The following is a 68,936-nucleotide window of genomic DNA, read 5'->3' on the forward strand; positions in this document are numbered from 1 at the left end:
CTCCAGCGTGTCCGGCCCCGCGCGGGTGCTGGGGCTCACAGGTGAACCCCACGGGAGTCGGCCCTGCGGGAGCGTCCAGGCTCGAGGGGTCCCCGGGATCGCGGACGGCGGGGCAAGAGCGAAGAGCGATGCCTAGGACGGGGACCGAGCTGCAGTGCTCTACGGTCGCAATCTGCATAGACCTGACCTGGGGGCCCAGGCTAGTAGGTCGACGGCGGGCGGGCGCCGTTGGAGCCAGTCCGGAATGAGATCGGGAAAGGGGAGGCCGGACAAGGCGCATCTTGAAGGCATTGTGTTTAATAAATCCGGGCGAGACGCACACCCGCTACTCCCCCACCCCTCCTCTCGGCTCCCAAATCGAGACCTGCTGTGGGATCCCCAGTTTACGGGGTCTTAAAACCCCCTTCACTTTGATTAGCAGCTTCAAAGAGCTCCTTTAAAGTTTGCCCCCCCCCGCCCCCACCTTCCCTTTTACAGGCCACCCCTCCCCCATCACTCCTAGACTTCTGGACGACAACAACAAAACAAGACGCAGTTTGGGGGCGGGGTGGGGGTGGAGGGAATCTTCAGGTTTCCTTCTAAACTTGGGCCGTAGAAATTACCTGTTTCAGGCGTGCGCAGGAGTCAGAGAACCGTGGAGTTTGGGCTTTTTTTTTTTTTTCTTTCTTTTTCCTTTTTGTCTTTTTTTTCCCCCCTTTTCGGGGGGGGTGTGTGCGTGTGTGGGGGGGTGTGTTTTTTTCCTTTTATTATTTAAATTGATACGTTTCATTACTAGGGAGAAAAATAAAATATTCCTTTGATACACAAAATCAAATTGATATTTAGCCTCTGCTTACTTTTTTATGCATGGCTCCTTTATACCACATGGTAGTGACAGATTGTTTGAGCTGGAAGGAAAAGCCATTCAAAGCTAATTAAGCAGCCATTCCAAGCACTATTTGCAAGCGGGAGGCTCAGAAGCCTCGGCATTTGTCAGCGCTCCCCCACCCCTCGTGGTTTTGACTGACAGCTCTGGCCGCGGACTGACAGCTCCCGACCGTTTCACCAATCAGTGGCGGAGGGCCTCCACGGCGGCCTCTGATTGGCTTCCCGGGCCTTGCTAGGGGGCGTGGCCGACGGTTCCCACGTGGGGGGCAGGAGCGAGAAAGGGGCGGGGCGGGTTGGAAGCGGGTGCGCCCACCCGTGACGTAAGGGGGAGGGCAGAGAAGGGGGAGGGGAAAAGGAAGCTCCAAAGAGGAGCCATTTTGTGTCTAATGAAGGTTGCGGCCAGATGCTCGCATCTGTCGACCCGGGCTTCTCTCTACCCCCCCTCTTCGGTGCGCGCCGCACACGATTTATGTTTTTATTTAGGAAAATAAATAAATGAAGAGAGGAGCGCGGTTCAGGGCTGGCGGCCGGAGCGGGCGCGGGGAGGTTCAACTCCGAGGCGGGCGCTCACGTGTAACTCCCTGCGCACCGGCCTCCGAGCGCCAGCTCGCTCTCAGCTCCTCATTAAGATGCAAAGAGCGAACTCCAGATCCTAATGAGGGGAAAATATAGATCCGGGGGCGCGCGGCCGGCTCGCGCGCGCCCGCCACCGGCCCCGGGGTGCGTGCGCTTTCGCGGAGATGCCGGGGAGGGACCCGCGGGCGCCCGTTGGGCCGGTCCACCCGGCGGGGCCCGCGGGGGTCCGGGGCGCGGCCGCTCCCCCACCGCCCGTCTGCCCTGACGTAACCCCGAGCAGCAGATCGAGGCTATCCGTTTGCGGGCGGACTGGCCCCGGAGTCGAGTGGCCTGTGCGACCGCGCGGGGAGTCCCGGAGGCGCGGCGGTTGGGGGTGCGCGAGGAGCGCGCGGGGGCAGGCGAGCGTCTGCGCCTCCCGAGGCGTCGAGGCTGGCTGCCGAGACACCCACGGGCCCGCACGCGAGCCCCTCCGCAGGCTTCCGCCGACGCCGCAACACTGCCTCGAGCAGGCCGGGCAAACCGGGTCGGAACGGGGAGCTCCCCGGCCGCGGCAGGGCAGGGCCGCCTCCCCATCCCCTCCTCCGCTCCCCTGGCCCCAGCGCGCGGTGAGGAACCTCGGGAACTGGGCCGTTTGTCCGCCGGCAGCCGGCCCTTCCATCTGCGCTGCCCGCCAAGCCAGAGTTCCTCAGACTTCTAGCCGGCAGCCGCCGCACATCAAAGACGCTGTTTATTTGGCTTTCTGAAAAGAAGGACGAATGAACAAAGAAGAAAAAAAAAGAAAAAAAGCTGGGGGCCAGTGGAAGGGGGAGGGAGGGCAAGAGAAGGGGTAAAGAGAGGGACACCCTCAGTTCCCAGCAAATTTTTTAAGGTGGGAGGCAACTTTGGGACCCACCATTTTCTCAGTCCTAAATCCTGCGAAGTGAAAACATTAAAGTGACAAAGTGATTCTGTTTGTTTTATAGTATCTAATTGGGCTGCTTTGCAGACCTAATGAGATTCCAGGGAGGAATCGTTCGCCGCCACTGCAGAATAAACTGATACATTACTACCAGCCACAGGTTTCGAGGACCGTACGGCTTGTCTTTTTTTCTTTTGTTGTTATTCCTCGGGTTCCCCTGTTTCCCCCTCCCGCCAAATAATTATTTGCTAGTAGATCGTGGGAAAAAAAAAAAGAGAGGCGGGAGAAAAAAAGTCTAGCAGCCCAGCACTATAATATATATCTATTTATTATATGTCTTTCGGTTAATTCCTGATCTGAGGAGCGCTGTTTTTCACTCCCATGCGAAAGTCACCAGCGGGTAGGGCCTGATTGCTACTTTTCATGCATAGTTTTAGACACAAGAGGGCATTGTGACGTCGCGCCCGGCGGCGCCCAGTCGCAGGCCGAGTCCGGTAGCCCCACGTGGGGGCCCCGCACTCCCATTGGCCAGCACCGGGCGAAGCTGCCACATTATTTTGTTACTTTTCAGTCCCTATTTGGAACTGCTCTCGCGGCAGTTCAGACCTCGTGCTCGTCCCCCTCGCCTGTCTGTGTGTGGTATCCGCAGGTCCCGGGCACTTTTTTGGGTGTGTGTGCGTGTGTGTGTGTGTGCGTGTGTGTGTGTGTGTGTTTGGGGTGTGTGTGTTGGGGGGTTTTTCGGGCGCGGAGAGAAGAGCCAGGCCGAGGGGAAGGAAGGAAGCCGCAGAGCTCCCCGGTCTCGGGCTGCGCTCTCTCCTGCCTGTGCGCTCCGAGGCGGCGGTGGCGGCGCCGAGCGCTTCTCGCTGGGGACGCGGCGCTCAAGCTGGGAGCAGCGAGGACCCCTTTGCGGAGGCTTCCTGTGCCCGCTGGAGTTAGGATGCCAGGGCAGCTGATTTGCACCTACTGAGCCTGGAGTTTCCTCCTCGGCCCTGGGAAGGGCTTGCAGCGGCGGCGGCGGCGGCGGCAGTAGCAGACGGAACAGCAGGCTCTCCTCTCCGAGGGGGGGCGTCTAAGCGCCCGCGCCGGGCTCCCGCCCTCACCCTCCGGCGCTCCTGCGGCCCCCAGCCGCCACCTGGGTGCTAGCCTCCTTCCTCTTCTCCCCGAGCGCCGCCTCTGGGATCGGACCCGCGCGCCCCGGATGCTGGGGCTGCCTCGGCGCGCCCCCCTCACGGCGCGACTCGCCGAGTGATCCGGAGGGGGTCCGCAGTCGCCCCAGGAGGAGACCCCGGCCTCGGGACCCCGCGCCGGAGCCACCGGGGAGACGACGATGTCCGCGCTGTCCCCGGCCCTGACGCGCTCCACGCAGCGGGGGGAAGGCGGCCGGCCGCAGACCGCCGAGCCCTAGGCGCACAAAGCCCGCGTCCGCCGCCCGGCCTCGGCGCCCGCCGACGACTTTGCCGCCTGCTCCGCAGCTCTTTGTCTCCACTTGGGGCGGGCGCCCGACTCTGGGATTTCGCTGCGAGAGCGGGCTGGGGGGGCCGGGGGCGAGCACTCGGTTTCCCGGCCGCCCCCCGCTCGGGCTTGGCTCCCCCCTCCCCCGCACCTCCCCGGCCCGAGCTCTCGGCGCTTCCACGCTCTCGGAATCACGACCCCTCCCTGCCATGTATCCGCAAGGCAGACATCCGGTGAGTAATTGCAACTCGGTTTATTTAAGCATCTATCATGGCAGGGTAAACGAGGCAGTTTATCTGGCACCTCCATTTTGCTTGTTGCTACCTTTATGGTGTGTGCGTGTGTGTGTGTGTGTGTGTGTGTGTGTGTGTGAGTGCGCGCGCGCGCGCGCTCACACAAAGGGGATGGGGATGGGGGGGCGCCGTGGAGAGAGGAGGTTAATTCCGCCCGAGTGGCGTTGGGGGGTTGCCTGTGTTCCAGCGGAACTGTTTGTTTTCACGCTGCCCCCCTCCTCCCCCGCTCCCTCTCCCCAATCTCCCAACTCACCCGGCTATGTTCCAGTGCCGGTCTTACTTGGGAAGGGAGCCCCTTCGTGCAAGGGATGAGCCCCGCCGCCAATGGGGAAGGATTGGGGCGCCCCCCCACCCCACCCCGTCGGGCGGCTGAGAAACTTGCTGGGAAGGCTCTGGGCTGTGAGGGTGGCCTCCCGGGTTGGGCGGGGGGAGCCGGGGGAAGCCGCGGAGGGGCTGGGGCCGCCCGGAGCCCAGTCTGACGCCCCCGCCCCCTCCCCTGTCTCGTCCTCGCGGGCTCCAGGCTCCCCATCAACCCGGGCAGCCGGGATTTAAATTCACGGTGGCTGAGTCTTGTGACAGGATCAAAGACGAATTCCAGTTCCTGCAAGCTCAATATCACAGGTAAGGCCGGTGGGGGCCTCCCCGGGGCCGGCGGGAAGGGGCGTCCCCGCCGCGGCTCCTGCCACCCCCCGCGGGGACGGAGGGGGCTCCTGACCCGGGGCGGCGGGGCAGCCGGGGCCTCCGCCTTTTGTTTCCCCTTTCCGAGCGCGGCGCCTTAACCCTTGGCTGCCCGCAGCCTCCCGGCACCCTGGGCCGCCGGCGGGGTGAGGGTCGGGGTCGCGGCGGGCCCGCTCCGGGGGTCGCGAGCCGGGTTCTCCACCCCCCTCCCTCCCCCCGCCCCGGCCCCCGCGACCCTGAGCAGTCCACGCGCTCGGCCGCGGAAGTTTCAAATTGTGTCTCTCCCTCCCCCGCGGCGAGGACCCGAACCCCCTCCGCCCCGGGGCTGCGGGGTGACAGGGGTCCCCCAAGGGGCGGGGGGGGGGGCGTTCAGGAAGTGGCAAAGCGGTTCTCAGAGGCCCTGACGTTGGGGCCTCGGAGGAGGCAGTGCGGGCCCCGGGCCTGAGCCGGCTCCTCCTGCCCTCGCAGCCTCAAAGTGGAGTACGACAAGCTGGCGAACGAGAAGACCGAGATGCAGCGCCATTACGTGATGGTGAGAGGCGGCCGCGGGCCGGGGCCAGGGCGGGCCCGGGGCGGGGGTCTGGGGGACCCTGCAGCCGAGTCCCCGGCCCGCCGCGGCCAGCCGCCGGGCAGCCCTGGGAGCCGGGGTTATCCGAGTGTGCCCCCGACCCGCCACTGCCCCCCCCCCGCCCCCCGCCCCCTTAGCCCGGGCCACTTGGAGGAGGGTGGGTGAGAGGAGGGGCCGAAAGGGAAACCCAAATCCAGGCGGGGCGCTTTTGCGCTACCTTCGTGCCCCTTTAGTTTGTGGCCTGAAGGTTTCCCAGAGGGACTGGTGGCCCCTGTCTTGGCTAGTAAGATAGGACTGGATCGGCTCACGTCTGGGTGGGATAACATCTCTGTTAGGGACCTCCGGGGAGTGTTGGGAAACTTTGCTGCCTTGCAGCCCTGGGATCTAGCCAGAGTGGGACAGGAGCCCTCTCCGCCTATCCCCTGCACGCCCCCCCCCCTTCGTTCCCCAGGGTTTTGTGAGAGCGGAGGAGCCTTTCAAAGCTCTCTGCCTCCACTCCCCTCCCTCAGCAGGGATACCCCAGCCTCGTCAGCCTTGGCGCAGTAGGGTAGACTCTCTTCCCTTTCCCAGTGTCTGTTGCCCTGAGTTTCCATCTTCTGTTTGTTGAGAGGACATGGGAGGCACTTAAGCGCCCTCCCTGCACTGCTTTCCACATAAGAGGCCTTTGACACATTGCTAAATAACTCTCAGAGGACAAGAGGGGCCCAGCGTACACACGATTCCCTGTTGAACCCGAACCTTGTATAAACAGGATATATGGCCCACGAGGTGCTTGTGGAAGGGAGGGAGGGCCCAGCTTCTCTTACTGCTGCATCGATAATGTTCTGTAGAGATGAGAGCCACATTCACCCCTGGTCAGCCCTTCAACCCCCCTACAGCGGGCTTTGGGGTTCGATTTGAACTTCGTTAGCAGATGTATCCTAAAAGTGTGATTTGGCCAGAAACCTGGCCCCAAAGCTGATTTTGGAAAGTGAACAGATGACTGGGGGTTGCCTGTTAATGGCAATTCTTTTTGCTTTTAGTACTATGAGATGTCCTATGGCTTGAACATCGAAATGCACAAGCAGGTAAGTGCTTTTCTTCTCGAAATCTACCTAGCGGTTAAAAACCTAACAAATGGGTTTCTTATGGCCCCTGCCCTTTGAAAAGGAGCCTCGTCTTCTGTTCCCCCTCCTTCTCCTTGAAGAGCACGTGGATCCGGTCTCTGAAATGCAGGGTCTGAGGCGTTGCTGATTTCTTGGGCATGAGTTTTTGGCACCTGAGCTTGTGAAATTAGCCCTGGTCTTGGATCTTGGTATAAAGGAGCGGAGGAAACGTTGTGCCTTCAGGATCTGCTTTACAAACTCCTGAAACCCAGAGGGGGCTAGCTGGCTGCTTTTAAGTGTTTTAATATAAAATTCTCAAGGGGAAATGCAGGAGGGGTGTGTGTGTGTGTGTGTGTGTGTGCGCGCGCGCGCGCGCGTGTGCGCGTGTGTGCCTGCGCGTAACAATTTGATGTTCTGCCTTGATAAGATTAAATTTCAAGAGTCTTTAAAGCCAGGCTGAGCTGTCAAAATTTAAGGGAACAAGCCACTAACTGCTTAAAAATACGAAGCCAGGATGAAATATAGCCCTCATGTCTTACGTTTGCGAGGCAGCTTTCTCCTCTCAATCTTCGTTTGAAGGCAGCCTGGGTCCCCATTTTACAGAGAAGGAAAGAGGTGAAGTAACTTGCCCAGGGCTGCCTCGCCAGGACCTCGGAGGTGGCTGGTAGTTGGGCTCAGCTTTGAAATCCTGAAGTCAAACCAGTTTAGCTAGTGTGGTGTTGTTTAATGGATATGTAAACTACCTCGTATTGTCACTCTCCTAATAACACTATACCTCAAACCGAGCAAATACAAACAGCCTTTATCTCAGTGCATATCGGTAACTAGTCCCGGGTGCTAGGCTGGGCTGTGGGAGAGGCCTGTTTGTGTATTTGTGTTCCAAGGAGAGGCTGTCTGTAATTTGGCTTGGCCAGCGATTAGAAGTGACTTGGCACGAATAAATGGCGCAGGCCGGTTGTTCTTTTTAACAATTGGTGTTCTTGAAATCTCAGAAGACTGTTGACTCATTCTAGCCTTTGGTGACCGTGACTTGAATGGATTTGCTGCCCTAAATGAACAGTCGTTGACGGGGGTTTAAAATCTGCTCTTGAAGGGGGCAGGGTCTGGGGCAGGTGGGAAGGGCAGGTGACCCTGAAATGCCTGTCCCTTGCGGCCTGCTCCGGTGGCTTCCTATAAAGCCTTTTGAATCTGTGGTTTCCTTTCTGTCCTGGAGGAGCCCCAGTGTTGGGTGAAGGGCAGCCGGAAAGGGGCCTGAGTTTACTGGGCGATGTGGGAAGCCAGTTTGTGGCTTCCTGAGGGATTAGCATAGGAAGGCTACCAAGTTTTCACTTCTTAACCCACAGAAATCACAAGCAGCCACGGCTTTGTATATTGAGATGTTTCTCTTCGGCAGAATGGACTGGAGGCAGGTGCTGCCCAACTTTAGGTGGGACTGAACGCGTGGAGTGGACCTCGGGTGTTCAGGGACCCTTGGGGTGTTAGGCAAGGTGCCACCTTCTCCCTTTCTCCACCTCCTCTTTTTTCTTTTTTTTCTTTTTTTTTCCCTCGGTGCTTAGTATCTTGGGTGTGTTTAAAGAGGGTAATTGCACCCAGGTTTAAAATTTATAGCAGCAGTTATTCTAAGAGCTTCATAATTAAGGCGTAATATGTCGTTGCATGTTGAGGTCTGCATGGGTGGTGTTCCCCGTGTCTGTGAGTGGTTGGTTCTTTGGCACGGGTCCACCTTGGCTGGTGGAGCAAAGGTGTTCCCGGAGTCCTGGGGAGACTCTGAACTCAGGAAGAGTTAACCGCCTTAACGCATGTGGTGGTGGGGTTTGCACAAAGAGCAGCTGTGTGCATCTGGGACTTCTGGCTATTCCCCAGACAGGGTTCTCAGGGGGAGAATGCCTGAGGTTTGGCAACACGGTCCCATTTAATCCTCTCAGCTGCGAGAGGCAGGCAGACGGAGCGTTTGCACCCTTTGTACGGGCGGGGAAACTGAGGCTTCGGGGAGGCCTGTGGCGCAGGGCTGGGACTCCAGCCCAGGCCTCTGGATTCTCGAAATGGGTGCTTCACCCTGCCTGCCAGTCACCTCTGCCCTACAGCCAGCTCCCCTTGGCTTTCCCAGCACGAATGAGTGGTGCCTTCTGGTGCCTTCGCTGGGTTTATGGCAATCTCTGGAGTTGGGTGAAATCGCCCGGAGGCTGTGGAGGAACAAAGAGGCAGGGAGGTGAAGAAACTAACCTGCAACCCTGACCTAATGGGGCTGGCCACTCCCTAGGCTTGCCGGGGTTCTGCAGAAGAAAACCCAGCCACTAATTGTAGTGTGGGTCTCGGGTGCATTTGGCGGATGGTGGTTAGGCCTGAGCAAACAAGTTTATCAGCTGACCTGTTTAGCGGTTGACTGGTGTTTTATCTGCACACACCATCAAGTGACTGGAGCGCTTGAATTATTCATGCAGTGTCCTGCCCTCTAGACTTGACTGTACGTGTGATTACATCTGCCTGGAACAAACAGGCTGGATTCTTCGTCTTTAAGCTCAGGGGTGGGGGTGGGGACTGTCTGTACCTTTATGTAATAGGTGATCTCCAGAGCTGGCACTTTGGAAAGCGTGGGGGTCCTCCGCCTGCTCGCTCACATGCACCCCGCCCCCCCTTCACCGCCACCACCACCGCCACCGCTTTTTTTTTTTTTTTTTTTTTTTTTTAAAAAAGGTCTTCTTTGCTGTCTCTGGGGAAATGCCTATTAGTTGGGAACCTCGGGTGCGTCCAGCCCGTTTTTTATTTTACCGAGAGGTTAAGCTCACTGTGGCTGGCTCCTGCTGGCTGTTTCCCTGTATCCTTCTCGTTCTTCTTTCAAGCTGTCAAATCCCACAGAAGTAATAAATGGTTTCTCCTCCTACGCCTCTGCCTACCTCCCTAATTATGGCAAAGCAAAGATTACAGAATCACGGGCCTGGCCTGAGCTTTCAAGGGGTCACCCACCTCCTCTAAGCCCCTGCTTCCAGGCAGAATGTCAAGGGTGATTCAGGGAGGCCAGGGAGGCGATGAGGGCTGGCCAGCTCATTGATTCCTGTCCTGTCCCTGCCGAGGCTCTCCAGTGCCAACAAAGCCAGCTTCGAAAGGAGCGCCCCAGAGCACCTGTTGGCTGTGGGGTTTGAGGCACGAGAAGCTGGGTCAGGCCGTCTTCACCCTCCCCCGGTGAGCACTGAGGTTTCAAAAGAGAACTCGAGACATTTGGACTTTGGGGCAGCGCTATGCCAACCCTTTTTATGGTCACCCTTTTTCTATAAACCCAGAGGAGCAACCCTTCCTCCAAGTTTCTCTTGGCATCCTGGAATGGGGGGAGCCCTCTGGCTTCTTATGCAAACCATTCCAGGTTGCAGATGAGGAAACTGAGGCCAGGGAGGGGAGCTGAGATACCCAGTTACCCAGTCCCGCATTAGTGCTGGGGCTGCTAATGCAACCTTTTGTCCAGAGCCCAGGTCTCTGTTTAGCAAGACTCCAGAGGTGAGGTGTATTTGTTTACTAACCGATAGCACTCTGTGGCTTTAATTGTCATTGCCGCTTTCTGCATTATGTCAAGAGGCTAAGGCGACGCCTGCGAACCCGGCTATACCAAAGTACAAAGTACCCCATTTCGGGTTGTATAACCATATCAGGTGGATGCTTTTTGCCCACCGTCCTCTTCTGAATTGCCAGCTATTTGCACATCTAATGATTTGATGTGCGTAATAATAAACCCAGTGCGGAACTAGCGACCCCAGAGGTCAGGTGCACGGGTGAGGTAAAGTGGTAAGGCCTGTGACCTTTTTACCCAAGGATACAGAAAGCCACGGCCGCCACGGGCCGGGAACGCGGGGCTGAAGAAGGAGATGGGAGATCTCCGTTTGTCCCCTCCCCTCTCATCACCTAAGTAATTAGGGGCTTGGCTGGAAGATGTCCAGGTACAAGTTGAAGTTTGGGGACCATCAGTGTTGAAGGCCGGGTGGCCAGAGGGAGCCAGCAGGTGGCGAGGTTACAAAGACCCTGCCCAGGAGTGCCTGTTTGTGGGGTGCGTCTGGGTTGAGCTAAGAAGAGTTCCGGAGTGGGGGGGGGGGGGGGGGGGGGGGGTGGTTGCTGGCATCCAAGCACTCCTCCTAGGCCCTGGTTTCCACCTCACCTTTCCCGGCTGGTCCCTCTTGCTGAGGAGAGTCTTTCTCCAGTCACTTAGCTCCTCTCACTGCGCTGAGGGCCTGCCATGGTCAGCTTTGGGGGTCTGCCGAGCTCAAAGCCCCCTGCCCCCTGTCCTGTGCACCTGCGAGGAGCTCCCGCCCCAGACTGCCTTCCAACCTAGCCTTCTCTGGACCCCCGTTCTTCACTGCTGCTGTTGCTATATGGAGTGAGATTCGTGTGCTCTCTTGCTTCTCATACGCTTGATCACTGGGATGGCCTCGGCTCATCCGAGGAAACTGAGCCTGACTCTTCCTTCTTTCCATGAACTCTTCTGGACCAGGGGCCCCCGGAGGGCACGGAGCTCTTTTTCTCCTTGGGTTCCTCCTCCTCCACTTAGTATAGAGAGGGTCTGGTCTGTGTCAGAGGCCCTCGGTTTCCGTTCCGCTGTAGGAGTGAGCTCCCTTTTCCCTCCTGCATGGGAAACTGCTTTCCTATCCCTGTCCGTTTGCACAAAATCCTGGGACACTTGGGACCAAAAGGTAGTCAAGGCCAAACCTCCGTGGGGTTTCCCGAAAGCCTGCGATCTGGCCTGCATGGCGCCCTTTCTCACACTTCGTCATCTCCTTTTTTGGTGGCCACGGAGGAAGCCCCTCTGCTGGGGTCTCTTCCGGGCACTTGGCATGTAACAGGTGCTCAGCAAACACGCTGGTTTACCTTTACTCAGAATTACTGGGGTCATCAGAGGGTGGGATTCTGGTTCCCTGAGCTCTGGGAGTAGGAAGTGAGGGTTTTAATTGTGGGTTGGCTACCAGCTCTGCAGGCTTCCTCCTACGGCTCTCGGCATCCAGTTTCTTCATCAGTAAGATGAGGGGGTTGGAGCCGTTCCAAAACGGTTATTAGGGGCCTGGGATGTGCTGGGTGTGGGCCGGGGCTGGTTACACAGCCGAATCAGACACCATTCCCTCCGCTGGGGAGTTGGCATCTAAATAAGTCATGGCAGTGCAGTGAGGTAAGTGCTAATACGGCCCCAGTGTCACAGGAGGAGTACCCAGGACAGAACAGCGTATGCTTCCCCGGAAAGGGGGAGGGGAAGGGGGATGGGGGGGTTGCACAGAAGACTACACCGAAGGGCTGTTACCTGAGCCGAGACTTAGAGGGAGGGCAGGGGTTTATGAGGCAGAAGCCAGCAGAAAGCCAGCCTGGGGGGAGGAGGGGGAGGACGCTGCTCCTCAATCTGGGTGGCAACCGCTCTTGGAAAGGCAATCGGAAGCACCATCCACAAGCTGGAATGGTGGGGGGGGGGGGGGGGGCGGGGCTCCACTTGGGGAGCCAGGCGAGGTGGTGACATTTTGCAGCAAAGTGATCTCCAAGGCCTCTCTGCTCTCACACTCCCGACTCCGTGGCTCCCTCTGTCCCCATATGGCTCTGCGGGGCTGGCCCGCGGCCATCCGCCCCCCCCCCCCCCCCCCCCCCGGGCGGCGGTGGGGGGGGTGGGGGATGGGGACGCCCTGCGCTGGCGGCTGGCGGAGGGAGCGGGAGGGCCTCCCGGTGCCTCCTTCTCCACCCCCACATGCCGGTTTGAACTTTCTTCCCCAAAGTGGCATTGCCTCCTTGCTCGTGTTGGTAATTCTGTAATGACTGGTTCTGACCCGCCCCTCCCCCATATTTAATTCTCATCAGCCAGCTCTCTCCACTTTGCTATTAATGATAGCAGCCAGCAAAATAGCTTTCAACATGCCATTGACAGTCTGGTTTAAGAGAGCACTTGAAGTAGTGCTAGACAGCTGAAAGCACCCATAATTGTGTACCAGAGTGAGAACTGCGTGCTCAAGGGCCTTGTTTTTATATGCTTAAAGGGACAATATCTTGTTTTCAACAAATGCTCTCTGCGACTCCCGGGCCAAGATGCTTGCTTTCTCGCTCTCTCTCACTCTCTTGCTTTTCTCTCCCGGCTTTTTCTTTTCTGGCTCTCGCCTTAACACGGTAAAGTGTTCCCCCTCCGGTGGGGGCCGGGGAGAAACTTAGGGCAGGGGGGGATTTCCTGCCTGAGCCTAAGTAAGGACTGTAGGGTGGGCTGGTTGATGTAAGCCCTCATCCACTGCAGACAGGAGCACCCCCCCCCCCCCCCCGGCGGGGGCGGGTGGCGGGGGGAGCTTCTTAGGACTTGGCCTTTCTGGAGTTTCTGGCGGAATGGATGGGAGGGCTGTTCTCACCCAGTGTTGTTGTGGAGTTCTTTTGTTTGTAGTCAGCCTGAGGGTGGGGCCCAGCTGTCACTGAATGTTTAGCTGAATGTTTAGGCTAAGGCCACCTTTGTGGGGACTGAGGGGGAGGGCTCCACTTACTGGAGAGGCAGATCCCGGACCTGGGACCTCGGAGGCCCTTTCAGCTGAGGTTCCGGAGGCTGTTCACTGTGCAGGGGGGGGGGCCTCTGGAAAGCATGAGGGTGGGGAGGGGAGGGTCTTATTCTCAAGTGGAGGTTCATGCGGGGTTTAGGGGCTTATGAGCCAGGAGACCCTTTAACTCAGCCCTGGAGATTTGCCTGAGAACAAACACCTCCCTCCCCTTCACCCCAGCCGACTCTGAAGAAGCAACACAACCCTTCGGGAAGAGGTTCCCCTGTCCCCGCTGTCACCAAAGCTCCCCTTCACCAATGGCATCCTTTGAAGGGTGAAAAGAGAGCTTGGGAGCGACCAGGGCTGGGAGCGTGGACGGACTTGGCTTTTGCGTCGAAAGGGGGCCTCTTCCTTTCCACCCACCGAGTGAGGGACACAGACCGGGGTCTGGGGGCCTGGGGCAGCTGCCGCCACCACCACTAAGTAACCTCAGGAGAAGACCTTTATGGAGGACAGACTTTGAAAATTTTGTTCTTCCACATATCATAATTATGATAACATCGACTTCTGGTGTTTCCGTAGCACTTGATTGTTTACAAAGCAGCGAAGACATTTTCATCTTAGGAACCTAAAATGACAGGCATTTGGGCGTCGGACAAACAAACGGCAGGACAGAAGCCTCAGAGTGCGGGGTGTGAAAATGACCTGTATACATCCAGGGCACTAGAGGGGCTGTGTTCATAAACTGGACGGGGCGGCAGGGGCAGGGGCTGGCTGTGTGTGTGGAAGGATGACGCCAGGAGTTCCCCAAGGGGTAGGACCATTTTGTATTCACTGAGGCCCCTTGAGCCCTGCGTGGTGCTGGGCCACGTTTTGGGGGAGGGGAGACTCACAGAGGGTAACCTTCCAGTTGGGGGTTGTCCCTGACCCTGAGAGCATTATGGACTTTCTGGGAAGGATACAGGTTTTCTCCAGCTTCTGAGAGAGACGTCTTTTGGCTGCAAAGTTGTGATTGGAGGAAGGAACGGAGACGCGTCGTGAGTTTTTTTTTTTTTATCTTAAAGCGTCTTTAATCTAGCTCAAGTGTTTTGTTTTGTTTGTTTTTCACCTTGTACGGTGGACAGTTTAAACGTGAAAAGGGAAGAAAGGAGGTGGTGAGGAAAGAGATAGCTGGGAGGGGAGATGATGGAGCAGAGATACGGGGGGGAGGGTGGGTAGGAAGGGGGAAGAGAAGGGAAACCAGGCTGAATTGGGATTATGAGAAGGAAGCGCGAGGGTCAGTGGCTTGGGGGTAGATTGGCAAGTTCGGCATGCCCTGGCTGTCTCTCTGGGCATGGAATCTTCCAGATGCCAGGACTTTGTCCTGCTGTCCTTTTAAATCCTTGGTAACCATCGTGCGCAGCTTTTCAGCTGTTTGTTGCGATTGTTGTAGCCGTTGTAATTCCGATTGAAAACTAGACTAGCCCAACAGAGGAAGTTCCTTCTTAGTGTGCCCAGGAAAGCTACCTGTTCCTTCATACGGGAGACTCCAAGGAGCAGGAATCCTTCTCCCAGTCCTGTAGCACTGGGAATGCCAAGAGCACCTTGGGGGCATGGGAGGGGGACTCTTCCTAAACTGGTCGAGAAGGCTTTGGTTCTAGACTCCTCCACCACCACCCAGGCAGTCTGTGACCCGAAGGTTGGAGGAGGGGGCCTGCTACTCGGTCCCCAGATACGCGTCTCGGGAGAGCCGAGAGCCCGGAGTCTGAAACCGGTTGTCCTGTCGGGGGTGTGCTTTGTGAATCAGTGGCGATCGGTGCTGGGAGAAGCAGAGCAGTCTGGGGGGGGGGGGACTAGTGGGTGAGGCCAGGGTGGGGGACAGGAACTATCAGACTTCTTGCCCAGGAAGAGGTAGGGCAGACGCAGGGGGCGGTGGAGAAGCCACAGGTGATCCCAGACGGTCTAGACTGAGAGGCTCAGTGGCCCCCATGGAAACAGAGCAAGCCTGAGATCCAGTAGGTGGAGGCCGTGAGTCGGCCAGGACTGATGGGTCCAGGAGAGCTCTCCCTTCTCCCTCCACCCTTCCCCATTGCTTTTCCTGGAAGGGGCCCCTTCCTCTGAGCTCCCCCACCCCAGGAGAGGGCTGCCATCTTGCGATCTTACCTGGCTTTGCCTCAGGGCAGACATCCTGGGGGGGGTGGGTGGGGGGGGAGGCTCTGCGGGGGTTGAGGTTGGCAGTTGGAGCCCTGAGGCCCTCGCACTTCATCCCAGAGGAACAAGGAATCTTCGCGAAGCCAGCCTGAAGTGGGGAGAGAAGCAGCAGCGCCCCCAGAGAGCAGCCCCGCCCCTGCCAGAGTCCTCTCACCGTCGGCTCGATGCTGGCCTCCTGGCCTCCGTGTCCCCCGATACATGCATGCAGTATCCAGCCTGTAGGAACTTATAAAGGGGGCGGGTGGGGGTGCGGTCTAGATAATTCTCTCTTCGTGGCCTGTTGGAGTTTCTCTATTCTCCCACCTGGGTCTGACCTCCCTTCTCAAGGGGCCTCCATGCGGCTCTCCCTCACTCCCCCCCTGCCCAGCCCCACCGGTGGGGAGCGGGGCAGGTCCCTGATGAGACTTTTTACTGGCCCCTCCGTGCCACAGGGCTCAGAGTTGCTCCGTCAGAAGCCACTGGTTTTCAGAGGGGCATCCTGGCCGGTCAGGTGCAGAGCATCAGGAGCTGGGAGGGCTCAGTCCTGGTGGCCGAGGGACAGGCTTGGAGGCCAGAGAACCTTGGGTTTGAGTCCCGTGTCGGGACTTAACTGGCTGTGCGACCTGGGGCTGACTACGTAGACTTCCTGTGAACTTCAGTTGATGCGGGGGAGAATATTAACACCTACCTGCTAGAGCAGTGCCGTCCGGTAGAACTTTCTGCAACGGCGGAAAGGTCTAGCTCACCGTCCAGTATGGTAGCCAGCAGCCGCACGTGTTTATGGAGCCCTTGAAATGTGGCTGCTGTGAGAATCTGAGTTTTACGTTGCGTTTTCCTTAACGTTCACTAGCCCCCCGTGGCTCGTGGCTTCATCTGGTGGACCGTGCGGTCATAGGGAGCGTTACAAGGATCACATAAGATGATGCCTCTTGATTGCTTGGTATAGTCTCTTGCACGTAGGAAGGCCTCAGCGATGTATTCTCCCAATGGGACGGAGTCCCCGGCGTTGCCAAGGCCTCAAAGAGCGAGGACAAGAGTCGTGGGGTTGTGGATGGGGTGGAACATTCCAGGGCCCCTTCCCATTTGCTGCTTGTTGGCCCCACAGGCCCCGCCCCACAGCATAGCAGCGTAGGTGTTCCGAGCCCTCCCTGACAGGAGCACTGACTGGAACACTGCCGTCTGGGGAGGTTAAGTGACTGGCTCGTGGTCTCAGGTGGACCAGAGGCAGGTTCAGAACGAGAAACTAAGGTCTGTTTTCAATCAGGAACCAATGACTCTTCCCACAGGCTGTATTGAGGCGTGGTCTTCTGTGGTCTCCCTGCATGGCCCCCCCCAAGACCCACCCGTATGTACTTCCAGACTTTGATTCCGGGGCTGGGAAGGCCCCAGACAACGCCTCTGAAGAATCCAGTGAAACGTGTGCAGCCACGTGTAGATCAGGGTGGCTCGGTCTGGGCATTCTTGACATTTGAGGCTGGATAATTCTTTGGGGTGAGGCTGTCCTGTGTTTCCCAAGATCAGCAGCCTCCCTGGCCCCTACCCACTAGCTGTCAGTAGCGCCTCTCCAGTTGTGACACCCCTGTCCCCAGACATTGCCAAAGCCCCCCCCCCCCCCCCCCCCGCCCCCCGGGGAGCACAGTTGCCCCTGGTTGTGAACCCTTGGTGTAGGGGGAAGGATTCTCGATTGCAGAGCAGGGAGAGTTGGTCGCCACCGTCTCGCTTTGTGACCCAGGGCGGCTCTTTGCCCTCTCTGGGCCTCATTTTCCTTATCTGTAAAATGAGATGTTGAACGTGGTGGTGATTTGGGAGGGAACTGATCCATAAACAAGTTGCTGAATAACCGACTGTGATTTTTATGGCCTATGAAATGCCGCCCCTCCTGCCATCCTTGTCTAGGGAGAGAGGACCCTCTGACCCCTTTAATCTAAGAAGGCACCAGCTTGTTGGTGGTGAACTCAGTGGTGGGTGGAGAGAATGGGGCTCTGTGTCTGCCCACAGTCAGCCTGTCCCCCCCCCCCCCGCCACCCCCCACACCTCATTTTCCTTTCCTGCCACCCAGATTTGCCAGCCAGCCTCTGTCCTTAAAAAGTCCTAGCCAGTGTTTCGTTTGTAGTGCTGACCTTAAGGGGAGACCCCCAAAATTTAACGAGCTGCCTCTGCAAGGGTAATGTGACTTTTACAGCCTGTTGAGGGGCAAGGGGAGATTTGCATAATGTTCTAAGGGGGATTAGGTGGCTGGGGGTTGCCATGGCAACCCCACAGGGCTGAATTGAGAATTTTTCCTCCTGGCGGGAGTTGGCCAATGGAGTCTGGGAAGGTGGGGGAGGGAGGCAGAGGGTTATCTGAGGGGAGGGAGGGGATGGAGGGCCCAAGGGATGGGGGGGGGGGTGGGTAGTGGCGCCTGGGATGAATGGGCAGTGTTGGGGGAAGGTCTAATCTGAAAAGGCTTTCCCTGTTCTGTCTACACAAGCAAGCTCTTTGAGGGCCATCCCCTGGAGTGGGGGTGGGAGGCAAGCAGAGTTTAATGTGTTTGGGAACCAAGAAATTAAAGTGAACAAATATTTAAAGATTATTGGATCTTGTTAACAGGAAGCCCGGTGGATGGAGATTGAGAGTCTGAGAAATGAAAGTCATAGAGTCTTAGAGCCGGGGAGGGACTTGGCTGTCACCTAGGCCCAGGTTACTCCCATGGAGTGGCGTCTAACCCTGTGTCCCTGTTGAGTCGCCGTTGAATGCTCCTAAGGACGGAGCGCTCACCCACACGCAGCGCCTGATTCATTTTTGAGAGCTCTCCTTCTTATACCGGGCCCAAATCTGCCTCCTTCGTGCAATGGAAACTGAAGCCCGAGTGCAGGACAGGCCTGGGGCTGGAGCGCAAGTCCCTAGCCTTCGCCTTGCCAACTCTTTCCAGGGCCAGTAGCCTAGGTGCGTCCTCTCCCCCAGTCCCCACACACACTCTTTCCCCTTCCTCACTCAGCTCACTGTTCCTGATCCGCTCACTCCCTAGACTCCCGAAGGAAACGCCGGAGATTTCTAGCAGGCAGAGAAAAGGAAGGCGGGATTCCTTCTCGGGGAGCACGGGGAGGGTCCTGTCACAACCCCGGGCACCCCAGACTCTTCCCTTCCGTGGGGCTTAGCTGGATGAAGGCGAGGGTACTGATCTTCGCTGCCGTCCTTCTCTGTGTGAAGGACACGGGGACTAGCACACACAGTGTCTGGCATAAGCCGGCCCCAGCCAGCGTCCTGTTCCCTCCCTCGGGGGACAGATCGTCAGGGTCACACCAGGCTGGGCCTTTTCTTGTACCAAGCCCTCCCGGCATAAAGAATTCAGCAGGCTTCCTCGGAAGGCATAAATATTTAATGGCATTGTAGTTATATATAATTTGATCAATATGTCAGTGCTAAAAGGGCCTTTAAGGAGGCTCACCTATCATTGAGTGATCTGTGATGTAAACCCTGCCAGCCCCTCCAGAAGCAGGGGTCATTATCTCCCTCAGCTGCTAAGTGGATCATTTATTTGCCCCCCTTCTTAAAGGGGGGGTGGTGGTGCTGTTTTCCCCTAGAGCCTGTGGGGCCAGGGCTCCCCACGCCGGCTTGTGCTGGAGGTCTCACCCCGCTTCGTGCCTGGACATCCTTCCCGCTGGTGATAAAACACCCACTTGCTTTATCTGAGTTCTCTCCAAGCTCGATCTGAGCAGAAACTGCCTGGCAAGGAATTTCTTGGTACAGTCCAATAATTGAGGGCCTATCAATTTAGAATTGCCTGGGAAAAGCAATGGGATATTTTGAGTTAAAATTACTCCAGCGCATTGTTCCAGAACCTTCCAGCATTTGGTTGCTTCGTGTTTGTGGTGCCCGGCTGCTGCACCCTCCCTCTTCTGCACAGCCCCCAACTTCCCCTTGTGCCCCTCTGATTTTAATTCAAGATGAAGCAGATTCACTTTGAACACCCCGGGACTTGAGTCCGAGAACCAGGTCAAACCCGGCTAAAATTCAAGAACCCCCGGGTGGACCGGGTCCCCACCCCAAACACACACGTTTCTAGAGGAGAAATCTGTGGTCCGGCCACCAGGATGAGCCCTTCGCACAGTAGCTGCTTGACACTGACAGGTGGGATGTCACTGCTCTTGAATGGTTTGTGCTGTGAGGACTGCTCCTGGGGACTGAGTCAGCCAGCGGCAGTCCAGCCCCACCCCCCCCCCCAAAGCCCAGCCACGCCTCCAAGTGGCTGGAGGTGGCTTGTCCCTTCTCTCATCATCCTTTAAACTCTTGCCCTGCTCCATTTTACTGAGCTCTATGGAGGAGCGCTATGTCACAGAGCAATTCAGGAATGGTTAGCAGGCTAAAACTAAGTGACCTCGCCTAGATCTTACAAGATACCACTTGGCCACTGTTGTGTAGACAACCAAATTGAAACCTGGGGGAGAGAAGTGATTTGCCCAAAGCCACACGGCTAGATAGATGGAGGCAGAAGAGCTGGGGGGTGGGGGTGGGGTGGGTAGAACCAGCGCTGCGTGGCTTTGGGTCATAACGTGCTCTTTATTTTACCTTTTTTTTTTTTTTTTCAACGTTTTTTATTTATTTTTGGGACAGAGAGAGACAGAGCATGAACGGGGGAGGGGCAGAGAGAGAGGGAGACACAGAATCGGAAACAGGCTCCAGGCTCCGAGCCATCAGCCCAGAGCCCGACGCGGGGCTCGAACTCTCGGACCGCGAGATCGTGACCTGAGCCGAAGTCGGACGCTTAACCGACTGCGCCACCCAGGCGCCCCTATTTTACCTTTTTTAATGTTTATTTATTTTTAAGAGAGAGAGAGCAAGCAGGGAGGAGCAGAGAGAGAGGGGGAGACGTAGAACCCGAAGCAGGCTCCAGGCTCCAAGCAGCCAGCACAGAGTTGTGGGGCTTGAACGCACAACCCGGGAGATCATGACCTGAGCCGAAGTCGGACGCTTAAGCGACTGAGCCACCATGTTATGGCGCCCCCATAACATGTTCTTTAAACTGGCAGATTTCGGGGCGCCTGGGTGGCTCCGTCGGTTAAGCGTCCGACTACGGCTCAGGTCATGATCTCGCGGTTCGTGAGTTCGAGCCCCCCCATCGGGCTCTGCGCTGACAGCTCAGAGCCTGGAACTTGTTTCAGATTCTGTGTCTCCCTCTCTCTCTGCCCCTCCCCTGCTCGCGCTCTGTCTCTCTCTGTCTCTCAACAATAAACAAATGCTAAAAAAAAAAATTAAAACAAAAAAGTAAAGTGGCAGATTTCTCCTTCTCCCCGTTTCCCATTTGGCTGAGATGAAAATGAAGCACCTGAAAGCCCACGGGTACAGACGACCAGGCGGTTTGAAAATAAATGGCAGGGAGAGGGTCAGGTGGACGTGGCTGTGGGCTGTGTCGAGCGGTCAGCCACATTTTCAAAAAAGAAAAAGGGCCAAACGCTGGCTGGATGCCGCAGGCCGGGAGCGGGAAGGCGGTGGGGTGGGGAGCAAGAGCAGGTGGGGGCCCCCCTCGTTCAGCGTGCCGTGGGGGGCTGAGGCCCGAGGCTGGTTAAGCAGCAGGGCCGTGCATACGGGAGCGCGGTTCGAGACGCAGCCTTCTAGAATGCTCAGGTACCCTCGGTTTACAGCAAGATGTTCGGAGGTCCTGCTTTTTTTTTTTTTTTTTTAATTTTTTTTTTCAACGTTTATTTATTTTTGGGACAGAGAGAGACAGAGCATGAAGGGGGGAGGGGCAGAGAGAGAGAGGGAGACACAGAATCGGAAGCAGGCTCCAGGCTCTGAGCCGTCAGCCCAGAGCCCGACGCGGGGCTCGAACTCACGGACCGCGAGATCGTGACCTGAGCTGAAGTCGGACGCTTAACCGACTGCGCCACCCAGGCGCCCCCGGAGGTCCTGCTTTTAATGAGGGGATGATCATCGCGCAGACGCGAGCCACCAAGGCACGCTGAGCAGCTTGCTCCTTGGGAAATTACCCTTGCCACCCAGTATCTTGTTTTCCATCGTCTATTAGCCTAACAGTCTCGACGGAGACGCGGGGCAGACGTTACTCCCCGCGCCCAGTCGGGAGCGCAGATTCCTCATCTCGCGGGGTCTCTGTGCACCTGTCTCTGAACTGCTTCTGTCTGTGTCTGGTAGATTAGTGCCTTCTGAGGAAGAGTGTTTTTCCACCAGCAAAGCTGCCTGCTTTGAACCACACTTGAAAAGCAATGTTCAAAGGCCGCACCAGCCTCCCCAAACACCTTTTTCCAAAGGCAGCCTTCTTCCTGCCGCCGGCACCTACCTGCTCTCGGGTTTGTATCTGAGGATCTGGCTCAAAGAAGGCGGTGACTTTGCGGGACCCGCGCGGAGGGAAGGACCGGGGCCAGCCTCGCGCGGACCACGGCTGCCTTATTGATAACAATTCTCTGGATCGCCGAGAGTTTTCCGACGTGTGATCTAGTTCCAGTTGGTGATTTGTGACCTGTCCCAATTGTTGAAGCCACATGTCTGGATTTTTTCTTTTTTTTTCCCCCCCTTTCTTGGAACTGATGTTTAGGGCTTGTTTGAATTGGACCAAATGCTGTTTTAACAGCTGTTCGAATCGGAAATGCTGTCAATTATTAACCCCGACGGTAGTTTTTCTTTCAAAGAGACCTCTCCAGGCTCTCTCAAAATGTCACAATTTGGCTTCTTGGTAGGAAGGCGTTTAGTGAAGTTCTTCACTGCCGAGCGAGCGTCAGTTTCCCCATCTGAAACATGGAGACTGTGATTCTAAGTGCCTTCTCTACAGGGTTACTGCGAGCTCACTCATGGAACGTGCTTGGGAACAGCTGGGGTGGTGGGTGTTAGCTGTTACTCTTGTTGTTACGAGTGGCTCTGGCCGGCCAGCTTTTATTTCCAGGAGCTTCCCCCCCTGCGATCCCCGCCCTCAAAAAAAAAAAAAAATGTTGAAAACAGTCTTTGAGTGAACTCACCAGTGTGGTGAGCCCACTCCCGGGGTTGGGCGGCCAGCGTAGAGATGGGTGGGGCTCAGTCCCTCTTCTGCTGTTGGTGGAGACCAGGGGGGCTGGAAGGAGCGTGCTCTCCTCCCACCCCAGACCCAGCCACGGGGAAGCCCTGTTTTACTATAAATGCTCTCCAAGTATATGGCCACCCCTCCCCTCTCTGCCCTGCGTAATCCTATCTCGCGCTGCCAGACCTTCATTGGGTTCGGGCGCAGGACGGGGCCTGAATGCCGATGCCCCAGGCCTCCAGAAGGTTCCTTGTCTGTGTGGAGTTGTTCTGATGGCCCCTGGTGGATACCTGCGGTGTTGGGACGGGGGTGAAGGAGGCACGAACTGCTTCCAGTAGGGTGGAAGGGTGAGACTGGGAACTTGTTCTGAGCCGTGGTCACCTGGTGGCCTGGATGCCAAACCTTGAACCGGGCACAGCTATGTGAACTCTCAGCAGGTCCCTTTTCCTCAAAACCAGAGGATGCTAGGCTCCGGACCGAGCCCTGCAGGAAGGAAGAGCCCACCTGTGGGGAGGCTGTGGCCGCATGTTTGCTAAAGGGTATCGGGAAGGGGAAGGACAGCTACTTTTCATTTTTTGCCTTGAACTCACAAGACCCTGACACTTGGCCTATTTGCTAGAGGAAGTAGGCAGGTGGGAAACCTTTTATAACCACCCGCCCCCGAGAGCTGTAGCTACACATAGACCACAGTAACTGTGGGGGTTCAGAGCCTGCCCGCCGCCTGCCTTCCTGGCTCAGGGGTGGGGGCAGCGGCCAGAGACCCACCGAGAAGGCTTGTAGCTGGTCTGGCTCGACCGCACTGCCTCATCCTGTTGGCGGAGGGCGTACCCACCTCCCCTCCCAGCTGTATGCCAACATTTCATCCACCGGGCCCTTCCTGCCCGTGTTGATCTGCGGCCACGGGGACCCTGCAATAGGAAGCCTTGAAAAATATATGCAGGGAGGCTATTTGAGATTCTTCTGGCTGAGTGTTCATTGAGCACTTACTACGTGCCAGGCACTGCTGTGCTAGTCATTTGAGGTAAGAGGCTTTGGACCAATAAGACTCCTAAGCATTGAGCCTGGTTTGTTTAGTTTCTTTCTTTTTTCCCCCCCAAAATATTTTGGGGCACCTGGGTGGCTCAGTTGGGTAAGCGTTTGACTTTGGTTCAGGCCGTGATCTCACCGTCTGTGAGCTCGAGGCGCACATCGGGCTCTGTGCTGACAGCTGAGAGCCTGGAGCCTGCTTTGGATTCTGTGTCTCCCCCCTTCTCTCTCTACACCTCCCCCACTTGCACTCTTTCTCTCTCTCAAGAATAAAATAAAACATAAAAAAAATTTTGTAATGTTTTATTTTATTCTTGAGAGAGAGACAGAGTGTGAGCGAGCAAGGGTCAGAGTGAGAGAGGGACACAGAATCTGAAGGAGGCTCCAGGCTCTTAACTGTCGGCACAGATCCTGACATGAGGCTTGAACTCACAAGCCATGAGATCATGACCTGAGCCGAAGTCGGACGCTCAACCAACTGAGTCACCCGGGCGCCCTGTTTAGTTTATTTCTGTTTCTTTTATGTTTTTAATATATCCTTCTATTCTGATTTGTCACATCAGCGTGTAACAGTTGAGTGACCATGTTGCTCTGTGCAGGTTTGGACTGAGATGCAGACTGATTGTTCTAGAGCTCCCGCCCCATACAGCCCTGATTCCTGTTTCCTTCCCCTTCCCCACGATCAACCGAGGAAAAAAGAACAGAAATGAGAAAGGGTCCTGGTTTGGGGTAGAACTCTTCCCACTTCCTTAGGTTAATAATTTATACAGCAATTACTCAGCAATCTTCCCAGATGCCTTACGTTATAAATGACGGACATTTAGCGGGTGAAGCCCAGGGTGGCTGCTAAAAACCCTGCAGTGCACGGAACAGATGTCAAATGTCAATGGCACGGGGGCTGAGAAAGTCTGACGTCCAGTGACCTTCACTGGAGTGTATACTCAAATGTGCAGATGCAGCGGTGAGGCCCATAGGTCTCAGCCAGGGGAATACTGGATACTGCCTCTCTACCCTGCAGTTTGGAAGCGAGGACCACTATTGACATTCAGTGGGTCTCACACACCCGGGACGGTCCTCTGCAGCAAAGAACTGTTGCGCCCAAATGCCCACAGTGGGAAACCCTGGCCCCGGTTCCTGAGGATCAGAGTGATTGATCGGCAGAGTGTAGCAATCCCTGGTGTAGAAGACAGGCTGTCTGTGTCTGTGGCGGGCGCCCCAGGATGTAGGGTCGCACGGGGCCCCCTGGGCCCCCTCGGGTCTCCCGGGGGTGTGGCCTGTCTCCGATTCGCCAATCAGAGACATCCTCATTAGTGGTGGGGGTGCGAGCTCCGGGAATAGGGGTCTGTTTGCAAGCCTTCAGACAGCGTTGTTTTTATTTTAAGTGCACAAGGAGAATCGTTTGACATGCAGATGATCACAGATTTTTAAAGGCTGTTGTCATGGTTTGCAGTGTGCTGATGAGAGCTTTGCAGCCCGCCCTGGGCCCTCAGTCCTGGCGGCCTCAGGATTCGTTGCGAGCGGAGAAAAGTGATCGCGAGACGTGTGCGTCTATCAGTGGGCCTCGCTCGGCCTTCCTGCCTGGTCACCGTTAACCATGTGACACAAGTTTTTGGTTTTGTTTTTTTTTTGTTAACCGCTCTTCATCCGGGGCTGACATAGGGCAGGGTGGCAGAAGCGGTTGATATTCATCTAAATGGGAGCTTTTCTGGAATGTTGGCGGTGGAGCAGAGAACTGGTCAAGCCTTCCTACGAGTGGCCCATGTGCAGGATCAGGGTCCCAGCCAGTTACCTCCTGAGCAGTTCTTCGAGAAGGCAGTGCCTTACCCTAAAAAGTGAAGCCTTAATGGTGGGATTTCCGGCCGGGCAGCACAACTGGGGGGGTGGGGAGGGATCGTTCTGGTTGGGGAGCTGCAAAGTGAAAAGCGGAGGGGGGGGGTGAAGCGGGTCCCCTTATCCACATATCCCTTTGGCACATGTGGCCCTGGGGGCTCCCTGTCACCTCCCGCTCTGAGAGCCAGAGAACCTGTCTTGCTCTAGGTTTTAGTGCGGTGGGGGAGGGGGAGGTCCTTGTTTCGTTCTGCTTTAATTAGGGCTTCTATCCAGAGCAGGCAGACTGCGTTCTGACCCAAACACATAGACCACCTCTGATTGGAAATCGGAGCTCTGCAAAATGTAGGCAGCCTGGCCTTTTGAGGGGGGGGGGGGGCAGTTGGAAGAAGTTTCTTCATGTTGTGTGCTGTGGACTTTGAGCAAGGCCTCCTGGCGGGAGGCCAGCTTGGCAGGACGGGTGGGGGGGGGGCGAGGAGACAGCGTGGAGGGTCTGTGGTTTCGGGGAGCGGTGGAGGGGGAGTTTGCGCTTCCCCCCTGTGTGACATTTCAGCGACTTGATCGACCCGCCTGGGCTTCACGCGGTCTCTCTTCTTTTGCAGACAGAGATCGCGAAGAGATTGAACACGATTTTAGCACAGATCATGCCTTTTCTGTCACAAGAGGTAAGACCTCCTTTAACTGTGTCCTCCTTGTGTTTCCAGGGCAGTCCAGGGACCCCTGCCCCTGTCCGTTCATACTGTCTGTAGTTGGCAACCTGGGGCTTTATGGAAACTTCTCCAGCACATGAGGGGGAGCATTTGCTCTTTCTTGTAGTGGAACGGGTTCTTTGCTGCTGCCTGAGACCAAAGAGGAGGGTCCTGGCCTGTGATGGGGCTAGCGGTGGGTGCCTCTCGGGCCCCCCTCCCCCCCGATCCAAACAGACATTCCCAGACACTGCTTCTCTGTGCCCCACCTCCCACTCCTGGAAACATCTAGAAGCAAGAAGCCTGGCCAGATAGTGCTAAGGGGCAGATCCTATAAAGGGAATGAGTTCCCAAGGGGGACCCCAGCCTCTAGGACAGAGTGTCCTCCCTAGAGGCATGACCAGTCTATTACCCGCCAAGCACACTTTGCAAGGGACCACCCCCTGAGGCCTGGACGGGGCTAGTGGGTGACACGAGGGCAGCGTCTCCAAGGAGACCCCTTGGTGCAGGGCAGACAGGAGAGCTGCCTGAGAGGGGCCTGTTTCCGTTCAGCAGAGCTCCCTCCAGCTGGGGCAGGCCCTGCCTTCTGTTCCCCCCCCCCCCTCCGCCGAGGGGCTGGGACCACCTCCACTCCCCCCCCGGACTCCTAGGTCTCTTAATCAGAGTAGCCACTGGTAAACGATTGAATCTACGTGAAAACAGGATAGGGTGACGTCCTCAAAGCTTGCAGCCCAGTGAGGTAGACAGCTGCGTAGGAAGCAGGTACTACCCCAAGGTGGAAGGGAACGAACGTACCAAGAAAACCTTTTTTAAACTAGGCCTGATTTTATAGAGCGGCTTTAGGTTCATGGCGACCTGTACGTGTGGAAGGCACAGAGATGTCCCATAGGTTGCCTGTTTTCAGCATCCCGCACCAGAGTGGGGTGTTGGGTCACAGCCGGTGAGCCCGCACACCGCTCTCACGTTCCCTTTCTCTCTAGACACGTTTTTGTTCCTCCCTTTACTTGGAGAGGGATTGAGCGTATATAGAGTCACATACTTTTTTCTTTTTTTTTTTTTTAATATTTTTTGTTCGGGATTCTCCAAGGTTCTTTTTTTTTAAATTTTTTTTTAAGCTTTATTTCTTTTTGAGAGAGAGAGAGAGAGAGAGAGAGAGCGTGAGTGGGGGAGGAGCAGAGAAAGGGAGACCCAGAATCCGCAGCAGGCTCCAGGCTCCGAGCTGTCAGCACAGAGCCCGACGCGGAGCTCGAACTCGCGAACCTCGAGATCATGACCTGAGCTGAAGTCGGACGCCCAACCGACTGAGCCACCCAGGTGCCCCTCACATACTTGTTTCTGAGCTCCTTGAACACAAGTTGCACAGACCCCGACAACCTCTCAGTGCCCTAGCTGCGCCGCCCACGAGTGGGAAGGTTTTCCTACACGACAGCCGTTACCCACACTGAGAAAACTAATCATCGAGGAATATCATCTCCTGTCTAGCTCCTGTTCAAAGGCGTGGAAGGGAGTTTTTTTGTATGTGTGGTAGAGGAAGGCGGTTGACCGATGGCCGTCTTTGGGCGCATCCCTATTTTAACTTGAAACAGTTCATGGGACGTTTGCACGAGTAATGCACGCTCGCTGGAAAGGGGTGAAAGAAGGCGAAAATGCCCTGCCCCGCCTGTTTAGTGGGCCTCTTCTGCTTTGTGAAGGGGGGGGGGGGGCGCGTCCCCGCCTGTCCCGAGCGGCCCTCCCTGTGCCCTTTGTGTCGGGGAGGCAGCCGCATCTCACGCACCCCCTGTTCCCCGCAGCACCAGCAGCAGGTGGCACAGGCCGTGGAGCGTGCCAAGCAGGTCACCATGACGGAGCTAAACGCCATCATCGGGGTACGTGGACTCCCCAATCTGCCTCTCACCGTGTGTATAGCCCTTTAATTCCTCTCATTTAACCGTAAACCAGAGATGGACCCTGACCTTAGCTGGCCTCAAAGAATGGCGGCCCCAGGGCTCCGGCTTCCCATGGGCTTGGCCCTGTTTGGGGGCTCTCTCCCCATCAGCTCCCCAGTGGCCCCCTACTCCCCACGTTGAGGGAGTGCCCACATGCCTCCACCTCTAAATTCATCAGCCCCCAGCCTCCCCAGGGGGTGGGGCTCCGAGGTCACCCTCACACCCAGTCTCCTCCTCAAGCCTCCCTGGGGGGGGGGGGCCTGTCCGCCCTGTGTCCCCTCCCTGGCAAAGGTCTGCCCTTCTTTGGCCACCTGGGATCAGAACTGTCTCTGCTGTACTGTTGATGTGAAACGTGCTGTGGAATTTGGGTTTGGGCTTTGTCGTGCCGGGCACTGAGCCGCCTGGCGGGGCGTTGGTCACGCACCCTTAGGAATTCTCCTGGGGGGTGTTCTGGAAGTCCTGTCTCCCCAGGAGCAGGGAAAGCATCCAAGAATGCTTTGGGAGCTCTACTTCTGGTGGGACCCCTCAGTGGAGGGAGGAAGCCAGATCCCTCCCCTTTTGCGTCCCCGACTCGCATCTTGGATTCATGAAGCGTCTTTCTGCTGCTTTGAGTGAGACTGAGGACATTTAAGATAAGCAGCTGAGGAAAAACAGCTCTTTTCCCGTGACTTTGGGCAAGGCTCTTAGCCTCAGGCGTACCTGTCCACCTCTGGTCCCTAAAATGAAGGGGGTCGGGGAGATCAATGCTTCCCATCCAAGGACAGCTGGCTCATGGTCCCCAAGGGCAGCTTCTGAACAATGTAGATTTCAAGGCACTCTCCCTGCAGTTCTTTTCCGTAGGTCTGGGGGGTGGGACTGGGAATCTGTGTTTCTGAAGTTTTTTTTAGCTATTCTGAAAGGTAGTCAGGCTTGGGAAGCAGTGGCCCAAAGGGCTGAGGTCCCGTTGGCCCTGACGTTCTGGGACCCTGCTCCGTCCTCATTTCTCTTTTGTTCTTACGTGAGGCCGTTATTTCAAGGTGGACCCGACCCGAAGGCCCCAGGGTGGTCCGCCTGGTGGAATAAACGAGAACTCCTGGGTTTTCAGCCTGGGGCAGAAACCCTGAGACATGCGTTCTAGCCATAGTTCTTCCCTGTGTGACCTCGGCAGGTCCTGCCTCTGCCCAGGCCTCAGTTTCTGCATCCGTTAAAGGAGGGAGTGGCCCAGCCCATCTCCCTGGGCCAGAAAGCGCTGGGAGGCTGGGGTCAGAGGGGCAGAAGCATGCTGGTAGCTCCCTACACTCCCGTCCCGCCTCTGGGACCTGTGTCGGTTGTGTCCTGGGGTCAGTCCCGGGGCAGTCACGCAGTGCTGTTGCGGGAGGGCACCGGCGGAGACGTGACCGTGGTCTAAACCCTGGCAGTCCCAGGGAGGGGCAGAGCAGGGTCCGGAAGAGGGACTGTGGGGAAGTGGTCCGTGCCTTCAGCCGTGGAGCTGGGAGGCAGTGCTCCTGAGGGTGAAATCCTAGCACCATAAAGCGGCTGTCTTCTCTGAGATCAGCCGGCAGGGGGTTTTTCAGCCCTGACACCTGTGAAGTTTGGGGCCAGACACTTTGTTGGGGGGCCTGTCCTGGGCACTGTAGGCGTTGAGCAGTACGCCTGGCTTCAAACCCACTGGATGCCCATAGCAGCCCCCACACACAGTTGTGACCCCCAAAACTGTCTCCAGACATTGTCGGATGTCCCTGGGGGCGGTGGGATGGCTTCCGGTGGGGAGCCACCGGCGTAACCAACAGCCCTGGTTTACAGAGAGGGGAAGTGATTCATGGATGGTCACATAGTGTCCGGGAGTGTCACCCCTCCCCCCGCTCAGCCCATCTGGAGCCTGGGGCCTCTGTCTCAGTGACCCATTCACGGCTCGGTGGCCGATAGCGGTAGAAGGGGGACGCGGGGGCGGGAAGTGCACCGTGAGCTCTGCCCTCTGAAATTTCTCCTCTTCCAGCCCCTCGCGTCCTGTCCCCTCTCCAGGCCGAGCCTTCCCGGCCCGCACCGGGGCCACAGTGGGTCCCCTCCCCCGCTTCCGCCTCCCTCCTTGGCATCGAAAATCCTCTTATGAAAATAACTTTTTTTTTTTTTTTCTAAATTCTAAGAAAAGAGCGAAATTGGGGAAGAAACGCTGCTTGGATTAGCTCCACTTCCTTTAAGTAGTATTTAGGAAGCTACAAGTTAGGTCAAGGCAGCTCGAGGCAGATATTGGAATTCAATTAAAGCCAACGAGTGGGGCCTGTGACCCCCATTTTCAAGGTAATTGCTTCTCCGGCTCTCAGTGAATGCAGCCGTCGCCCTGTCATTAAGCAGGCGGCCGTCTAATCGCTGCGCCTGACAGAGCGTCACAAGGCAGGAATTACGGACGGCTGAGGACGGCCGCGGCATGCTCGCACTGGGGAGCCGGGCTTGACTGCACTCCGGCGAAGGGGCGGCTCGTCTCGCCGGGGAGGAGAGGGCAGAGCGGGCTGGTAGCTGAGCACACTGGGGAAGGCGAGGTAGAGGGGGAGGGCGGGGGCGCAGGGGTCGCCAGGGGTCCTGGGCCCAGCAGTGAAGGGCAACTGGTGGCTCTACCCCCGTGGGGCCGTCCGATTTGCCCATCTGGAGGGAGAAGTAGCCCGGCCCCCTGGTCTGGGAATTAGGGGGGCTTTGGGCAAGGTTCCTCCGGGCCTCAGTTTCTCCATTTGTGAAAAGACGGAGGCGGGCTAGGTAAGTGTGCTGTGAGGTGCCTGCTTCAGTGCGGTGTGAGAGGCTCTCTTGGGCATGGAGTTGAAGGATTCTGAGTCCGTGTCTTGGCTTGACAGTTCAATGTGTCTGGCGTGGGTGGGTGTCCGTTGTGGCAGATTTATTGCACGGAGTAGAGTATTTCTAGGTCTCCTGGCGAGAGAGACTCGGATCCAACATCGGGCTGCTGTAAAGGGAGAAGGGGACAGAGGGGCGGAGGAGGGAGCCCAGGCTTGCTGGCTCAGCACACCCCCCTCTCCAGGGAACTCAGATATCCTCGAGGGAAGACGGGCCGGAAGATGTCTCTGTGCCAGCCGGGGCCTGGCAGGACCCAGTTATCATAGACCCCATTCTGTTACAGGCCCGTTTTTTCTTGGATCCAAATTGCTGAAAGGGTCAAGATTCCTAAGCATGGGCCTTCCTGCAGAAGGCATCCCTAGGCAGATTAAAGACCCTGTGAGCTGACCTAGCAACCGTTCCCAGACTCCTTTTTTTGTTGGTGGTTCTGTTTTGTTTTTACGTTCTGCGCTGGCCCATGGTAATGGAACCTGACGAGCGGAGGGGGTTCATCTGCACGCTGACAGCGTGGTCTACATTCCTTTGGAAATGTATTCGTGGGAGGCATGTGATAAAGCGTTGACTTTTTTTATTGTTTTCAGCGGGGCGGGGCGGGGTGGGGGCTGGGGGGGTGGGTGGGCGGTGGGGAGGACGAAGAGGGAGATTGTAGCCTGTCACAAACGACATGGCATTTGGAAGCCATACCTGAGGTTTTTTGCATTCACTCCAGGATGTAGATGTGCAGGATTCAGTCGACTGAATTTTCCACGAGGAAGAAGGTGCAGAGATCGTGCTTTAGAATACATCAGCTTCTTTCGGCCCGGCGGCGCGGTGGGGAGAGGGCACGCTGGCTCAGAGTCCTGGCTCTGCTTGCCTCCCCATCTCTGAAATAGGATAACAAGGGTTGTTGGGGGCTCTGAAAGCTATCACGGAGCACGGAAGCTCAATTCGGCGTGGAGCCCTGGGGCCCACCGGCCGTGTGCGATTAGAAGGAAGGGGGAAGGCCCAGGGCTGCTCTCCCAGCAATGCTGGGAGGGTGCCAAGTGTTCATTGAATGCAGTTCGGCCTCTGTGCTTCCTCTGGTGGGCGTCCTCCGTGGGCCTTGGCTCAGCAGGTGCTTAGACAACTTCACTAAGTTCAACCCAAACCGTGAACCTGAGAAGCGAAGCATTAAATCAGCCAGCAGAGGCATTAAAGCGTGATGTGCATAATCCAATTACATATCCTCTACAAGGACGAGCTTCCCTGTCAGCCTGTCCTGTAAGTGGCCATACCTTCTGAGCCCAGGGCGCGGGCACGTGACACACGTGTGGAACAAGGGATTCGCTTACAGCCCGCGGGACGCGTTCTGTGACGGGCTCGTGTTCTGGCGTGAACGAGCACCCCTGAGTGGGCTTGGTTCCAGACGCTGAGTCCCTCTTCGGGGCTGGGGGTGGAGGGGGGATTGCTAACTTCCTTTCACATCCCAGATGGAGAAGTCTCGGCATGGGAAGGAATGGTAGAGACTGGAGACAGGCTGCAGCAAAGCGGTGAGCGCGGTCCCTTCTTGGACGGTGGACTTGATTCCCTTCTCTCCCCAGCCGCCACCCTTGCACTCACGGGGCACTGTATTTCAGCACATCGTCCTCTGAAGTCAGGGACATGCCACAGGGGACAGAAGTGTTGCCTGCCGTCCCGCCTGCAGAGGGTCTGGGGCTTCGACACGGGACGGCGAGGCAGGTGGCTCACCGCCAGCCAGCTTCCCCTGCCGTGCTGGGGAGAGAATTCCGTTTTGCTCTCTGTTGCAACCGAGACTGCCATTAGCAGAGGCTACGCCCAGCAAGCGCTGACATCTGCCCTCGCCCCGCGAGAGAAGCCTTGGAGGTCGGCTCCTGAAGTCCCTGCTTCCCGGAACCTTCTGGACCACTCCTGACCGTGCCTTCAAACCATGCAGAGGAGACCTGGCGCGACTTTCTGGCTGTGCAGGGAGTGCTTTTGTACTCGAAGATGAGAAGTATTATGGAAATCTCCTTTCCTCTGTTGCAGAGAAGACACTGACGCCTGACGTGCTATGGCAGATCGCCAGGCAGCCACCATAGCCTTTGTTTCTGATGCTGGCTCACTGGTTTACGCTTCCAGGAAGCAGGGCACCTCACTGGTGCTCCTTGTCCCCACAAACTGTTCCAGCTGCCTCTCAGCGGGCCTTGGAGAGGAGGCGCGGATCTGGGAGGTGGTCACGTTCGGACAGAGCCACTCGGTTGACTTCCTCTGCATGTCTACCCAACATTATCACTTATTTACCCAGCAGCTGTGCACTGAGCCAACCTGCCGGGCACCTTCAGCGGTGCGGGGACGGATAACACCAGGTCCCTGTCTTCCTGGAGCTCCCAAGCTGCCAGGCATCACATAAAGACGAACGAAATGGTTGTATTTGTGATCCATTCATAGTTCTTGCTAACGTTTCTCGAGGACCTACTTTGCCTTGACACGTAGCGTAACGCATGGGGTCCTTGCACGATGAGACCACGAACAGAGGCCCAGAGAGGTCCACTGACTCAACCAAGGTCTCATGGCTGATAAGGTGGACGTCCAGCTTCTACCCTTCAGGACGTCCACGCTGGCCCCGGTGTCTGAGCTGTTAGAACTCAGAAGGGAGACATGCGTCCTGACCAGGAGGCTGGGGGAAACTTCCAGAGGAGGTGGTATTTGAACCGGCCGGGCAGCCTAGAAGGTTCGGTAAGAGGGCCGAGCTTACCTGGTAAGGTACGAATCAGGGTGTTTGGAGCTCTTCAACGACCTCTTCTCCCGAGCACAGATCCTTCGTAAGCTCTTATTCCAGAAACCGAATTGCTCATGGCAGGAGCCAGCCTTGTACCCACGCAGCTCCTTCTCTGAAGCCATTTTCTCTCCTCTCCGCTCCCTCCGGCGATCTTACTGGCCAGGCACTGTAAAAAGTGGATTAAATACCTCACGCCTTGCTTTCTGGGATTTTACTAAATAGTTAACGCTGGCAGAATTAAAGGGCCTGCCAGCAACTGGTCTAAAACCACAGGGCTGCTGGCGCAGACTCCTCTTAAAACTGGGCGTGTAGATACAGTTGGATCGTTGGCCCACACCGGGGAACGGTGGGTAGCCATTGGAAGGGATGTGTTGACTTGTGCCTAACAGTCTTAAATTAAAAATCCAGTTGTCTAGTAGTGAGGTTCGCGAGAGCCTATTTGTTTAGGAATAGAGTCACAATTTGTAGATCTCCATAAAGGAAAGTCTGAAGCGACTCGGAGTGGAATCTTCTAGAGAGTGGGATTGAAGGGTAATCTTTTAAGAAAAACTTGTAAATCCGTACTCATTTTTAATATTTTCTGACCGTGTATCATTTTTTTTCCTCGCAATAAGGCCTAACGATGATAATTTCTTTAAAAATGAAAGACAGGGGAGATCAGCTGTGAGCTCCCGTGTTTTAAAAGAGCCCGAGCCACCGGGCTGGGCCGGGTTGGGTCTCCGCATGGGGACCCCTGGGCTTTTGTATCTGCTCTGGCATCTCGGGGCACCTGGGGCTAGGCTGCACTGGGGACCACTGCCCACCAGCAGCTTCCATAAGCCACCTACCAGTAGATGATCCAGCTGATATGACCACCAGTGGATCCCAGCCTTTCGCGCAGAGCTGAGAAACAAACCCCCGGGGGCCGCCAGCGTGGCGGTGGCTCTGGTTGCCATTGACTTTGGGGTGAGCCCGGTTTGCCATTTGTAGCTTCGTTGGGGAAGAGCAGGGCCCCTAAGCCCCGGTTGCTCACGTTTACTGCCTCTTGAGGCCTCCAGCCAGAACCATAGACCTTCCCCCTGTGTTCTGTTGACTGCCAGCTGTGGCCCGAAAGCCAAGTTCATACTGATAGGCGAGCTGGTCAGATTTTTGCTCTCTTTGTCACCCCCGCTGGCCCTTCTTGCCTTGAGGGTCTCCCTAGGAACACTCTTTGGATAAGACCGGCGGTTGACAGAGCGGAGTCCAGATGGCACTCTATTGGCTGGAGTTGGCAAGCCACTGGCTGCCCAGTCCAGCCCGCCAAGTATCAGTTTGCCTTCTGTAAAATGGGCCTGACCCTTCCTTTGCCACCTGGTTGGAAGGGTCAGAGATCAGATTTGGAAAGTGCCAGGCGTTCAGTAAACGTTGGTTCCCTTCTCTTGTGCTTAGTTGAGAAGAGGTGTGCATAGGTGGGTATCCGCATATCCAAGGCCCCAGCCACTCTCCCGAAATATTTGGCCGTGGTGTAGCCCGCCCCACAGTTCCTGTGGTTCTCGGTGCAAAGTTTGGAATGATAAGATAAAGGGCATTTTGTAGTGGCTGCTGGGGAGGGAACTAGGCTACCCACACCGGTCCCTTGGGCGTAGGATGCAGACTGGAAAGAGAACGCCCTGAGGCTAGTCCGGGCAGGGGACGGCTGGGGTTTCAGGGAGCAGAACCCTTGGCTGGGCATTGTTATCACTGCTGTTGACGATGAGCAGGTGTAGATTTGAGAACAGCGGGGAGCCCCTTGTAAGCCCCCTGGCAAATGATAGCTGGGATTTGAAACCTGGTCTGTCACGTCCCAAAGCCCCAAGTCCTTGTTAACTGTTCTCCACCCTGACGTCCCCGTGCCATTAGCTCTCATTCCACTGGCCCCAAGCTCCCTCCTCTTGATCTCGGGGATTTTCTGCTGTGGCCTGCCCTGGCTCAGTAAGCCAGCCTCGAGTTCCTCAGAAACGAGGGAGGCTTCCCAGGATACGGGCTCGGGGTGGGAGCCACCGGCTGCTCATGTTGAAGGCGTGCAGGCGTGAGCAAACATGATCGCCAGCTTGAAAATGGATCCTTCTCAACAGAGAGGGAGCCCCGAGGGCTGCTTGGTCTTTAAATGCGCGCTTTTTATTGATCCCGGGCTCGCAAATGGACTGTGGGAAATTCTGTCCTGAAACTGGGGGATTGGGGGGGGGGGATGGGCGGGGAGTTTGAAGACCCCAATCTTGGTGCCTCGGTTGCGGGTCCATTAACAGACTGCCTTCATCCGGACAGCGTGTGTGGACCGAGCTGGGGGTAAAGGTTTTGGAGGGCATTCCCCCGCCGTCCACGCTCCCCCGTGCTCACCACCCGCTTCATTACAGCAACAGCAGCTCCAGGCCCAGCACCTCTCCCACGCCACGCACGGCCCCCCGGTCCAGCTGCCACCCCACCCGTCAGGCCTCCAGCCTCCAGGGATCCCCCCGGTGACAGGGAGCAGCTCCGGGCTGCTGGCGCTCGGGGCCCTGGGTGGCCAGGCCCACCTGACGGTGAAGGACGAGAAGAATCACCATGAGCTGGACCACAGAGGTGCGGCCCAGAGCTGGGGCAGGGGGCGGGGCTGGGCTGGGGGCTGGGGGAGGGGGTTTCCCGCGGGCCCTACTGTGCGTGGACACGGCAAACGTCATCACCCTGGGGTCAGGAGTTAGCAAAAGCTTTGGTGCCATCTGTTGAATTCCTGGTCTGTGGCAACCAGGGCCCCGCCCCGCATGACCTCCCCCTCCCCCCCAGTGCCTGACGTGGCCCGTGGCCCCGGCGCGCTCTGCCCTGGGAGGCCTGTCGTGCAGGCACCCTCCCGTTATCCTAGCTACAAGCTGCCCATCCTTCAAGGGTCAGCCCCAGTCCCATTCCTTCAAAAGTGTGCCTTCCAGTCTGGGCTGGGGGCCTTTTGCCAGTTCCCAGGAGAGTTGGAGAGCTGGGGTCCCAAGAAGGAGCCCTTGGTCGCTGTCCTCTTGTATCCTCCCCCTGGAGAATGTTACGTCCTCACCGAGATCGGTAGTCCTTCGAGAACAGGGGCCGGGTTCCCCGGCTTTTAACTTAGCGTGTATGTCTCACTAGCGCACGTGCCTTGGGCAAGGTGCACAGTGGCACCCTAGTAGACTGTCTTTAAGCGGAGGTAGCTGTCACACTACTGAGGGAGATGACCGGAAGGACTTGGAACGAGAACCCGCCCCCCCCCCCCCCCCCTTCACCGGCCCTTACCGTGAGGACCCCAGCAGCTGCACCCAGCCCGGGCTTCATTCAGGAGGGCTTAGTTTGTCGGGAAAGGAAAAGCCGTGGCTCCCTGGCAGACCCTTTTCAAAAACTGCCGCCTCGTGCGCTCTGCCCTTGGATGTTTCTTTCCCGGTTTTATTGAGATGCAATTGACGTACAAAATCGTGTAAGTCGAAGGTATACACATGGTCTGATTTGCTCTTAGCTGTTTACCAGGGTGTATGGCCAGTGCCTTCCCAGCCCTCCCCGGGCGCCACCCCGTCCGGCCCGGGCCAAGGCGCCAGGGTGGTAACAGATTGTGGGAAGCGGACGGAGGCACGGTTGTGTGTCCCTGCAGAAGGATGCCCCACCTGGGACAGGAGGCGGGTCTCCTCACAGCAGAGAGGAGAATCAGGGAGCTAGTGCCTGGCTGTGCAAAGACACAGAGAGAACGGTGTTAGTTGAAACACAACAAAAACCGCTCCCACAGTTCCTTTATTTACTTGCGTGTTTATTTTAAACAATGATGGTCTCAACGCCCAGATCCGCTAGGTCGCCTGCATAGCAGGATCCTCTTCCAAACCTTGTGACTTTAAAAACTGCTGAGCAGGAATCTCGGTGCCCTCCTTGGCACATCAGGGAGAGCAGGGCCACAGCCCCCGCCCCACCCGGGACCGGTGGCCAGTGGGGAGCATTGGAATCGGGGCGGTTAATTTTCAAAGCGAGAGATGTCACCTCATGGCCCTGCCTTGGCTGACCCACGGTGACTCAGAGAGCCAGGCCTGCGGCCCATTTTAAAACCTGTGAACTAGCAAAGCTTAAAAACCAGCTGCAGGAGACTGACCCTTCTCCCTTTTTTTTGTCTTTTTGTCTTGGGGGGCCTGACCCTCCTCCCGTCTGGCTCTTCCGTCCCTGAAGAAAGAGAATCTAGCGCGGTAAGTGTCAGCATGCTGGCATCTGGGCTGGGGGAGGGGGGGGTAATGCGGGAGGAGGAGGGGACCACGTGGGATCCTGGTGGGGGTTGTTGTTACGAAACAGGAGTTGCACCTGTTGAGAGTGACCTTCGGTTGTGGAAGCTGTCATCTCTCCAGCCTTCCTGTCCATCATTTGGCAGATGAATAGTTTTCAGTGAGCTCTAACTCTCTTTTTTATGAGAGGTGATTAACCAGAGAGGTCAGCTGGCCAGCCCGTGGAGTTACTGGGCCCCCCACAGGCAACCCCTGGGCGGGGGGGGGGGGGTCCTGCGTCCTGGGCTGGGCTGCTTCCCTCCTCCCAGGTTGGCTGCCCCCCCCCCCCCCCCCCCCCCGCCACCTGATCCTGTATTCTTGCTTCCTCCAAACGCCTGAGGTTTCTCCTTGTTCTGGGCTTTAACTCGGTTTAAGAAAGTGCTAGCGAGCAGGCATCAGGGCCAGGCTGTCTGCGTGTCTGCCAGCTCTGAGATTTGCTGTAAATCTTTCTGATCACACTGAGGCTCAGAGGTTCTGTTTCAAGTGAATAAGCCTTCTGAATAAGCGCAGTGGAGTCTGGATAAAAAAAATCCTGCAGCGATTAGCAAAGCTATTTTATTCCTCATCGCTGTCCTTGTATCTGGGGCCATCTAATCTGTTAGGATGGCTTTGGTTATTACCTCGTGTTAAGTAGGACTTGGAAGGTCAGGCAGTTAACTAACCATCTAGACGGCAGCTTCCTCGGTTAGCCCCTCCATTCCGACCCCCTTCCCTCCCGGCCCTCCTCCCGGCTGACTTTATAAACCATCCAATTAGCCAGAGTGCTCTCGGCCCCCCGCGACTGGCCCGTGTGCTCTGGGTCCACATTTGGGCCCAGTGACGGCTGGCTACCTCAGAAAGGAACAACTAAAGCTGAAAATCCGTCTCGATTGCTTTAGTGTTGATCCTCCAAAAGGTGGCCATTTTTGCAGAGGTGGTCTGTCTAGATAGGACTGGACCCCTCAGGGCTCGGGGCTGGTCCTGGCTTCACGCAACACCGGGGAGCTCTCTTGGCCTCTCCGGGCGCCAGTTTCTATACCTGTGACACGGGCATATTCCCGCCCAGCCAGCCTCTCAGCCTGGTTAGGAAGCCCCCTCGGCACAGAACGTGGCATCGAGGAGATGAACCGGTGAACAAGGCACCTGCCGCAGCATGAACCGAGGGTTTGAATTGAAGCCCGACGCCCTCTGTCCTCCTCCCCATTGCTGTTTGCGTTTGGCTTTGTGCCCCCGTCTGTGAAAGCTTTCTGCCCAAAGAAGCTCCCCGGGGGGACCCCCAAGAGCTGAGCTCTTCACCCTGCAGCACCCACACGCGTGCACGGCAGACTCCGAGCAGAGGGGGCACGCTCCGGCCCCGGGAGAGTCCGGTGGGAACAAATCGAGACGCCATCCGGCCCAAGGCCCGGGCGCCCGGCTCAGGGCGGGTGAGGCCGTAGGGCCGTGTGCCTGTGGCCGCGGCGTCGGAGGAAGTGTGCGGCCCCTCGCGGACCAGGTTGTCAACAGATGAGGCCCCCGCAGGAAGGACAGGGCCGCGGCCGGGTGGGAGGGGGCCGGCTGGACGGGCTGGAAGCCGTCCCAGAGGGCTTAGTCTGGAGTCCAATTAGAGGTAGCTTCATTCATATTTCCTTGCCTCGCCGAAGCAATAAAAAATACTTAGTTTTTTGGCCGCCTGCCAGCCAGAGGCGGGCTGGATCGATGCCGCTAAATGCCTGACATGACTCTCTCCGGTAGCAGCGAGGGTTTTCAGCCTGACTGCATGAGAAGAAAGAGCTCGCTGTTCTCCGAGCCACGTACTGGGTCGCAAGGAGAAACACGAGCCGCCGCACGCCCCCCTCGGCTCTGCTCCCCGCCCGCCCCGAGAGAGGAGAGGGGCTGGAAGCGATTCTGCTTAGCACGGGGTGGCCGCCGTCGGAGGAAATGAAATGAAATGGCGGTGATTTTCCTGCCGGCGCTCGCAGCGGCTAATTGAATTGCGGCCGTGTGCGCCTCGCCGCCGCTCCTGCACGGCTGTGGGGAAGGCTGAGCTGCAGTCCCATTATAACCTCCATTTTTTCTTCCAAGGCTTGATAACTCTGCCATTTTAATTTGCTTCAGGCAGAAACTTGGCAGGGAAGGGCTGCCCAGAAACCGGCTTAGGAAAAGGAAATTAAGTTCTGTGGCTGGTCCCCACGCCGTGCCCCGCGCCCCCCGCCCCCCCTGCCACCACCCCCCCCCCCAACCCAAACGCCGGCACTGGCCTCCAGAAAAGTGGGGAGATGTGAGGTAGACGCTCACCCCGGCCTCCGCCTTGGGATACCCTTCCCTGCCGAGCGGGGGTCCCTCCGTGGCCCTGTGTGGCCTGCGCGTCTGTGATGCGTGGGGCCGTGGATGGGCCGGCCTGTAGCTGGACTGAGTCTTGCTCCTTCCTCCAAGCCCCAGGCCTGATCCAGGGTGGGTGCTCAGAAAAGCGTGGGTGAGTGGGTGAGTGAAGGAGGGTCTCTTGGAAAGGAGTGAACTCGGCAGCCCCCTCGAGGGACATTGAATCTGTCCCGGCCCCCCGGAGGGCAAGGGCACAGGTTTGCTGGCCGGTACCCCTGCTGGTTAGCTCCTCCCTCCCTGCTTCCCAGCCTGGTGCTGACAGCCACAGAACCGGTTCTGCTCGCTAGTGGCCACAGGCAGCATCCCGAGCCCGCCCTGCGGGATGCCCTCCCGCCCCTGGGACAGCTCCCTTCCCAGGCCTGTCTGCCTGTGCTGTTCCTTGATCGGCCCTCTTCCCAGGCCTGGAATTTCAAGCTATAGCTGTGCTTTCTCACCTTGGAGTTTGAAGGGAGAACTGATCAGGCCCTTCCAAGCTTGAGAAACCTCGGTTTCCTTTATGTTGCCTCCAGTGGGGGACCTCGGGCACGTTTCCCAACCCCTTGGGGCCCCTGCATTCCCGCCGTTACAGAAAGGATGATTCCACCTGCCCTCCTACCTTTTCCCACCTTTCAGAGGGAAAGGCTTCCCAATGTTGTGATTTTTGTTTCTTTAAAACACTGCTCTTTCTCAGAAGTTGCTGGAGGCCCTGAAGTGGAGGAGTAGGGTGTTCACACAAAATGCCAGGTTGCCCACGTACCCTTAGAAGGCCTGTCGGCAGCCCAACGTTCTCCTTCCGGGTCAGTCCCCCCTTTCCAGTGGGGTTCAGCTGATGACGTATTGCACACAGCCCCTGCGTGTCGGCTGAGACCCGTCTTTCAAGACTCAGTGCAGACGTGGCTTATCCCTTCTTTGAGCAAATGTACGTGGCCGGCCCAGGATGGGTGTGGACGGAGAGAGGTGTGATCCGGCCCTCATGGAACGCACAGTCTCGAAGGCCGGAACGCAGACAGCTCCGTGCGAGCCTGTTTCCTTACTAGCAGCGTCACGGCTCCAAAAGGGAATTGTGCTCCCCGGCCCTCTCCCGGGGGGGAACCCAGTCTGGAGAGCTGGGAAGGCTTCCCTGGCAAGGCCCCGATGGAACAGAGCTGACCTCGAGGGCCTGGCCGTTGGTGCAGGACATTGCCCTCTTGAACCACCTGCACTTAGCTAATGTCTTGGTGTGCACGAAACGTTCACGCTGAATCTCCTCGTTCCCAGAATAACTCGGTGTCGCCCTCGGAAAGCCTCCGGGCCAGTGAGAAGCACCGGGGCTCCGCAGACTACAGCATGGAATCCAAGAAGCGGAAAGCAGAGGAGAAGGATAGTCTGAGCCGATACGTACGTCTAAGGGCCTAGTGGGCACCACTGGGTCTGTGCTGGGAGCTGGGGTTGTGGGAGAACACACAGGCCTGACTTGTGGGTGACTCAGAGGCACAGGTGGGGACAAGCTGGGTTGTCTGGTGTGTGTGGGGGGGGGGGGTGGAGACCATACACACACACACACACACACACACACACACGCTGTGCACATGGGCCACCACAGCCAGGAGGGAATGGATGAAGAGAGCAGGGGGCGCCTCCCACAGCTGGGCCAGTGACCCCATGCTGCCATCACGGCCTTCCCAGAATCCTCGGTCTGCTCCGGGGGGCCTTGCCTGGCACCCCCACACTTTGACCGAGCGGCATGGTCATGGTATCTGCTCCGGGCCAAGCTGTGCGGGATGAGAGCTGGGACCGACAGAAGGGGGCCGTGCGGTGCTGGGCTCCACTTGGTCACCTTGCTGCTTGTGGCTTTGGATATGTCGCCCACATTTCTGGGCAGAGGCTGATCACCACCCCCCCCCCCACACACACACACACAACAGCAGAAATGATACAATGAGCCTAGCATACTTCCTTGTCCGCAATGGTGGGTATAAAGCCGGCTGCAAGGAGCTGTGTAGCTCCAGAGAGACAAGTTGGAGGGGGGCTCAGAAATACCGTAACAGGTATCGGCAGGTATCGGTCAGGCTGCCAGTGGGCACGGAGCAGAGTGACCCGGAGCAGGGCTGGGGGGGTGGGCTGGGAGACAAGAGCCTGGGCTTTGGGGTTTGGCCCAGGTTCAGATCCCGGATGCTGGAAACCGGCGGTGGTTCACGCCCCAACTGGGGTGTGGCGGGGGTGGCCTCCTTACCGGCTTGTCTCTTGCTTGCAGGACAGTGACGGGGACAAGAGTGATGATCTGGTGGTGGATGTTTCCAATGAGGTGAGCACAGGCCCAGGTGGCAGCGTGCTCGGCTTGGGGTGGTTTGAGGTTGCCCTTTTCCTGCCTAGGAGCTGCTGTGTCTCAGCTGCTGCACAGACATTACTGACATGCCCCGAGCAGGGCACCGAGGCCTCCGGGGCTGGGGCACCAGGCTGGTCAGGAGGAGGAGGACAGGGCTTTGCTGCCGGGTGGCTGGGGTTCCTTAGGATGGGAACCTCGGTTGGACAGTGCAGGTGCGCCCCAAGGATCCCAGGGGAGGGCCAGGTCCTCGAGGTCAGATCTGTGATCCCCACCACCCCTGGGATCTCGAGAGTAGGGGGTCGTGAGTCCCTCGGGATCAGTTTTGGCAGGGGACGAGGACTGGAGCGATCTACCCGAGGCCAGGAGACCCCACCGCCCAAATATGAGTCCTGAACTTGTGTTTGATCTTGGGCCGGTCACCACCCCCCACCCCCGCGCAGGCCCCTGTCTCCCCATCTGTGAGATGAAGGGGTGAGACCAGATCGTTAAGAACGAGTCGCCCCCACTTTGAGGCCCCCAGTCTCTTCCAGCCAAGCTCCTCTCCCCAATAGCTGGCACACTCCCTTCCCATTCCCAGAGCAGGGAGGACTCCCGGCTGCTTGTTGATTTCCACGCATCTCTGTGCTTGTGCTTTTAGGACCCAGCGACGCCGCGGGTCAGCCCGGCACACTCCCCTCCTGAGAATGGGCTGGACAAGGCCCGAGGCCTGAAGAAGGATGCCCCCACCAGCCCCGCCTCAGTGGCCTCGTCCAGCAGCACACCCTCCTCCAAGACCAAAGACCTTGGTCATGTATGTGGGGCCTGCCACTGGCACCCCAGAAGCAGGGGGCTGGGGCAGGTGGGGGTGGGGGCAAAAGGCTCTGGAAAAGAGGCCGGAGCGGTGATCACTGGAGGGCAGAGGGGTGGAGTACGAAGACCATGGATTGGGGTTCGGCCCCGGTGCCAGTCCTGGCTTTACCACTTACCGGCTGGGCCTCGGGCTGCCAGTGAATGTTTCTGAGCCTTGGTTGCCGCATCTATACGATGGGAGCAGTCAGTCACCCCAAGTCCCTGCCGCACAAGGTGGGGCAAGAATTGAGGGGCTGTTGGGCAGCTGGGTGTCGTGGCCAGCTCCAAGGGCCCGGCTCTGGGGAGAAAGGAATCTTCGTGTCTTCCCTATTCAGAATGACAAATCCTCTACCCCTGGGCTCAAGTCCAACACGCCTACTCCGAGGAACGATGCCCCGACTCCAGGCACCAGCACCACCCCAGGGCTCCGGTCGATGCCGGGCAAACCTCCAGGCATGGACCCGATAGGTATAATGGGTAGGCACGATGAGGCTGGGTCGACCGTGTTTGAGGGGAGGGGTGTGCCCCGGGGCGGGGCTGGAGCCAGAGCACCAGGGAGCGTGTGGGAGTTGGGGCTCTCCCCGGGCCTCCAGGGGGACTTCGCGGTCAGGTCAGAGGAGGACACGGATGGCGGGTGCGTCCACACTGACGGCAGGGCTTACTGGGAGGGCCCCTGTTGGACTCGGCGCGTGGGAGGAGCTTCAGACAGGTCGGGTTACCTGTGGCCCGTCCCCACCTCTGTCATTAGTTCTGTGAGACTCTCAACAAACTTCCTTCTCTGGGCCTCTTGAGTCCTGCCTTATAGAAAGAGGTGAGCGCATCTCTCAGCTTGAACCTTCTTGGGCCGTGAAGACCAGGATCCCAGTTAGGGGGGGTTCAGTCCCCGAGGATTGCCTGGAGCCGGCAGCTTTCCAATGCAGGAAATGCAGGAAGCAAGGCGGCCTGGTGGCCTGAGCTTTGTCCCGGAGGGGGGGAGGGGGGGCCCCCTCCCCCTGAGGGTCTCCCCCAGCTGACTTCCTCCTCCTTGCAGCCTCAGCCCTGCGCACTCCAATCTCCATCACCAGCTCCTACGCGGCGCCCTTTGCCATGATGAGCCACCACGAGATGAACGGCTCGCTCACCAGCCCCAGCGCCTATGCCGGCCTCCACAACATCCCACCCCAGATGAGTGCGGCCGCGGCCGCGGCCGCCGCCGCCTATGGCCGATCGCCAATGGTGAGCTTTGGAGCTGTACGTAGACCTTTTGGCTCCTTTTGGGGGGTGGAAGTGGGCCAGGAGTGGGGAGCCGGTGGGGTTGTTTCTTAGAAAGCGGAAGGAACATACGCTTTGGGGTCAGCAGACGTGGTTCCCACCTCCTTTTGCCCAATAGTCATCACGTGACCTTGTGCAGCTCAGCCTCTGAGGGCCGTCTTTTTCCATCTGGGAAGTGGGGCGATTACCTCTTTTTCTGGGCCCTGGGGGGATGGGAATCCCCAGAGGAGGCCAGTGGCTTCCGCGTGGCATGGGTTTGGTGAATGAGGCTGTTTGCCGTACCGAGGATGGGTTCAGATTGGGGTCAGCAGAGAGGGGTGCTTTTTCAGGGGACAGTGCATCTCTGGGATGGCCTCCTGTCCTCATGACGGGCCCGTCGGACGCCAGGGGAGGGAATGGAGTGGGACTGTGCCTCGTGGAGCCGGGAGAGCGGGGGGGAGGGGGGGGTCCAGAACACTGGCTCAGGGTTGGTGGGCCTGGACTGTCACCCTGTCCCTGCCACTGTCGACAAGACACTTGGCCCCGCTGGGCCCGTGTTTCCTCTGAAAGAGCGGGCTCCGCGCGGCTGGCTTCCGGGTTGGGAAGGGGCGGTGCTGTGTGAGCAGGACGTCAGAAGTGGTGAAGGAAGAGGCCAGGGGGATGGGTGGCGGCGCCCCTCACTAAGAGCTGGCCTCGTCTTGCCTTTCAGGTTGGCTTTGACCCTCACCCTCCCATGCGGGCCACGGGCCTGCCCTCAAGTCTGGCCTCCATTCCTGGTGGAAAACCGTACGCTCTGGCTATGTGTGTTGCATGCTTCTTGGGGAAAGCACGCCGTCCCCCGACCCTATCCCCTGCCCTGGCAGACGTCCCCTTGGGAAGGGTCTCCCCTCTAGAGGCACTCATAGACCAGATTGCAGCCCGGGAGACGGCTCCTGCTCAGCCTGGGGCTCCCGCTGAATCGGGAGCCCTTGAGCCCAGGGGGCCTCCATAACCAAATGAGGGGAGCTGCATCAGCAGGGGGGCAGACCTATTCCGCCCCCCCCCCCCATCACCCCGGGGCTTCTAAAGGAGGAGGTAACATCCAAGCTGGTAAATGGTAGGAGAGGGCATTCTGAGGCACAGGGAGGGCTGGGGTGGGGGGCTGGGGTGCTGGTGACCTGGCTTGGAGCTGAGGGTATGTGACCAGGAGCGGAAGCCAAGGTTGGGATACTGAGTAAATCCCCTACCCTGGTAGAGCCAAACCAAGGAGGTTGGGGGGTGTTACTGGGTTCCCTGAGAGCTGGGGAACGTGTGCGGGCTGGTGCCGTCCGGCCCGGGCAGGACTCGTGGGAACAGAGAGAGGATGGGGGGGGGGGGTTGACGGAAGGGCCGCGTCTCCGTTTCAGAGCCTACTCGTTCCACGTGAGCGCCGATGGGCAGATGCAGCCTGTGCCCTTCCCCCACGACGCCCTGGCGGGCCCCGGCATCCCACGGCACGCCCGGCAGATCAACACGCTGAGCCACGGGGAGGTGGTGTGCGCCGTGACCATCAGCAACCCCACGCGGCACGTCTACACAGGCGGCAAGGGCTGTGTGAAGATCTGGGACATCAGCCAGCCGGGCAGCAAGAGCCCCATCTCCCAGCTGGACTGCCTGGTGAGGACCCTGGGCCGTAGGCCTCTCCGCCAGCGGGCGGAGGGGCAGCCTGGCGCGGCCCTGTACTGGCCGGGCCACCGAGCGAGCTGGCTGACGTCCCCGAGCCCCGGTTTTAACGTCCCGACGTGCCGATGATCCCGGGCTTCCTGGGGTTCGTGAGGAGGTGCATGAAAGATGGAAGGGTGGTGAACGAGTGAGGGCGGGACGTGAGCAGGGGTGGCGAAGGGCGCTCAGCGTCGCTGAACGGGACCCCTCTGGTCCCTGGCGAGGGGAGGCGGACGGAGCTCGACACTGTCCCTTCTCTGCCCAGAACAGGGACAACTACATCCGCTCCTGTAAGCTGCTTCCCGACGGGCGCACGCTCATCGTGGGCGGGGAGGCCAGCACGCTCACCATCTGGGACCTGGCCTCCCCCACACCCCGCATCAAGGCCGAGCTGACCTCCTCGGCTCCCGCCTGCTACGCCCTGGCCATCAGCCCCGATGCCAAAGTCTGCTTCTCCTGCTGCAGCGACGGGAACATTGCCGTGTGGGACCTGCACAACCAGACCCTGGTCAGGTGAGGCCGCGGGACGGACCAGGGGAGCCTCGTCCTCGGGAAGCTTTGCGCCGGTCGTAACCGGGCTCGTCGGAGGTGCTGTGAGGCTCCGTGGGGTGGCCACGGCAGAGCGGGTGAGGGGACAGCCTTGTGCCAGAGGATAGAGGATCCCCCCCACCCCCCACAGAAGGCTCCGGGGAGCGGGGAGCTGGAGCAGGTCAGGGAACGGGGGATTCAGAGCAGCAGAGGTGAGCAGAGGGCGAGAACTGAGGAAGGAGGAAGCCTCAGGACCAGAAGGTCGGAGCAGTGTCACTTGGTGGTTCTTATGGGGCCTCGGGAGCCGCTGCCAGGTATGAATCCTGCCCCCGCTATGACCTTGTGCAAGCCACTCAACCCCGTGCCTCAGTTTCCCCTGTGTGAAGCGGGCATGTTGAAGCCCGTCCTCGGAGATAAGAGTGCAGTGCAGGACTGGCTGTGTCTGTTGGTCCTGATAGCTTGCAGCTTGTTGATGGCCTCAGCCCCATAGCTCAGGCAGGGGGAGGAGGATGTGGATAAAGAATGAAGCAGGAGCCTCTCCCCCTGCCCCCCCACCCCCCTCCCCCCGCCGCCCCCCGCCGTTATGCACCTGTCTCCAGGACCCACCTGTAGGGGAGACTCTTGGGTAGGCGGAAGCCCAGCCCGGCGGCTCAGCGAAGGACCATGCGTGCGTGGTAGACCCCCTTCTGGGCCTCAGTTTCCCCTTCTGCACAGACAGAGCCGGCCCGCCTCCTCGGATAGCTGCCCGCTTGGCACTCAGTGGCTCTCCCCTTCTCCCCGCTTGGCTTTCATAGGCAGTTCCAGGGCCACACGGACGGGGCCAGCTGCATAGACATCTCCCACGATGGCACCAAGCTGTGGACCGGAGGCCTGGACAACACTGTGCGCTCCTGGGACCTCCGGGAGGGCCGCCAGCTGCAACAGCACGACTTCACCTCCCAGGTGTGTGCTCTCCTCCCCCTCGCCCAGGACAGCGCGCTCCCTTCCCTCCCGGGCTCCTAACGGTTGGGTCAGGGGACAAGGGAGCCCTCACAGGCAACCGTTGCAAATGGACCTGAGACCAACCTGAGCCGCCTTGGAAGGCTTCCTGGAGGAAGCAACAATAAAATAGAATCGACAGAGCCTCGGAGTTGGACGTCCTTGACCCAGCTGCTCAGATCTGGTTCTCACTTGAGCACTTTGTTGAGCACCTTGGCCTTGGTCTTGTCCCTTACGGGATGAGCACAGCAGTAGCAACCTCATAGGTCTGATGTGGGCAGCGAAAGTGGTCCCTCTGAAAGCCTAGCCACAGCCTGGCTCCTAGAAAATTCTCTATAAATGTCAGGTATCCTAATTTCCCATTGTTACTTGTATTATTTTAATATTTCAGCCATATATATTTACTGTTTTAGTGTTTTATTGCACTTTTTAAATTTTACTTGTTGATGCTTGTTTATTATTATAATTTTTTTTTTTTTTTTGAGAGAGAGAGAGAACACACGAGCAGGGGAGGGGCAGGGAGAGGGGGAGAGAGAATCGCAAGCTGGGCGTGGAGCCCCACGTGGGGCTGGATCCTATGACCCTGGGATCATGACCTGAGCCGAAATCAAGAGTCAGACGCCCAAACCGACTGAGCCACCCAGGCGCCCCTGTGTATTCACTTTTTTTCTCAAGGCAAGGCAGGAATCCCAGAGACAGAGTCACTTTGAAAGTGAAATTCGGAGCCGGAATGCTGGCTGTACCACTTTGTGGAGTCAGCAGCCTCTCTGAGCCTCAACTTCCTCGCCTATAAAGGGACTCCAGGGCCGAGGGAGAGGGGCTCCGCCTCGCAAATAAATCACAAGTGGGGAGGCGATGGGAGCAGGAGTGCTGGGCTCCTGCCCTCAGGGTCCCCGAGCAGGCCTCTGGGGAGCCCCCTGGGGGCCCCGAGGGCAGAGGAGCTGAACCTAGTCTGGCCCCTCCCCCCCGCAGATCTTCTCGCTGGGCTACTGCCCCACCGGGGAGTGGCTGGCCGTGGGCATGGAGAGTAGCAACGTAGAGGTGCTGCACCACACCAAGCCCGACAAGTACCAGCTGCACCTGCACGAGAGCTGCGTGCTCTCCCTCAAGTTCGCCTACTGCGGTGAGCCTCGGGGAGCCGGGAGCCCGGCGCAGAGGAGGGCCCCTAAAGCTTATAGAAAGTCAGAGCCCTGGAGTGAGCCACGTCCTGGAATCGGACCTCCTGATCGCCACCACTGTCCCTCCCCCGATCCCCCCATCCTTATCCCGGGGATGCAGATACTGCCACAGGGTGCCAAGCTCTCATGGCACCCGGCCAGAGCCAGTCCCTGCAGGCCTGGGCCAGAGGAACAGTGCTCACAGCCTCGTGAGCCTTTCCTCCAGGCGGCTGAGACCGCGGGCTGCGATGGCCGATGGCCCCGGACTGGGACATCTGCTTCCCCCGCGCCCGACTAGCTTTGCTGCCTTGGACACCTCTCATCCTCTCTGAACCCCAATGGGTCTTTCTCTGGGGCCCCTGCGCGGCTTTGGCATTAGCACGGGCAGGGCCCTGGCAGGGCGGCCTGCAGAGGAAGAGTGCCCGCTGACCACTGGCTTCAGCTGGGTCTCCAGACCTCAAGGCCTCGCCTTTTTTGGTACTTCCTGCCGCCTTCCCGTAGTAAAAATGAGAAGGGTCAGCCGACTACTGGCTTTAAAAAGAATCTTTTGGGGGAAGTGTGATGTCTGGAGTTAACTGCAGATCCTACCTTTGTCCATCCAGCTGCTCCCCCCGCCCACCCTTGACTGCGGAGAAAGGTGTCCTGTGGGTGTGTGAGCCGGTGACGGGTCTCGCTGACCGAATGCCCCCCACCGGCCGAGGGTCTAACCACGCGCTGGTTGGCCGCTCACGCCGCGTTCCCATGGCAGCCAGCCTTGTCTGGGGTGGGTCCTGCCTTCCATCCGGGGCAGCACGCCATAAGCTGACGCCCCCTTTGCCTCCCTCCCGTAGGCAAGTGGTTCGTGAGCACTGGGAAGGACAACCTCCTCAACGCCTGGAGGACCCCGTACGGAGCCAGCATATTCCAGGTACTGCCCGCCATCCGAGCGCCCGGAATTCTGCCCAGAGTTGGGGCCCACCCACGGGGATGGGGCTGGTGGGAGGCAACGCAGGACTTGCCCCGGCCCCTTCCAGCCCCCACCGGATGGCCGTCCAGGATGGGTTCCCCGGAGGCAAGGCCATAAGCGGGACATACCCTGCAGGGCGAGGGCTTTTAGGCAGGGCTTCTCGTAGGATCTCTAGAGCCAGGGGGAGTCCCGTCATGCTCTTGGCTCTGGCCTTTGCGCTGGGCGGTCACAGGATGTGCACCGGGCAATGGAGCAAACTGGACAGCTCTTTCCAGAGCAGCGTTAGCTGGCATTGAGGTGACTTTGTCCTTTATGTCGACACCTCGTTGTAAGGAGAGAGGTGCGGCAGGAAGAAGGGTCTGCAAAGACACGAGCGGGGGAAGGGACTTTTCCTGGTTTCTGAAGATCTGGGTTCCAACGCACTGCCCTCTCAATTATACACACTCTTGCCCCCACACACAGCACACACACACGCACACTCATACGTAGCACACATTTCACTCACACTTTCACACGCACAGCATGCGCACTCTTATACACACACACACACAGCACACACATACGATGTGCTCCCGTGCTCCCAGCTGTCAAGCCGCCTCCAGGATCCGTGCTGGGGAAGGTCTGGTGTCCGGCATAACATTCAGAGTCTCCCCAATCACGCTGGACGCTTCAGGTTGGGTGTAGACCCCCTCCCCAGCTCAGTAGGCTGAGGCTCTGGCCTGCTCAGAAGTGCTCCTTCTGAGCACTTCTCAGAATGCTCACACCCTGCTCAGGAGTGCTCCTTCCTGTCCGTAACCTCCGAGGAGAAGCTCACGCTCCAGCATTCTCTTTCGAGCCATTCCACTTCGAGATCGTGCTGGACCCTGTTAATGAGCTTTTTCTGGGGGGCGGCCGGGGGGGGGGGAAGGGGCATCTGTCCCCGGAAGTGCCTCTCCGGGCTACACTGGGAGGGCCCGCGGGGTGCGCCGAGGTTGGAGCTCCAGGGCCGTGGAGAGGGGGTGCCGCGCAGATAGCCCTGCGGTCGTGCTGAGTACCAAGAAAGTGAATTTCTGCCTTTTTTTCCCTCCCTCCCGCCTGTCCTTGCCTTCCTCCTCCAGTCCAAGGAATCCTCGTCTGTCTTGAGTTGTGACATTTCGGCGGATGACAAATATATTGTAACGGGCTCTGGTGACAAGAAGGCCACGGTTTATGAGGTTATCTACTAAACAAGGACTCTAACAGGGCTGTCAGACTCTGGGAGAAACGGACTCGGCGGTGACAGGGCGACCCCGTGAGGGGCCCCGAGGCTGGCGGAGGCTGGCGGCGGGCAGCCGAGCGGTTCAGGGCTGCGCTCCGGCAGGCCGAGAGGGCGCGCCCGCCACGGTCTGGACTCCTGGGCACGGGCTCCCGTGTCTCACGGACTCCGATGGATGTCCCTCCTCCTCCCCCTCCGCGACCCTGGCAGACGCTACAAGTAGATTGATTTGGAGGCTCGGGGCCCCAGCGCCCCACCCCCCCACCCCACCCCCGCGGACACCCTCGTGAATCTCCATCTTTCCTTTCCCTTTCTTTTGCTCGGTCCCCCTGCCCTGGGTCGGGGACACTGGAGCGGACCACGTGTTTATGCTGGGGGAGGGAGGGAATCTCCTGTTCCCGATTGTGCAGCGCACAACCTTTGTGAAAAATGTAAATAACAGACTCCTCTATCTTGGACTGGTCAGTGGGGGAGGGGGCCCCTTCCCACCGAAAACGCTAGCCGTGTACTTCGCCTGCTGTATTTGTAACCCACTCGTGGTGGTGGCTTTTTTTTTTTTTTTTTTTTTTAAAGGGACATCCCCATTTGGGAAGGGGAGGCCGGGAGGGGGAGCCAAACGGAGAGGGAGTGGAGGGGGTAGAGGAAAGGAGCCGCAGCCGGTGACCAGACTGACCTGAAGGGGCCCCCCCCACCCCCCGCGCCTCCCCGTGGACTTGGGAGCTGCCTGAGGCCGGCAGGACCCACCGGCGGTGGCCGGGCCGCGCGCGCTTGGTGGCAGCCTGGGCCGACAAAGGTCTGATTCTCTGTGGCCTCCTTCGCTCGCCTCCCTCTCTCTCAGGGGTCCAACTCTTGCTCTGTCTTTCCCTCTTGCCTCGCTCTCTCTCTTTGGTGCACACTTGGTTACAGTGAGGAGAAATGGAGGTTCAAAAGGAGCCCCATCCCTGGTCCTTGATCTTTGGACACGACCTAAAAAGGACAAAAAGCGGAAAGCATATGGCAACTCAGCTCAGGGAGCTACCGGAGAAAAATAGCGACTGATGTGGGTGCTTTTTTTTTTTTTTTTATTTGAATAAAAAAAATTAGAATTGACGTCCTTTATAAAACGCCTTCTCCCCCTTTTCCTGCCTCTGACCCCTTCCTCTCTCCCTAGAGGGGCAAAGTGTAATCCACCTGCAGGGTTGGGAGTCCGAAGGGATCGTCTCCCCCAGCCCCACCCTGGGCAGCACAGCAGGGCTGGGGGACCAGGGCTCGGGTGGGGACCCTGATCCCGACACTGTGGCGACTTGTCGCGGTTGCAGTCTCTCTCTCCTTTGAGCCCCAACAGATGACAGGTAGCAAGTGGTCTCCTGCAGGTACCACATGTTGGTACCAGAATGTTCTGAGGTATTAGGATTTGGGTTTGTCGGTTTGTTTTGTTTTGGTTTTTTTCCTCCCTCCCTTGGTCTTTTTTTTTTTTCGTCGTTGTCTCTTAAGGAAAAGGTAAAGGCCGATGTGAGCCCTGATGGTGGGCTCTCCATGGATGTAGCATATGGAAGATAATTTTGATATTGCATTTTTATGGATTATTTTATAATGTGTGATTCTGTCTGGTGAGAAGGAAGGAGGGGCTCCAGTGGAAACTTCTGGTCTTCAGTGATCTTGCTCTGGGCGAGCAGCTCCCCTGACGGGGGGGGGGACCCAGGGGCCATGGAGACTGGTGAGGCCCCCCCTGTACCTTTCTGAGGGTGGGGGAGGGGCCGTCTACAGAATTTCTCTCTCTTTCTCTGGTTCATCTGCCGTCTTGTGAAGGCTCCAGCCGCAAGGGAGGGCGAGGGTAGAAAAAGCTGATTTCCTGAAGAAAAAAAAAGAAAATGAAAAGTCATTGTAATGAGCTGTTTTTATATTTTTAAAAGTTGCTATTTAAAGGTTGGCTTGATTGTTGTGTTTTAATTGCCTCCTGCCCCTACCCCCTACCCACCCGTTTGTCAGTCCTCCCCAAGAAGAGCCACTGGGGGCCACTGTCCCTCCTCATGCCCTGGGTTCTGGGTGATGCCCTTTGTCCTCCCTGAACATAGGCTCTTCTCATTTTTGAGCACTTCACATGCTGTCCCCAACCCCTGAAAGTCCCATCTTGCAGGACAGTGAAGGGGCGTGTGCTCCATACCTCCCGGGTCTCAGCACCAGGGAGTGGTGGGTGGGAGCTGGGATTTCCTCTGCACACAGGGGCGGGACGGAATTCCTTAGGGGAGGACTACAGATCTGTACCAAAGTCTTAGCGGTGAGTGCAAAAGTTTGGGGCAAAAAAATGCAACGCGAACTTCACGTGCAAAGTTCTAGGACCATCTGGACGCTGAAAGCCTCCGCCGTCCTTCTTAAGCTTCAAGTTAGATGTTATGGGCGGTGAACTTGAAGTCTGGTTCACAGAGGCGTTTGAAGGCTTGAGAGGAAGGGTTTGCAGAAGGGCCGGGGTAGGAAATGCAGGCCAGTGCCCCCAGGGAGGCGGGGGTGGGTGACGGTGCTTCCTGGGCTCTGGGATTTCCTCCTCAAGCTGGGGACTAGCATGATTTCCAACCCCGTACTTGGTCACAATCGTCCCATCACTGTTGTCCCAAATAAATCACAACGGCCCGCTGTCACTGCACACAAAAAAAGGAATAACTTAACGGTTTTTAAAAGGAGTTTACAATTAGAATACAGCACAGTCTTTATTAGCCTAGGAAGGACAGCCGGACCGCAGGCACAGAGGGGTGGGCCAGCTGGAGAGGGATGCCCTCGGGCTTCTAGAGGAGAAGCTTCCAGCAGGTTGGAGGAATGTTCATCGGAGCTGCATGGACTTTAGTAAAAGCTCACCCACCTTGTTCATCCAGGTCTGTGCATTGAAGCCAAGGGCTATCTGGCCAGAACATTCTTCGTGTGCCCCGGACCCGCCTGGGGACTGCAGGCCCCATGAGACACGCCTGTAGGAGAATGCTCGCCTCCCGTCTTGCCCTGGCAGAGGTGGTTACTACCGTTTCTGAAAAGGGGAACAAGACTGAAAGACTGCCCTACCCAGACGTCCTGGGCACAGTCAAGGATGGAGAGCCGACCAAGATTTAGTCTCAGCCACGGACGCTCACAGTTGAGGTCGGGGGACGGCACAGCCCCTCATTTGTGTGAGCCCTGCTGGCGACACATCCCTGGGCACCAGCCGCTGGCGCCTTGTTTCCTGCCTGTGGTCACCGCCGCTGTCCCTTCTGCCAGCTCTCCAAGCTTTTCCCTGACGACTGTCACACTGCGTGCTGCCTCACCGGCCGCTCCCCTCTGCTTTCCACCCAGCTTGTTGGAAACCCAGCATCTCAGGCCGGCAGCAGCTGAATCTGCATTTTTTTTTTTTAATTTTATTTTTGAGAAAGAGACTGAGTGCAAGTGGGGGAGGGGCGCAGAGAGAGGGAGACATGGGGTTGGAAGCAGACTCCGGGCTGTTGGCATAGAGCCCGACGCTCTGTGGGCTCGAACTCACGGACCGTGAGATCATGACCTGAGCCAGAGTCCGCTTGACCGACTGAGCCGCCCAGAGGCCCCTGAAACTGCATTTTGAGGGCCCCTCTGCTGCTGGCACCTTTGTGAGGTGCTCAGATTCTAGTCTGTGCAGAGGGGCCTGCTTGCAGCAAATAATCCGCCTCCCTTCCTCAATACCCCCAGGTTGCCCCTGCCCCCTCTCCACCAGGGCGGCAGAAGGTCTCCATGCCAATTTCCTGGCCTTTTCCAAGTCACCGGAACTGTTCTTTTCCTGCAAAGACGCAGGCCCGTGCAGTCTTAGCGTTGGCCACACCTCACCACACCTGTCCGGCTTGACCGGCTTCCCTGGAGGGCAGCACTCTGGGCTTCAGGGGCCCAGGGCAGCCCCGGTGAGTAAATGGGGAGCTCTTAACCTGCTGGAGGGGACCCTAGTTCTCTGTGAGCTGGGCATCTAGATGCTCAGAACTGAAGCCAAGACGTGAACTGACTTCTGGGGTTCTTTAAGCTCTGCTGTTGCTTGAAGCAAGGGAGCTGCATTTAATTTTTTTTTTTTTTTTTAATGTTTACTTACTTTTGAGAGAGAGGGTGTGAGTAGGGGAGGGGCAGAGAGAGAGGGAGACACGGAATCCGAAGCAGGTTGCAGGCTCTTAGATGTCGGCACAGAGCCCGACGCGGGGCTCAGACTCACGAACCACGAGATCATGACCTGAGCCGAAGTTGGACGCCAAACCGACTAAGCCCCCCAGGCGCCCCAAGGAGAGCCGTATTTAAAAGCGGGGAGAGTATGGTTGTCAGAAGGCCACTTTCATGATTTTAGTCCGTGGGCCCAGGCCATTCCAAGCCACAGCTGACCAGGCCAGCCCTTCTGGTGTCCCTCTGAGCCACTGTCCATCCCGGTTCCCCACCCCCAAGGTGCTCAACCCCAGCATGGGCAGTGAGTCTCTGAATTTGAGCGTCCATGAGAAGGCACAGAGATACGGACCTCTGGAGACTGCAGCTGGAAAGATCCTTAGCAAGACTGTTAAATATTAGAAACTGGCCATCAAATGTTTCATGATGACAGAGCATATTTTTTTTTTTTTCAAGAACTCGGTACTTGAAAAGGAACATTATTTTTAACGTGAAGTATGGCAAACAAACCTGATGAACCCTTTAAAAACTTGCACAGTTATGCACCACTTTATTTTTTTTGTGCTAATATAAAATGGGCTCTGTTCCAGTACCCATGAAGCATTTTTAAACATTACACTAAAATTGGACCCTTTGTATTTGAAGAGGTATCTATACTGAGCCCTTGATTAAATGGGACCATTAAGGCCCAGAAAGGGCAAGTAAGTCACACAGCCTGAACTGGATTACAAATCACATCTCCCTCCCCCTTAAATCACTAGCATACCCTCGAGGAGGGCAGGACTGAACGACGTTTCGAATCCAGAGGATGAGGGCTCCTACCCCTTCAACAGTACTGGTGAAAAAAAAAATTGCTCACGGAAAGAGATGGCCAAGAAAAGTCATGGAAACCAGCCTCCTGCCTTGAGAACCTAGAACTCACCAATCCACCCATCTGTCAAGCCATCCATCCAACCAACGTTTACGGAGTGCAAATCTAATATGCCAGGCATAGTTCTAAGTGCCGGAGTGCAAAGCTCAAACCAATAAGACAGTGCTTGTCCTCCCAGAACTTTCTCAGCCAGAGGTGGGAAGGAATGGATCCCACGGGCAGAGGAGGAGATACGTGATCTCAAAGGGAAGAGCCCAGGAGAGAAAGGAAAGGAAAAGAAGCCCCTTCCCAATTCCACCCCCGCCCAGCTCAGGCCTTCCTCACGTCCAGTAGGGCACCTCAGTCAGTGCCCAGAAAAATCTACGGTGTGCTCACCCTGACCCTGACTCAGCTCTCTCCCAGGCAGCTGAGACAGGGCAGGTGATGGCTCAGAAGTGGGCGCCTGGGACCTCCTGGACTGCAGAGGCCAGATGAAAGTCAGATGGGGCTGGGACCTTGTCTCTCCTCGGTATTATAGGGGTCCTGTGCAAGGGTTCGATTCCCTTTAACCATGTGGACACAGAGACGTCTTGGACAAGATGAAACTAAAACCGTTTTATAAGCTTAAGGAAAGAAGGAAGGAAGGGAAATACTTTAATGTCATAAATTTAAAAACTTTAAAGGTTTAGGAGTACTGGTTTAAAGTCAGCCAACAAAACCCCCAAGAATAATCATTATTATTGCTGCTTTTCAACATAGTTCTGGAGGCTCTGGCCAATGCAATAAAGACAAAATAAAAAATCAACAAGGTACGACGATGGCAGTGAGAAAACGCAAAGTTGTAATTTTTTGCAGATAACATGGCTATATACGTTAGAAAATGTACACGCAAAGCAAATACGAGAGTTCAGTCAAGTGGCTGGATCCACAATCGACATTCATTAATCAATAGCATTCCTATTCATTAGCCGCGACCAATCAGGAAAATGTAATATGAAGAAAAAAAATGCATTTACCATAGCAACAAAGACGACCCACGAATAGATCTGAGTGAAGCCACACGAGACCTTTATGGAGAAAAATAGGAAGTTTCATTGAAGGAAATGTTTTTGAAAAAGACCTGTATGGATCATAAGTTATACCACATTCATTGGTGAGAAAATCCAATTGTATTTCAAATGCTGTCTTTCCCAGACACCTGTAATACAGTGTTAAGCAAAATCCAACTAGGGTATTTTCTATATAGTTTGAGACACCAACACTAAAATTTATCTGAAGGGTTAAGGACCAAAAGTAACAAGTACAAATTTGGAAAGGAGACCTTGCCCTCCAGATACCAAGACTTAAGCAAAAGCTACAGTCAGCAGTCGGTGCGTGAATAGACAGACCAATGGAGCAGAATAAAGTCCATACACAGACCCTCCTATAAATAATGATCCAACTATGACCCATGTGGCATTATGTTATCAGTGGAGAAGAGGATTTAGCAGGTAGTGCTAGGAATGGGCTTTCTTCATGGAGGGAAGATGGCTGTCTACCTCACACACTACCCAAAACTAAATTCTAGGGGGGGTTAAAGTCTTTGAACTTGTAGGATAAAATAGTAGAGGGGAGGAGGGCGAGGAGGGAGAGGATGATTGAACAGGACGCAGAAAGTAAAGGCTATGATGAAGAAAAAGAAAGGTCAACGAGGGGCGCCTGGGTGGCTCGGTCTGTTGAGCGTCCGACTCTTGACTCTGGCTCGGGTTGCGGTTTCACGGTTCGTGGGTTCGAGCCCCACATTGGGCTCTACGTTGACAGCATGGAGGCAACAGGCAACTTGCGGGAAAGAAAGAAAATGCAAATGCAAATGCAAAAAGCCAAGTGACACAGAGGAATTCATCCCCCAGGGATCAGCAAGTCTCTGAGTCTGATAACACTCGTGAGGAATGACTGGCAACGTCAAACACCGTTTGTGGGGGCACCGTCGGCTCACCCACCTTGCCGAGCCTTTGGCGATAGTAAAATGGGAACAACTCGCCCCTACGACCTGGTGATTCGACTTCCAGGTATATACCCTAGGGAAACTCTCGCGCAAGTACATAAAGAGACATACATGGAAATTTTCATTGGCCCGTTATTTGAAGTAGCAGGAGTAGCTGAAAATAACCTGTCCTTTATTGGGGGGGGGGGGGATGCCTAAAGAAAAAAAAAATCTATGCGTTTTCCTATGATGAAATTGTATGTGGGCATTAAAATACATGAGCTAGATCTTTATGTATCAACTTGGCTAGATCTCAGAAACACAAAGTCGTGTGAAAAGAGCAAGTCGCAGGAGGAAATATATGATATGATACTACTCATGGCAACTATCAATATAAAATTCTAAATTTGAGTAGATAAATCCAGGCATTTTTAAAAGCATGAGTGGAAAGCACACACCGGGCCTGCCAGCACAGTGGTTACCTGTGGGGCGGGACGGAAGGGAAGTGGGGGTCAGGTGGGAGTTCAGTTACACCTGTCGCGTTTTATTACCTTTAAAGAAATCTGAAGAAAATGTTAAAGTGTTCCCATTTTAAAAATCTGCGTGGCGGGGCGCCTGGGTGGCTCAGTCGGTTAAGCGTCCGGGCTTCGGCTCAGGTCGTGATCTCACAGTTTGTGGGTTCGAGCCCCTCATCGGGCTCTGTGCTGACGGCTCAGAGCCTGGAGCCTGCTTTGAATTCTGTGTCTCCCTCGCTCTCTGCTCCTCCCCCGCTCATGCTCTGTCTCTCTTTCTCCTTCAAAAATAAATAAAAACATTTTTAAAAAATTAAAAAAAAAAAAAAAAAAAGAAACCACCTTGCATTGGGGGCGGTGGGGGCCGGGGCCCAGGTCGGGGTACCCATGCCCGGTGGCGTGGGAGCAAAGTCCCAAGCTCACCACGTCATCTCAGCCATGTCACTGGGCCTCTCCAGACCTCGGTCTTCTCATCTATGGACCAATGCTCGGAGGCGGGATAAGCAATCCTTGGCCCCTCTCCAGCCTGGATGTTTGTGATTCTAATGATTTTGTAGGGGCGCAAGGGCAACTATCTCATGCAGAGACAACAGGAGTTAAATTAGTTTGGCTTTTCATTATGAGATATGCCAAACAGATACCAACTAGAGAGAACAGTACGGCGAATCTCCATGTGCTCATTGTCAAGCTTCAGCATTTACCAACTCAGGGCTTATCCTGTTTCACCTTTCAGTGCCCATTTCTACCTGGCCACCGCCACCCGTGGGGTGTTAATGCAGCAAATCCCAGAGATCTCATCATTTAATTAGTAACGATTTCAGTATCTCCACCGGCTAAGATCTATTTTAAAAACATAACCAATTCTGCTAACCCACCAAAAACATGAACAATAATTTCCAATGTCATCAAATACCTAGTCTGTACTCAAATTTCCTCAAGTGTTTCATAATTTTTTTTAAAAAAATTGTTTATTTGAATTAGAATCCAAGTAAGGTCCGTTCAAAGCAACTGTAATTGATAGGTCTTTTAGGTTTCTCTTTTGTGTCTCATTCTCTCTCTCTCTCTCTCTCTCTCTCTCTCTCTCTCTCTCTCACACACACACACACACACATTTATTTAGAAACAAAATTATTTGTCCTTAGAGCTTCTCACAGTCTGAATTTTGCTGATTGCTAAATTGTTAGATCTTGGAGCTTGATTAACCCATGGCTTGATTTTTGGGGGTTCAAAAATACTTCATTAGGAAGCACATCCTATCTAGATGTTTCCCCTTTTATATGTTAGCAGCCACTGATGATCATTGTTCAGATTCATGAATTCACTAGGGGCTACAAAATGGTGATATGTTAATTCTGTCACTCCTTCGTCTATTTGCTTGAATGCTAGTATGAGGAGAAACTGCCCCTCATCAACCAGGTGATTATCCTGAAATAGAGTTTAAATGCAGGAAAAATGTTTGATTCATTTGCTTTATCTGCCAGCTTTTAAAGTACCTCAACAGCTGACATTTTTAAAAAATATCATTATGAACTTGTAGATTTAAACATGTTTGATATGCTTCAGTCACGTGGAGTTAGCCTTACTGTTTCTTAAATGATCCTGTTTTAGAAAACCTCTTCAAGATGCCTCCTAAGTCTTTTTGACATGACTTTGGTAGGTTTTGATAACTTCGTTGCTTTCTGACATAAGATCATGTTCCTGACTCATCTTGTACCTTTTCTGTCCTAGATCTGGAGTCAGCCATTTCTCCAAGGAGTTCCTTTTAGTGGGAAGTGGTATTTAGAGACCATAATCTGTGGGCTAGGGGTGCTTGGTGCTAATGGATTGGTCATTCATTGTTTTTAGATCCTTTCAGTAGCAGAACAAAGATGTGTGTGTGTGTGTGTGTGTGTGTGTGTGTGTGTGTGTTCGTATTTGTTAAAGATGAACTACATCATGAAATCTACTGATACTTTTTGTTAACTTTATTTATTTTGAGGGAGAGAGAGCGCGCACATGCATGAGCATATGGGGGGGGGGGCGGGCAGAGAGAAAGGGAGAGAGAGAATCCCAAGTAGGCTCCCCACCGTCTGTGCAGAGCTCACCGCGGGGCTTGATCTCAAAACCCATGAGATCATGACCTGAGCTGATACCAAGAGTCGGATGCTTAACCGACTGAGCCATCCAGGTGCTCTCCAGTATTTCTAATTCAAATTCAGGGTTCCAGGTTTTTACTTAACCTCATTGATCTTCTATCTGAATTTTCTCACAAAGTTGATTAAATTCTGAATGGTTTATCTCTAAGTGACAATGAAGTTCCAAACCTTCTCTTGTTGTTACCATTTGCTGTTTGCTTCATTCTCCAACCTGACTGTGAACTTCCTGAGGGCAGACATCAAGTTTGATTCATTCCGTGCTCCTGGCTCCTGACGGAATAACTGTCCCATGTTAGGTGCTTAATGAATAGCTACTGAATGCCCAAGCGTTGCTTTCGATGAAAACTATCCTTAAAGAGAAGAGTGAATGGAATCTGAAAACTAGCTCTGAAATTTGAGCCAAGGCTATTCACCCATCCATTAATTCAATAGAAACCGACAGCTCAGACCCAGTGTTGAAGGCTAGGGACGAGGGATATAGAGATAAATGGTCCATGCCTTCAAGCGATGCACTCAAGTAGGGAAAACAAACTCAAATTAGTAGAACAGCTATAAAACAATGTTATTAATAAATAGCGTGCTGGAGAGCGTGTTGTGGGGGTTGTGAAAAGGGAGGATCCGGTAACTTTTACAAGCGGCAGAAAGAGAGGTATCTGAAGCGCCTGTTTGTCTCAGTGCGTTAAGCATCTGACTACGGCTCAGGTCATGATCTCACGGTTCATGAGTTCGAGCCCCCATCGGGCTCTGTGTTGGTAGTTGCAGAGCCTGCTGTGGATCCTCTGTTCCCCTGTCTCTGGCCCTCCCCAGCTCCTGTGTGTGCGCTCTCTCTCTCTCTCCTCTCTCTCTCTCTCTCTCAAAAATAAGTAAGCATTAAAAAAAAGAAGAAAGAAAGAAAGAGAGGTATGCATGAAGGCTCTGCAGAAATCTTGTTTGTCCTGGGTGTTTAAGGATGCATCGCAGTTGTAGATTGAGAAAAGGAAAGGCATTTTAGTTTAAAAAAATGTTTTTAATACTTATTTAATTTTTGAGAGACAGAGCATGAATGGGGAGGAGCAGAGAGAGAGAGAGGGAGACACAGAATCGGAAGCAGGCTCCAGGCTCCGAGCTGTCAGCACAGAGCCCGAATGCAGGGCTTGAACCCAGGAACCGCGAGATCATGACCTGAGCCGAAGTCTGTAGTGCCGAGCTAGTTTGCGCCTGGATGACTGAAGATTTTGCAAATCCTTTATGCTGGGGCTGGAGGCTGCTTCTTGGAGAACCCCCGGTGTCTCCCCTGAAGGGTGTGCAGGACAATAGGCAGGGACAGTGAGAGAGGAAGGGAGGAGTCGAGCCCCAGGGCCCAAGTCACTTTTCAGAACACAGAGAGGCTGCCCCTCTGTTTGGAAACTGCTGTCGACTGCTGCGCGCCCAGGACATACATCAGCTTGTCAGTGACAGTCATTTGCATTCAGGCTTGTTTGGAGACCTACTCCCTAGTCCCTGGGAAGCCCCAAGCGTCCACACGTTACCTAAGCCTCTACCAGTTGACTCACTGTCGTCGTCGTCGTCGTCATCGTCGTCACCTTTTCATCGGGGTGGGACACCCTCCCCTGGGCCTGCTGGCCCAGTTCCAGGAGTCACTTGGCTGTCAGGTCTGAGTCCTGTCCCCTAACACAAACAGCGAACAGCACTACCCTCCAAAAGCAGTGGTCGCTGAACCCAAGGATCAAAGGAATTCAGTTCTTTGTAAGTCATCACCTAGGGCTATTTGCCTTGGTATATTAAAACCCACCTGCCTGTTGAGTTAATTCGTAGTTTCTGTTTAAATAAATTCACGTTTTAAGCCTAAAGATAAGTATTTTAAAAGGGAACTCTGGGGGCGCCTGGGTGGCTCAGTCGGTTAAGCGTCCGGCTTCGGCTCAGGTCACGATCTCGCGGTCCGTGAGTTTGAGCCCCGCGTCGGGCTCCGTGGTGATGGCTCAGAGCCTGGAGCCTGCTTCGGATTCTGTGTCTCCCTCTCTCTCTGCCCCTCCCCTGCTCATGCTCTGTCTCTGTCTCTTTCAAAAATAAATAAATGTTAAAAAAAAAAAATTAAAAATCTCCATACGAGTACATGCAACGAGAACAAATCTTGCTGGCTGTGTCTCCCGTCCTCCTTACTCCCTCTTTGTTACACAAGGGAGTATTTGAGAGGTGTGAGGGCCCCTCAGCACCCACATGACACTCGCTTCCGGGTCTGATCAGCGTATTTGATGGAAAACAGGAAACAGAACAGCTTTCCTGCTGTGAGTCAATGATTTTTAATGACTCCTTGTCTTACTTACAAAATCCTCCCCACCCCGTCTTGGGGAATCCAGAGCTAGTGCAACACACCCAATGCAAATGGGGAAACTGAGACCTGGCCGGCACGAGCGACTTGTGATAGAAGTCAGTGGAGGCAGGACCGCCGCCAACCTTGGGCTCCCTGTGTCCTCAGCTCTGTTCGCTGAATGAACGAATGAATAACCTCCCACAGCCCTGAGTCAGGATTGAAACTAAAACCCAGGGTTGGGCCTCGAGTAAGAGGCCCCACCGGGCCAGACTCCCCCACCGGGCCTCAACTTCCCCTTTCGGTTCTTCACGGGGGAATTCTAAGGACCGTGCTTCGAGGGCAGAGCACCCCCTTGTACTGTGTCGCCACGTGTTCTGGGGTTGGCTAGACCCCCCCACCCCCACCCTGGAGGTGTCCTGGTACCTGATGTGCAGGAGACGGAAGGCAGCAGCCCCACCCTCCCTGTCCTTGGCCTCAGTGGTCAGCATCTCCAAGGACGACCCTGGGCCATCAGCCCTGCCACACCTGACCGGGCTGGGAGCCGGAGCTGGGGAGTGGGTAGGGGGCTTGTCAGGCCTGGACTCGGAGAGGGACCTCCAAGGGATATAGGAAAGGCCTTGGCTGGGGGTACAGCTCGTGTCTCCTCATCTTCCCTCCCTTGCTGTCCACTTTGAGGACACTGATCTCTGGCCCACCTGTGGCTGGGCTCTGTGCTCTCCTGAGCCCGTCCTCACGAAGCAGCTCATTTTAGTAGCTCACGCCCGGGCCATGCATCCACGATCCACCTGCGGCATCTATCCAAGGCAGCCCCAAGATTTCAGAGAGGAAGAGGGCCCAACCCTTGCCCCCAAGTGGCTGCCAGAGTTGAAGGTAGGGCATGGGCCTGTCCCCAGGGGACCCCGATATTCCATGGCCAGGGCTCCAAGGGCACGCGCGTGGGGGTATGGGAGCCCAGAGGGGGGGTGTCCGCCTGGCCTCGAGGTCAGGATGGCTTCGTGGAGGAGGGGATGTTTCAGCTGGGCTCTGAAGGACAAGAGGGATGAGGAAGGCCAAAGGAAGAGGGGAGGTACATCTGTGAACTAGCAGGCGCAAAGGCCCTGGGGTGCATGTGACAGATGAGGCCCGAGGGAGAGCCCCCGAGGGGTCAAGAAGTGTCCTGGGGAAGCCGGGGAGCCACTGGCACTTTAGCAAGGACACTTCCGGTGGGATTGGAGCCTCAGGAGATGAGCTCTAATTGCAGCCCTGGACAGGGCGTCAGGGAGGGAATGGCAGGCAGCAAGCAGGGACGCTACCAGGGCGACTGTGGCCTCAGCGGTGGGCACCGCCAGAAAAACACGTTGGATGAGAGCGTGAGGAATAACCAGGGGAAGAGAGACCTACCTCCACACCCTCCTCGTTCCCCTCCCCCCTCCGCCAGTCAACGGAGGCTCAGAAGGGAGACTCTTCCGGATCTGGGACCGACGCACGTGACCCGCGTGCCGGTCCCGCGCACAGGTGTCCTGGTTCGTCGGGCCGACAAGGCTGGGGGCGTGGTGTTCTGGGATGGCTGGTGCCACCGCTGTCGCTTGAAAGGCTCTGTCCTCGCCACCCGTCTGCCTCACGGTGGCACGGACCGCAGCCATGGGCTTCTGTCTCCCTCTTTCTTCTTGTCCCTCTCGGTCACCTCACCCAGAGCTGACCTTGTCTGGATCTGCTGATCAGTGACCGGCTCCTGCCCCTCGCATCCCCCCAGCAGCTCTGCCCTGGGGCTGAGCGTCCCCTGCCTTGCCCCATCCTCGACTCACTCTGGGCCCCCCAGGGTCTCAGCGCTCCGCGTGGCCCCTGCCATCTGCCAGGCTTCCTTACTGTGTGGGATCCCTCCCGCATCCGTGCCTCAGTTTCTCATCCGGAACACGGGGGCACAAGCCACACGACCCCAGAACCGCGGGCACCGTTGCCTCCCCCTGCCCCTCCCGGATAGAGGTGGGGTTTCCGATGGCAGGGAGGGCCCAGGCGACCCCCTCCCCCACGCCCCACCCCCAGTGCCGCCTGGCATCCGGGCATCGTGGGTCGTGGCCGCTCAGTGGCGCGCCACCGCCATTCGCGCGCGGCCCTCGGCCCTGGGCGGCCACGCGCTGAGCAGATGGCAGGGGAGGCGAGCGGCGGCGTCAGCTGCTGTTATCTCTCGCTGATGACACGGAGTGTAAATTTTGTTGGCAACACTCCCTCCTGCCTCTGCATGCCACCAGCTTTAATCACTGTAATTGAGTTATAATGAATGATTGTGTGTTCGCATTGTCTGAGCCCGGCGTGAGCGGAGCGAGCTGGGCCCGCCCTGCGGGGGTGGGGGGTCCTCGCCACCAGGGAGGGGACGTCGCCCCCCGCCGCGCCCGGGGCTCCTGGGTGGGGGTGGGGGGGCGTGCGGCTCCCGGGGCGGCCCCAGTGTTTCTCGCTTTATCACCATTTTCAAAGGACAATGAGTTCAGGAGCATTGTGGTGTCTGTGGAAAAGGCAGATAAGCAAAAAGAAAGGGAAAAGAACCGAGATCCGAGTGGCAGAAATCCTGCCCCTCGGCGATAACCGCCCCCCTCCCACGCCCTCTTACATTGTGACCAATAGTCTGGCCAATAGTCACCAGGCGAATCGCGGCACCTGCCACCCGCCAGCCGTCACTGTGCCTGGGAGTCTGTGCTAAGGGCATGGTCGAAGCTTCCCCTCACCTCTACAGGAGTGGCGTCGGTCACCCCATTGTCCAGAGGGGACAACTGAGGCTCCCAGAGCTTACAGGACCTCCCAAGCTCAAGCGGCCAGTACGTGGGCCACCCTGCTTCCAACCCCAGTCCTGTCTGAGTCTGTCGGCCCCCTGCTAGGGACCCAGATAAAACCGATTTTCAACACCCCTCTGTCCTACGCTTTCCGCAGGCCCCCTCATGCCCCAGAGAAACGTCAGACTGGCCCCAGAATATTAATTCTTTCTCATTCTCTGAGGCCCTGTTCTCACGTCCAAAATGAGCAGCTTGGGCGGCACCCGATTGTTTCTTCCATTCTTCTGGGGAGCATCATTTTTATTGCACGGTAATAGTATTATAAATAAGTATTACTTGTATTTATATATTTATAAATCAGTAATACTTATAATAGGGGCCCCTGGTGGCTCAGTCAGTTAAGAGTCCGACTCTCGGTTTCGGCTCAGGTCACGATCTCTCAGTCTGTGAGTTCGAGCCCCCACGTTGGGCTCTGTCCCGACAGCGCGGAGCCTGCTTGAGATTCTCTCTCTCTCCCACTCTCTCTGCCCCACCCCCCCACTCTCAAAATAAATAAATAGCCTTTTTAAAAATCTTTTAAAAAAGAAGTATAAAACACATAAATAATAGTTACTATTATTCTTATAGCTGACATCTGTTGAGATTTAGTATATGTTAAGCACCAGGCTTCTGTGCTGTTTCTTCCCTTCGGTGACGAAGGAGGGTACTTTTCTACCCCCATGTGTTAGAATCCGTTCACAAAGAGAAGGTTCAGTGCCTTGAAGCCTGCGTGTTGAAGCTGAGCTCTCTGGGAGGAGTTGGCCCCGTCCTTGGCCTGGACCCACATTCACGTCTCCAGATCTCGATGGGGCGAGGTTTGTGAGTCCCCTTGTCTGAGACAGCCCTCAAAGCCAAGTCCCGGTGATCGTTCTTGGAGGGTTTCTTGGGAAGGTATTTCAAGTGCCCTTTGGGGAACAGCTTCTCTGAGAAAACAACGATTACTTTCGTGAGGGGTTCTCGGTAAACAACCTTCCCCAGGTTTCGGGTTTTCCGGTGCCTTTGACCTTCTCTTTTGATGATGGTTCTGGTTTCTAGGATCACAAGTCCCATCTCCCCTGGTGGCTGGTGAGCCAGGACGACCCCAGGTGCCAGTCTTTGAGTGCCTGGACGCTCTGTGGGCCTGAGGGGTGCCGGATTGCATACGAGGTTCTTTCACTGTCTCGTCAGATCCTTCTACGACTCCAGCCCAGAGAGGTTAAGTAACTTGCCCAGGGCCATACAGCGAAGTGCGCTGCGATTAGGCACCAGGGGATGGGCCAGACGCACCCGGCCCTTATCTTCCGGAAACAGTACAGGCCCAGATCCTTGACCCACGTTAGGGCTCCTAGTGCCAGCTGAGCATCACATCTGCAAATACAGCCACACACACGTGCAAACAAGTGTGTGCACAGCCACGGCCACACTGTTCCCTGCAGGTTGGCAGCCTCCCTCTTTATGCCCACGGCTCAATGCTGGACTTGCCCATCTGGACCTCACCAGCAAGGCCTTTGAGCTGAAGGGGTGGACTTCTTCTCCCTGTCATTAGGAAGGCCATGTGGTCCCCAGAGCCACGGGGCCCCCGGAGGCTCGGACACGGCCACACTCTGGGCAGCAGAGTCGAGTGGTTACGAACGCGGACTCAGTGGCCCGACAGCCTGGGTTCAGACGGTAGCTTTCCCGGCAATCGCCTGGGAGACCTTGGGTAACATGCTGAGCCTCTCTGTGCCTCAGTTTCTTCCTTTGTCGTAAGAGTATCCATCTCATAGAGTTTTTGTGAGGGGCCAGTCGTTACCATATGGAAAGTACCCGGAACAGTTCCTGGTTTCTACTGGTTAATCAAGGAATGTTTCTTATTATTACCTTAGCAGCTTCATTTCGCAAATGTAAGCTCAGACAATGGGCCTATAAGGAAGATTTCTAAGGCCAACAGTTATTTTGTGGTGACCTGTGGTGACGTCCATCACACCCATTAGGGAAGCCATTATTATGGCGGTTGAGTGCTGTCTCTGGACATGTGTCCAGTCTGGTTCCCTCAGCTATGAGCCATGCGACCTTGGACGAGTTACTTAACCTCTCTGTTCTTCACCTTCCTCACCCATCGAATAAACAATAACACTCACCTCACAGAGTTATGGGGAGGATTAAATGAGTTCATATAGGGGCGCCTGGGTGGCTCAGTCGGTTGAGCGTCCGACTTCGGCTCAGGTCATGATCTCGCGGTTCGTGAGTTCGGGCCCTGCGTCGGGCTCCGCGCTGACGGCTCGGAGCCTGGAGCCCGCTTCAGATTCTGTGTCTCCTTCTCTCTCTGCCCCTCCCCCCCTTGTGCTCTCTGCCTCTCAAAAATAAAAATAATGTAAAAAAATTTTTTTCAATGAGTTCATATATATAAGGCACTTAGCGGACTGTCTACACGTATTAAATGCTCAAGAGGAGAAAACATGGAGACGGCTGCTTATCTGAGTCCCGGTGTCCAAAGGCCCTAAAAGGACCTTCTGGCTGTGAGTAAAGAGCCCTGAGTCCTTCAGGGGCTGGGCACGAGAGCTTCCATGTGCCCAGGAGCCACAAGAGCTCCTTCCCCCAGGACAGAGTCCCATTCTCTTAGCAGCCACCAGCACCTAGACGGCCAGTTTTCAGGGAGCACACAACAGTGACCTTCTCAGAGGCAAGGGCCATGTTTCCATCTTGTGTCCCCAGTGCCCAGTGCGGGACACGGGCAGGGCGGGGATGGGGAGGTGAGGCCTCAGTATCCGTGGACTTGGCTGGCTTGTGCTCGCTTTGTGGGCGAGGCCCATGGACATGACCTCCAATTCATCTCTCAGCGGTCAGTGCCTCCAGGAAAGGCTGGGGGACCCAGGATGAAGTGAGAGGCGCCAGCCAAGGTCAGGTGGGCCCAGGTGGGGGCAGGAGGAGGCCAGGGATAAGTGGGGGCCCTCAGGGCCTCCAGCCCCCTTCTGGAGCAAAGGCCTGCTCTGCGGGCCCAACCCTGGGTCCCCAGATGTGACTGTCCCCGCACCCCGACTTCCTAGCCGTCTTTTTTGTCTTATTGGAGAGAGTCATCCGTTTTAGGTCCTTAGAACTTCTTGACAATCAGTTATTCCACCAGCCACTTCCTGCCCGGTTTTCTCGCAATTTATTCATTTACCTGTAGATACGCCCCCCCCACTTAGGATTTGAAAAATGAGGTGAATTAGCAACATCAGTTAAAAAAAAAATCATTCGGCTTAAAAAAATTTTTGTTTAATGTTTTATTTATTTTTGAGACAGAGAGAGACTGAGCATGAGCAGGGGAGGGGCAGAGAAAGAGGGAGACACAGAATCGGAAGCGGGCTCCAGGCCCCGAGCTGTCAGCACAGAGCCCGACGCGGGGCTCGAACTCACAGACTGTGAGATCATGACCTGAGCCAAAGTCGGACACTTAACCGACTGAGCCACCCAGGCGCCCTCATTTGGCTTTTTAAAAAGTAACTAATAAACGCAGAGGGGGAGACTGACCAAAGGAGGTGAGGTTCCCGGGGTCCCTTCCGGGTGCTGCTCGGAAAGCACCAGGGGTTGGCTCTTCGGCTGTGCTTCCGACCCAGAGAGAATGAACGAGATGCACGCGCCTGAGCAGAAATCTTGGGTGAGGAAAGGAGCCAGCGGGCTGGGCCTCCAAGCTTGGGGTTCCGGACAAAGGAGCCTGAGAGAGGCCTGGCCAGAGCTTGGGGAGGATGGGGAGGTAGGGGCAGGCAGGGAGGCACCAGCCCCTTCCAGAGAAACTTTCTCCTTTCCCCGCATGCCATCCCCCAACATGCGAGAAACAATTTTAAGTAAAAGCCCGCAGCCGTGCACAG

General features: G+C 56.5%; 1 protein-coding gene across 12 annotated transcripts; it reads left to right on the top strand.

The window, feature by feature from the left end:
* Positions 1-3,298: 3,298 nt before the first annotated feature.
* TLE3 (TLE family member 3, transcriptional corepressor) lies at positions 3,299-53,834 on the top strand. Of its 12 annotated transcripts, none has more exons than XM_030317806.1 (20): positions 3,299-4,026; positions 4,607-4,707; positions 5,233-5,296; positions 6,355-6,399; positions 25,494-25,556; positions 27,368-27,472; positions 35,411-35,615; positions 37,197-37,213; positions 40,859-40,978; positions 41,835-41,885; positions 42,544-42,696; positions 43,070-43,211; positions 43,765-43,964; positions 44,674-44,765; positions 45,350-45,599; positions 45,910-46,157; positions 46,967-47,114; positions 48,123-48,273; positions 49,138-49,214; positions 53,334-53,834. In XM_030317806.1, the coding sequence occupies exons 1-20, from the start codon at positions 4,003-4,005 to the stop codon at positions 53,427-53,429; spliced, it is 2,352 nt and encodes a 783-aa protein (XP_030173666.1). In that variant the 5' UTR covers positions 3,299-4,002; the 3' UTR covers positions 53,430-53,834. The 12 variants fall into 12 exon arrangements, with proteins under 12 accessions (XP_030173666.1, XP_030173663.1, XP_030173667.1 ...); XM_030317803.1 differs by lacking the exon at positions 53,334-53,834 and adding an exon at positions 50,351-52,333; XM_030317807.1 differs by lacking the exon at positions 53,334-53,834 and adding an exon at positions 50,351-52,333 and having other exon boundaries at positions 44,674-44,750.
* Positions 53,835-68,936: the final 15,102 nt, after the last annotated feature.

The sequence above is a fragment of the Lynx canadensis genome, chromosome B3, assembly GCF_007474595.2.
Source record: "Lynx canadensis isolate LIC74 chromosome B3, mLynCan4.pri.v2, whole genome shotgun sequence".
In the NCBI taxonomy this organism is placed as follows: domain Eukaryota; kingdom Metazoa; phylum Chordata; class Mammalia; order Carnivora; family Felidae; genus Lynx; species Lynx canadensis.

Excerpts from the sequence above, each read along its gene's own strand:
- TLE3 (XM_030317803.1), top strand. The coding sequence starts at position 4,003 with ATGTATCCGCAAGGCAGACATCCG. Across the intron at positions 27,473-35,410 it reads TCCCCAATCTGCCTCTCACC|CAACAGCAGCTCCAGGCCCA; the intron begins GTGTGTATAGCC and ends GCTTCATTACAG. Across the intron at positions 48,274-49,137 it reads CCTCAAGTTCGCCTACTGCG|GCAAGTGGTTCGTGAGCACT; the intron begins GTGAGCCTCGGG and ends TCCCTCCCGTAG.